The 71,490-nt window shown below is 42.2% G+C and overlaps 1 protein-coding gene and 1 long non-coding RNA gene across 5 annotated transcripts; both read left to right on the top strand.

The window, feature by feature from the left end:
• Nucleotides 1–16,584: 16,584 nt before the first annotated feature.
• Nucleotides 16,585–50,183, top strand: TFAP2B (transcription factor AP-2 beta). Of its 3 annotated transcripts, XM_054004804.1 has the most exons (10): nucleotides 16,585–16,665; nucleotides 21,861–22,319; nucleotides 27,416–27,476; nucleotides 35,155–35,229; nucleotides 35,494–35,713; nucleotides 38,262–38,380; nucleotides 41,119–41,260; nucleotides 43,243–43,502; nucleotides 44,910–44,972; nucleotides 50,098–50,182. In XM_054004804.1, the coding sequence occupies exons 1-9, from the start codon at nucleotides 16,585–16,587 to the stop codon at nucleotides 44,948–44,950; spliced, it is 1,458 nt and encodes a 485-aa protein (XP_053860779.1). In that variant the 3' UTR covers nucleotides 44,951–44,972; nucleotides 50,098–50,182. The 3 variants fall into 3 exon arrangements, with proteins under 3 accessions (XP_053860779.1, XP_053860778.1, XP_053860780.1); XM_054004803.1 differs by lacking the exon at nucleotides 44,910–44,972 and having other exon boundaries at nucleotides 50,098–50,183; XM_054004805.1 differs by lacking the exons at nucleotides 35,155–35,229; nucleotides 44,910–44,972 and having other exon boundaries at nucleotides 50,098–50,183.
• Nucleotides 50,184–57,889: 7,706 nt separating this feature from the next.
• On the top strand, nucleotides 57,890–62,946 carry LOC128822929 (uncharacterized). 2 transcript variants are annotated; one of them, XR_008441622.1, is made up of 3 exons: nucleotides 57,890–57,961; nucleotides 62,122–62,193; nucleotides 62,429–62,946. It is a non-coding gene; the product is annotated as an uncharacterized LOC128822929 (long non-coding RNA). The 2 variants fall into 2 exon arrangements; XR_008441623.1 differs by having other exon boundaries at nucleotides 62,426–62,946.
• Nucleotides 62,947–71,490: the final 8,544 nt, after the last annotated feature.

The raw sequence follows: 71,490 nt of genomic DNA, 5'->3' as shown, positions 1-71,490 counted from the left end.
CTCACAGTGGATGCACCCTAGAAAATTTACTAACCCTTGATATTTAATATTTAGAGGCCCTCAGATGTGCTTTTCCCATAACTGTGGGAAAGGCTGTGACAATGCTGGCAATCAAATCCTCATCCCCACAGTCTCAAACTAACTATTTAATCTTCTCCCAGAAAATTTACAACAGTTTATTTCCAAGTGCTACTTCAGCCAAGGGTCTGGGCTAACTGCCACTGCTCCCACTCGAGATTTTGATTCCAATATTGTGACACAAGGTTTTACTCTTTCCAGGAAGAAAAAAACAGTAATAAAAAAAGTCTTTAGATGTAAACCATATCCTCTTTAAGGTATGACTTAAAGCAACTCTAGCTCAGAGGTTTAGCCAAGCTTTCCAAGAACAAATGGATCTAAAAATTTTTACTAAAAATTTTGTAAAAAGCAAAATGATGTGGTTTTTACAACAATTTTTAGACATATTCACAGCTGTTTGGGAACCTGATGACAATCCTTCATTTTGTGTTGTTTCAGTGCATCTTTCAGAAATGACTTTCTGAGCAATTCTAGACCACTCACCAAGGGCAAAGCTGTAGTGAGAAAAACTTCAGAAGAGTTTCAGATAGAAAAGGAAATGCATTGGGAGGAAGTTCCCACATATTTAAACTTTTTTTATCCAGCTGTCACCTCTGTTCCCTAACAAATGAACTCTGAATAATAGTACCCCTGTAATCTTCTAGGAAATGCAATTCCCCAAGTGCTACAGTGAATACCTCTACCCAATTCTGTATGTGCTCTTCTCCAAAATCAGAAGAAATGCAACTGTGACAAATTCATCAGCATTTTAGACACAGTCACATGAGAGGCTGCTTTTCCTATCTCTCTTCACTTTGGTGTGTTAATTTTTCCACTCAATCCATTAAAACAAAAAGAAGACAGTTCCACTGAGATTTGCAGGGGTGCAGTGCCAAAGTGCAAGTCAATGTGCAAAAGTAGCCTCTGAGTTGTAGATAGTGCACCATACAAGATGAAAAGGAAAAAAAGTAATGGAAAAAAATTAATCTCTGTCAGGTTTTATATACAAACTGCATACAGACAGCTCGGGTAAATTTGCATTCAGAATAAGTGACCAGGCAAAAAGTGGATCAAATCTGTAAAAAACTGAGTGTCCTGAACTCCAGGGATTAGCAGAATTGTTCAAGTATGTGTGGTAATATTATCCTTTATTTCAACAGCAGAGCTCCCACTTGTTATAAAGGCTGAGTATTTATACTTTTCTGGAAAGTACAGTTTAGTTTCTAGCCAGGGACCAAAAGCCTAATCTAACAAAATCTAACCTCTTAACTCCTGTTCAGGTTCACCTTCCCATAAAAGAACATGAATAAGAAATTAATGGGAAATTCAAGCCTTAATGGAAAGGGCATTTTGCTCTGGGCAGAGTTTATGTTGTGGAGTTTTTTAATGGAAAGATATTTGAATTAGTGATATATAAATGCATCTCCTGAAGCAACTGAAAATATCAAGATTTGGAGGCTGGCCCTGTCTACCCTGTCTGACTCCCACTGCTCCTCTAGAAGGATCAGGGTCTTATCTGACCTGTATCTGAACATCTCTTGTGTATACTTTGAATTCTCAAGGAAATCTGAAATGCTGGTGAGCATCATCTCTCAGCAAGAATGAACGTAGATTGCATTTGTCTGTCTACCTGCACAGTAGTAATATTTTAGTTCAGAGGCCTCCACCTTAATCTCCATCTTAATCTGGAGAAAAGGAAGCTGAGGGAAGACCTTATTGGTCTCTGCAACTACCTGAAATAAGGTAATAGTGAGGTGGCTGTCAGTCTTCTCCCAAGTAACAAGTGACAGGAAGAGAGGAAATAGCTTCCACTTGCACCAGGGGAGATTTGGATTAGATATTTAGAAAGTGTTGTAAAGCATTGGAACAGGCTGCCCAGGGACATGGGGAAAATAACATGTGGAAATGTCACTTGAGGACATGGGTTAAAGGTGAACATTGGACTTGATGACCATAAAGATCTTTTCCATCCATAACCATTCTGTAATTCTGAGATCCAAAGTCTTAGACTGGCCATGTGATGGCAGGAAGATGATCCCATTACTGTTATCACCCAGAGCTATCTATATTTCACATGTGTTTGGGTTTTTTTTTTTTAATATTAATTAATGCATTTAACACAAATATTAATGAACCACTCTAGGCCATCATTATGGTCAGATAAATTAAGGTGTTATCAAACACTGAATCTTTGCCAATTAACATGCAGTGTGAAGCCAGTAATAAAACTACACAGAAAATTAGAAATGGCCAGTAGAGAGCATGTTAGTGGAATTGGATGCTCTGTGAATAAACTGCTGGAAGTATGCCAAAATATTATCTCCTTATTTGTCAAATTTTAGATCTGAGAAACAAGTGGGAAAACTTTCCCTTAAAAATTGCCTATGATGTGAAAATAAAAAGGAAAGATGAGCAAACAGATAAAAATCTTGTACAATGAGCTATGGACAGGTGTATGAGGAAAACAGCTTAAAAATTATTATTTTTGAATCACATTAAAAGTTTATGCTTCTCCCCCTTTATTCCTATCAATTAAAGCAGAAACCAGAAATGTGACAAAACCACATTTGAAAACTGCATTGGGGAGAGATATTTGTGGTGACACCAACTGTTTTGAGTAAAAAAAATCTTTCATTCCTGATTAACAAGCCAAGCGCACTGTGGTAGCAGAAGAAGTTTTGTGGACCCACTCTTTTACTTTTGTAGTAAAATAAATTGAGAGGTAACACTGGCCTTTGCCTACTTTTCATTGTTACCATACAATTAGTTTTTAACTCCATTGAGTCTGCTTTTCACTGAACCCCTAAACAAAAGCACAGCTTTGCCCAGATCTCTAATTTCAGACATAGAAGTCAGGCATAAATTTAGACAGGTTGGTTAGAGCAACTCCATTGACTCTAGAGGAAGCTTAGCTTGATTAAACACCTAACTTCTAAGTAGAAAGGGAAAAACCCCACACTAAACTTACCTTCAGTTAAAACTAAATGAGAGGAACTTCTGATCACCACTAGTTCAGCTCAGGACTGAAACTGGTGCTATTGAAGAAAGAGTTTCAGCAGCCTTATCTGTTGTCCATCCTGTCCTCCAGCTTTTCAGGTTCAATTCATTCAGACTGGCCAGTGTCTCCAGTCACAGTCATTTTCCTGGTGTTACAGCCTCTGCTCCAGATTCTGCACTGTAACTAACCTGCTGAGATGACTCAAGGTTGTTGTCTTGAGGAATAAAAAAGAATCAGAACACCTCAAAAATGGCCACTGCATAGACAAGCAAGAATGAGCATAGGAAGAATATTCCTCATGAAAATCAACAGGGTCATAGAAAGACTACACCAGTGGGAAACCAAGCAATCACAGATGAAGTTTTGAATAATTTGGTTTATTAGTTGGTTGGTTTTTTTGCAGTTTTGTTTTTTTGTGTGTTTTTTGGTTTGTTTTTTTTTTTTTTTTCATTAGCATTTCTAAAGAGATTATCTCTGGTCCTGAGGCCAACTGTCACAGCATGGCCACACCTCTACAATTAAACTTCAGTTGGAAACCAGACAGGGAACTGATCTTTCGACTGCTGTAAAGGTGTTTCCACCACATAACCAAGGATGTGGTAAGTTCCCTGACACGCGATGTGTTCTGCAAGACACACAGGCAGCAGGATGATCTATGTGCTCTTCCAGCTATTTCAATCAGCAAAACCAATATTTGGGGCAGTGAATATATTTCAGTCTTTATTTATTAGTACAGTTCAGCTCTGTGCATTTTTTTTTGTTAATTGCCTGCCAAAACTTAAGCTGCATCTCATTCATTACTCATTCAATTATGACAGAAGATGGATTTTGACTTTTCAGTTTCAGCTGCTGTTAGTAACTTCTGGGTAGAATTTCTCAGGAGTCTGTAACCTCAGCTTTCATAAGCAGCTTCTTGCCACTTAGCTGCTTCTTTTGAGTAGTTGATTATGTTTCACTATCTATAAAATGTTCCTATCAGCTACTTCTGACACCCAGATCATCTTGAACTTTGTGCAAAGTGAAGTAAAGACAACCTGCCCTCAGGAAGGTCATTAAAAATATTCCATAAAATATCTGCACATAATTCAGATCAGACAAATGTGCCACAGCAACTATCAACAAGGACCATGTAGGGAGGGAACCAAAGATGAAGTCAAAGCCAGAAGAAGTCAATCACAAATTAGCTTTTGGAGTAAGGTACATTTTTCATTTCATAATGTTGAAACAAGTGTTACAGAATTATGATGTGCATCTCCTGCAGCTCCTGTGTTATATCTGTCAGCCCCATATTTCAGGGAGTCTTGTCAGGATCAGAGGAAACCTTAGTGACGTGAGCATTCTCAGCCTCCAACTGAAAGGCTGCATTGACTCTAGCTGCTGAATGACCCCAGGATCAAAGTAAAAGTCACACCTTGTAGACAAAATAAACAGCTATATTATTCAAATTATAATAATGTGTGTCAATGAAGATGATCTGTGTAAAATATAATAATAATAATAATAATAATAATAATAATAATAATAATAGTTATTGCTATTATTATTAGTCTGTTTATATCCCAAAATGGTAAAGCTTTCTTCTAATGTTAGCGGCACTCTAATAATTCTTGGGATGAAAAACAAAAGTCTGATCCACTGAATAATATTTCAAGATTATTAGATAAAGTGTGTCTATTATTTACCAAGGAGAACAATGTCCTCTAAATACCAGTTCAAAGAGAACCTCCTAGTTTCCTCCTTTCACCTAGTTACAGAATAGCCCTAAAGAATGATAATTCATTTTATTTTCCAATATCACACTACATCCTTGATTTCTGGAACTCAAGTACCTTGGGGCTATCTTAATGACCCTGTTCAGCCTTTACTTGAGTCAATAACAAAATCCCCACGGACTTCAGTAAGGCCAGGATTAATTCCAGAGAGCTCTGTTTATTAGCAATATTTTTCCCCTTATTCTATGGCACTTCTTGTATTCCTCACAAAAGCAATACAGTATGGCTTCTCCCCTTCAAATGAGGTTGTTGCATCCAGACTTCACAAGAGGAAAGATCTCTGATATGTGCTACCTCTTTTTCCTCATGCCTGGGAGACTGTTAGTTAACCCAAGCCAAAACTTTTCCCGGAGTTCTTCTAACATTAGAAGAATATGAGAGATCAGTAGAGATGGCAGAGCAATGCTCAAGCTGTTTGCTGTTTTATTATTCCTTCATGACTCCCCAAAATTCTCATTCTCAACAATAACAATGACAGCACAGCTGGATTCTCTTTAGCCCCTGAAATCCAGGTGGCTGTTCCCAAACATCTCCTGTCCCACCAAAAACCTGTCCTACAACCACAGTGTGTGTCCACTGCACAGCTGAGCAGCACTCAGCCTGCTTCAGGGAGGAATACACACGAGCCCACATACAGTTACTGGTCTGATTTCAGTGTGTATTGTCTGTATATATTTAGAAGTGTGTGTTATCCACACAAGGATATTGTTCCCTGCATTCCAGTTTCTGCTCTGCAGAGAATCTGTCAGATCATTATAAGCAATTGTTCTGTTTTCATACCCATGTTGAGGGGACAATGTGGCACAAGGAGTGGAAATGTTTTGGGCTTTTTTAGGAGATTTTTGGTTTTCTTCCATCTAACACATGGCGTTTTTTTCTATGCTCCATCTAAAATCATGGAAAGCCACTATTTCCAGGTTTGTGAAATTTCAAGAATGAGAAAAAAGGGAGAGGGGAGATTTTTAATAGCAGGGATCAGTCTAATAATCCAACCAGAGCAGCAGGCCCTGCAGCCTCTCACAGCAACTATTAACTAGTGCCTCGAAAGAAGGAAACAAATGCTATGGATAAAAACAAAGGGATAATTTCATCTGTGGTTGCACAATATCTTACAATATGACAACTTGGGGAGCTTTCAAAGAAATGATCAGCTGTCTGGAAAATAAATGTTTCTTTTTTTATAACTTGATGAAACATAGAAGCTAATTTGTTGCTAAAATTTTCAAAATATGAACAGGAAAATACACATAATTAGATACTTAAGAGTCTGGCATCAGTTCTGTTCCCACTAATGAATTATCTGACTAAGGACTCAATTAATAAAAAAAGTTAAAGGATGATAATGTAATTAACACTAATCAATATTGGTTTACAGAAAATAAATGCTGTCAAATAAACTTGTTTTTCTGCCTTTGAATGAGATGACAAATTTGATCAAGTTCTAGAGCACATCTAACTTGCAACCACAAAGATGTTGATTACAATTATAACAATCCATCAAATTTTAAATGCCATAAATGGATATAAATCTATCTATTTGATCCAGAAATTGATGAAAAAGAGAGAATAATGATTAAACATGTAAATTCCTAAAAGAGTTTCAGGTTTCAGTTCCTGCCCTGACAATAGTTTATATTCTCATTGATGAGAATAAATAATACCATTCATGATAATGTTTGTAATTTGACTGACAGATTGCAGAAAAAACTGGTTAAGGGGAAAAATGTATAATTACCTGGATTATTCAACAAGCTGGATGTCAGTAATCAACTTATTAAAATATGAAAAAGGAATTTCTACATCTTAGAAGAAAAGATGTATTTTTTTTCCCTATGAAATGGTGGAGTCTGCTCTGGAAAGCAGCAGCTCTGAAAGGGAGTTTTTGGTTGTAGGGGATGATGCACCAAGCATGAGCTTGAACTTGAGGGCAGAAGGCCAAGTGTCTTGTGTCTGACTAAACAAAAGGATATAATGTACTTATCCATAAAGGTCATGCTGCATCTGCCACAGGTATGAAGCAACAGCACACATGGACTATGAAGCTCATTTCTGACAAATCCCTTTCATAAAGCTGTTGGTGAGCTGAATAAAGTGATGTGGCATCCCTGGTGTCACCAAAACATTGTCTGAATCTTTACAGAAAATACCTGGGCTCCTGGATGTGAGCCAGCAATGTGTCCTTCACACCCAGGTGGAAAAGGGGCGTCCTGGGCTGCACTGGAGGTGTTGGGAGCAGCTGGGAGGGGATCATTCCCCTCTACTCATCACTGGTGAGCTCACAGCTGTGTCCAGTTCAAGGCTTCTCGGTGCCAGAGGGACATGCACAGACTGCAGAGAGTCCAGCAAAGGACACCTGAGGTGATTCAGATTCTGGAGCATCTCTCATGGGGAAAGGCTGAGAAAGCTCTGACAGGTTAGCCTTGAGAAGAGAAGGCTCAAGGGGGATTTTATCCATGTACCTAAATCCCTGAAGGGACAATGCAAAGAGAGCAGAGCCAGGCTCCTCTCAGTGGTGTCCAGTGAAAGGACCAGGGGTCAAGTGCACTCACTGATCCACAGGAAGTTACTCTAAACAGCGGGAAACACATTTTTATTGTGAAGGTGGCCCAGCACTGGCACAGGTTGCTCAGGAAGGTTGTGGACTTCCCTCCCTGGAGCTATTAGAAGTCGTCTAGACGTGGTCCTGGGCACCAGGGCTGGGTGGCCCTGCTTGAGCCGGGGGGTGAACCAGCTGACCTCCAGAGGTCCCTTCCAACGTCAACCATTTTGTGAAGTATAAAAGAATCTATCATATAATGAAAGACAAAACAAGCTTAATTTATTCATCTTAACAGCAAGGTGATACAGGGAACTAACTGCAAGAGTTAACAGATACACCCTATCAAAAGATTTTACTGTTCAAGGATTCAGTTTCAATAAAACCCTGAATGGAAAAAGGATTTATATCTTTATCAGATGTAGTGATTAAGAAAGATATAATTTATTAAATTAGGCAAAGATTTTATATCCATGGCCTTAAAGAGTAAAGCCAAGACAGTGTTATTATTAGTGCTTCTGCAGGAACACTGTGGCTGATCCAACAGTTGCTCCATGCAGATTTTCTGGCCCGTGTTCTGCATGAGTTACATTAACTGAGCAATTGCATCTTTTGTTTCCACAAAGCTGTGATCATCCCACGGTTCCTGGTCTATCTCGTGGCTATTTTCATGACTTGCACAAAATAGATTTGCTGCTCTACTTTAGACTAATTCCATCTTCAGACAATAAACAAATGGAATCCCATAGGGAATGAGAGAAGCTGACTAAACAGTAGCACCCTTCATTTGCACAAGAGATCCTACATGGCATAAGGAATGTTGACATCATAGGGAATTTTGCTGGATGTTGTTCTTGGTGCTGCAACATTGATCCCTTTTATTTTTTGTCAGCCAGGCATCTTCCTGATATTGCTGCCTCTGGGATGTGATCAGGTTGGTTTTGATTAATTGTGTTCAAGGCCAGGTTGGACAGGGCCTGGAGCAACCTGCAGTGGTGGAAGGTGTTCCTGCCCATGGTAGGGGGTTGGAATGAATGGGTTTTAAGGTCCCTCCCAACCCAAACTATTCTGGGATTCTATCATTCTACAAATGATGATTAACAACAAAGGTAAGTCAAAATGTAGTTTCAGTAAATAAATTACTGTGGACAAGGTCATGCACACAGGAGCAATCCAAGTAGGGCTGGGGAAGGGAAGCATTCTCCTCAATTCCAGTCCCCCTCTCCACTACACTGATTAAGGTCCCTTTGTTTATACCCCACATGCTTTTAAGAGTATTTCTGGTTTATATTTTCCCTGAAGTTTTACAGATTCATCATTAACTTATAATCAACACTAGTTACAAGAGGGGTTTTATTAAAAAAAACCAAAGACTGAAACAAGGTTGGTCATTCAGGGAACTCTGACACTGCTCTTGTGATTCCAGAATGCGAGAAAACTCAGGGTAAAGCCCCTGTAAAGAAATTGCCCATGATGAATCTTAATAACAAAGACCAATGTTGTCAAAATGGGACAGCAATTCTGAGAGCCATTTTTTTAAGGAGCATTGTCATTACAGCTTTAGAAAAGTATTCTGAAATTCCATAAACAAATCTATTTATCAAAGTGGCAATTTTAATTTTTTTTTGCATTGTGCTCTTCTGGTAGCCAAATCAAATTCTTAGATGTTAATTTCAAAACCAGGAGTAGGAGAAAAGCTAAAATTTGAATTTTCAAATTTCTCATTTTGGTAGTTGAGAACAAAATATTTAATTTCAGAACTGTTAAAAATTATTCATTTATAGTTGCTCATTCTTATGCCTGTTAGGCAGGAAACATTGACTTTTATTGTGCTTTTGCATTTATAATATGAAAGCAATGATATACAATTACCTTAGGAATACAACTCTAAATTGCATTTTTATTTTAATATTAATATCATGTTCTATAACTAGAATGAATATTTCATGGAAAGCAGTGAGGATGCAGTTAACCTAAATTAAACAAGTTTGTGCCTAATTTTTTAGGTTATATCTGAATTATTTGCCATGACTTAACTAGCACAGAGTAGTTTATACCCATATTAATAAAGTTTAAGTGACTGAATGGACTCTAAATCAAAGTGATCATATTGATTCAGCCTCCTGGGAATAGTGTCTGCTCTTTCCTTCCCTCAAACTGTGCCTGGAAACAGCTTAAACTTCTGATATGAGCCAAAACCATGTCAGGAGCCTATGAACTTCTGGGGAATAGGAAAACTGAGTGATCAGAAATGTTCCTTGTTAGATGGGAAGGGAAGGGAAGGGAAGGGAAGGGAAGGGAAGGGAAGGGAAGGGAAGGGAAGGGAAGGGAAGGGAAGGGAAGGGAAGGGAAGGGAAGGGAAGGGAAGGGAAGGGAAGGGAAGGGAAGGGAAGGGAAGGGAAGGGAAGGGAAGGGAAGGGAAGGGAAGGGAAGGGAAGGGAAGGGAAGGGAAGGGAAGGGAAGGGAAGGGAAGGGAAGGGAAGGGAAGGGAAGGGAAGGGAAGGGAAGGGAAGGGAAGGGAAGGGAAGGGAAGGGAAGGGAAGGGAAGGGAAGGGAAGGGAAGGGAAGGGAAGGGAAGGGAAGGGAAGGGAAGGGAAGGGAAGGGAAGGGAAGGGAAGGGAAGGGACCTAAACCCTCTCTATTACTTGGGCTAAAGTCCCTGAAAGCCACAGTGCAGTGTATGAACAAACTGAAGGGAGAAGCTAGGGAATGGTGTAATTCCAGATACATTATGAGCAATTTTAGGAGCCTGAAATGCATTTCCCCTATAGATGCAGTTTGCTGACTTTGCTATGTCCTCTTTCATGTACTCAGAATTTTTTTCTCTCCCTAAAGCATTGCCTGTGGTCATATTTTCTGAGTGCCTACTGAAAGAAAGCAAGTTAAGAGAGTAGAAAAATTAAAAAGCAAGTGGGCTAGGAGTGATACTGGAGGAAAAAAAGTTATATTCTCAAAACAGATAATGGACCAGGTCTTAACATTTCTTATCTCCCCTTAAAACTGATTAACTCTCTCCTGCCATGAAATTTAAATATATAATTTGCTTTATTGCTTACATCCTAAAATGGGAAAAGTGTGTTTCCCCACTTTAATATAATTTTTTTTTTTTTTGCTAAATCACATACAAATACTTTTAGCCACATAAACATAGCTGAACTAAATTAAACAAATAAAAATGGAATCTCCTAACTTCCTGACATTTTAAATATTTACTAAAACTAAGACCTCCCTTTAATGGGTGCAGTTTGCCCATTTTTAATTTCGTGACTCTATATAGTTATAGGGGGGTTGTTTGGGAATGGGAAAAATAGAGAAATAAAAAGAATATGTTTTATTCAGATACACAAGCTAATTTCAGTGATGGTCCATATCCCAGCTGAGAAAAATGAAAGATAACTTGATATGACTGATTTCAAATTTTCATGGAAACAAGTTCAGCAACTTTTCAGTGTGTTTTGTTTGGCTTCTAGGAAGAAGAAGGTTTAGAAAGGATTAATTCACTTTCAAAAGGTGGATGTGGAGACAAAGGATAACTATGCAGCAGTGAGAGCAGCTCTTGAGAGTTCCCAGCCTCCCCTTTGTGTTCCAAGAGATAAATCATCCATAATGTCTTCAGTTTAATGCCCTATCAGCTAACTCCTGCTTTTCCTGTCAGTCATGGAATGCTGGGAAGTTGGCACGCAGTATTCCTGTTCAAAGAGGTTTTGCTCCTAAGACAAGGAAACACAAGGCAACAGCATGGGCAATCCAAGTTCAGCTGGTGGGACAGTACAACCTCAAAGGAGGGCTTTGAGCTCCCTGTCTTAGGGAGCCAAGCACTTCTGAATTCACTCAGCCTGAGCTGAGTACCCACATCAGATCAAAAAAAAAAAATTAAAGAATAGTGGAATGAGAAAAAAAAGCCTGAAATGTTCTTCATTCTTAACCTGGGAGATCTGATTGCTGTTTCAGCTCCAGAGGGTTTGGGGTTTGTAGAACAGTTCTTCTGAAGAGGGGATGCCAAAGCTGCATCCCACCCCATGTTGCCTCAAGGTCAGGGTCCTTGTTGGCATCATGTGCCTGGATTTCTTGTGGGGAAAAAAAAAACCAGGCAGTACAGAGGGATAAAACACACAGATTGCAAACAAAATTAATCTTGGATGCAAGAGTTGTCCTCAGTATAGTTATGCCACAAACTCTTGGAGGGGCTCCATTTTCCATAGAGTCCACAGCCTGTGTGAGATTTTGTCTGGGAGAAACTGGACCTGACCCATCAATGTGAGGGTTCACCAGCTGGGGTTCCTGACATCCAAAATTGGTCACTAAATGGGTACCAGAGAAAAGTGAGTAACATTTGAGCTAATTTTTATCACAATTAGACAAAATCAGTGTCTTCAGTTTTGGTCTCCTCACTAAAAAAAGGTGCTGGAATGGGTCTAGAGTAGGGAAATGAAGCTGGTGAAGGATGTAGAGAACCTGTCTTGTTCTGAGGGACCTGGGGGTGTTAGATGTGGCAAACAGTTTGGACCTGTCCATAAGGGTTCAACACATGTGGCTGAGCTTTCCTGCCTTGTAAAAAGCTGCTCAAGGTATCTTCTTGCTGCTAGGCTTGGTGATGCTCTTCCTTAAAGAAAGCACTGGTAGATTCAGGAAAATGTAAAATAATGGGAACAGCATTTTTAGCAGGGCCTGTTATGACAGAGCAACGGTTTTAAACTGAAAAAAGACAGATTTGGACTGATATAATGAAGAAATTTTTCAATGAGGATGGTAAAACACTAGCACAGGTTACCCAGAGAGATGATGGATGCCTCATTTCTGGAAATGTTCAAGGCCAGGTTGGACAGAGTTGTGAGCAACCTGACGTAGTTGAAGATGCCCCTGCTCAAGGCAGGGGGTTGGACTAGATGCCCTTTAAAGTCTCTCTCCAATCCAAATTATTCCGTCATCCTACAATGGTATGATTCTGTGAAAAACCCTGGTTATGTCTGGAGATGTTGTAGGAAACACAGATTTAACAGCAAACATTATGGAAAGCTGGATTTTTAAGAGAAGAGTCTTGGTATTATTCACAAAGAAAAGGTCTAAAGTGGTCACCAAAGCAATGATTTTGTAAATCCATTAGTAGGCTGGCAGTACATTTCAAGATATCTGCAATGCAAATTAAAAGCTTTATCATTAAAAATAAGCTTTTTAATAAAAAGTACTGGCTTCTGAAATACACGTCAGAACATACAGAAGAAAAATATGAGGAGAAAAAAATAGCTGGTTTGGAGGAAAAGTACCAAACATGTTCAAAATTCTTGGATTTTGCCAGAACTAGGGAATCTGCCTTTCTATGAGCTCAGCGAGCAGCAGAGGGCGCTGGCATAAACGGATTTCTTTTAAACTCCAGCCCACAATATGGATTTTCTGGGAGTTGGATACTGAAGGAGATAGACTTTTATTTATAGATATCCATGCTAGATTTAAAGCCCATTTCTGAAACAGGGCCTTTATTAGGGGCAGGCAAAATAAAAAAAAAAAAAAAAAAAAAAAAAAAAAAAAAAAAAAAAAAAAAAAAAAAAAAAAACAGTAATTCTGGAAAAAGCATAGGAGATAAAGGTAGCATAAATTATTGAATTAAAATTAATTTTTTTCGAGTTCTCAACAAAGTAGACATCCTGTTATTATGGGTTATCTCCCTCTCAGGGCTATTAACAGATATTTCATTGGGATAATTAGGATATTCAACCTAGTCTGTATTCCCACTATTTTATAGTGAGTAATGCTCATGGTATTGAACACGGAGTATAGAAGATTTACTCTGATTTTAAGGTAGACGTTGAAACACCAAATGGCCTGTTAATCAAAAATCAATGTAAATAAGAACTCCAACTTTATCCTTAAGGGGGAAAGATTCGTACCAGCATCATTTTTAGCAGAGGAAATATTTGGGTGTTTGTAATTCCCAAATATGGACTTAGACCTCTTGGAGTAAGTGCAGAGTAGAACACGAAGATGCTCTGAGGATTGGAGCAGACAGGCTGAGAGAAGAGAAGGCTCCAGGGAGACCTTAAAGCCTTCCAGTGCCTGAAGGAGCTCCAGAAGAGCTGGAGAGGGACTTTGGATAAGGGCCTGGAGGGACAGGACAAGGGAGAACGGCTTTAAACTGAAAGAGAGGAGAATTAAAATGGATATTGGGAAGAAATTCTTCCCTGTGGGGGTGGCGAGGCCCTGGCACAGGATGCCCAGAGAAGCTGTGGCTGCCCCATCCCTGGAAGTGTCCAAGGCCAGGTGGGACGGGGCTTGGAGCAACCTGGGATAGCAGAAGGTGTCCCTGCCCATGGCAGGGGGCTGGAACGGGACGATCTTTCAGCTCCGTTCCGAGCCAAGCCGCTCCGCGGCGCCGCGGCGGGAAGCGAGTCCCCATCAGAGGGCGCCGCTGCCCCGCTCAACGCGCTCCGAGCTCCGAGCCCCGCGGGCATCGGCGGAGCGGGGGCTTCCTCCGCCCTGGGCACGGCCACATAGAACCATATCCTTAACAACAACAACAACAACAGCAAATTATAACATATTCCTTTGCCGTCCCAGCTGCCAGGCTGAGGCTGCAGCGCCCAGCTCACCGCGGGGAAAAAAAAAAAAAAAAAAAAAAAAAGGTGTTTTCCTGTTTTCCTTAGAAAAGATTGGAAAAGCGCGACACAAACTGCCGGGAAACGACTGGTTTCATCCTGCTTTTTTTTTTTTTTTTTTTTTTTTTTTTTTTACTTTTGAAAGTATGGGTTGTAGTGGTCAGTTTTGGGTATGTGTGTTGCCTTTTGGACGCAGGGTTCATTGCAGGTTTGAGGGATAAATCGGTGCAAGTGTTGCTGCGTGGAATTGCTGAATTATACTGGAGGCAGCTGCGGGGGTGGGGGTGCAAAACAAGCGCAAAAATAAAATGCGAAGAACCTTACTTTTCCAAATGAGCACTTGTTCGTTTGTCATGTTTTGCAAATGTAAGACAAATGTAATAAAAGTGGGGGTTAAAAAGTCAGAATTCACTGTCTATACCAATATGTTAGCAAGGAGACAGTGGACATCAAGTCTATTTTAGAGTCTTTTTTTCACTCCCCTCCTCTCCCCTCCCCCAGCTCGCAGTACGTATTTAATTCAGGGTGCCACGGAATTGTGAAGCGTTGGCCGTCATGAAGCTCATTTACTCTGCCCTGTGCCAGCCTTCATGACTCAAAGACTTCCACAAAAGTGATGGCAAACTGTCCCTTTATGAGCTTGGTATTTTTCTAAGAGGGTCATTCAGATTTATAGGTGCGTAAGGGTGGCTGTGTGGGTATCTCCACACATCCCCATGCAAATAGCTCACATCCTTTCTCCCTTTTCAGCATTTTTTACCCTATTGCAGCAGTTGAGATGATCTGTCCAACCCACTCAAAGATGTGCCCTTTTTCTGCTCCTCCTCAGTGCAGCACTGGCTGTGCTGAGAACAAAACCTTGTATCTGCTTTAATAACTTCTAGCAAGACCGTTGTCCAGCTCCTGCTGTAATATCTGGCCGCTATTTGCCTCTTGCCTTTTGTGGGTTGAGGTTTTAGGAGAAGATGCACACTGCAAAATGGGGAGGGGTGGCAGGGTGGTGTAGAGGTTGAGGAGAAATGGATGAATTTATACTTTCTGCCTTAATTTGAGGCCAAAGCGAACAGAAAAAGTAAAGCCCACCCTTCCCACCAGCCAACCACACACCAGCAAATGTGTCTCCTGATGAAGTTCTCCTCGTTTCCGAGATTATATATATATATATATATATATATATATATATAAAAGCATCTTTACCTGTAGGACCTTTGAAAGTACAAAGGACACTGTGCACTTTCCCATAGGATCCCGTGCAGAAAAACAAAGATTTGTAGGAACCTTATAGGTAGAGCTTGAAATTTCCAGAGACAGGACCATGAATTTAGAAACACCTTCTTTCTCTCTGTCTCTCTGTCTCTGTGCCTCATTTTTTTTCCCCTCCTGGTGCACCAGCCCACTGCAAAGCTCGATTGTTTCCTTTCAAAGGCAGAGATGGGCTCTGCTGCCTGTGTCGGCTCTTTGCCGCACAACGTGTTAAAAAAATCGGACAATGCGAAGGAAGATTTGCCTGGGGGAAAAAAAAATAAAAAAATAAAGGTTAAAACTGGTCTAACTCCTCCTCTCCCCTTCCAAACCGAGGGCTACCCGGGAAATGCACAAATCCTACTCTATTTTTAATCGTTTTCTGAAAGTAGTAAACGTTATTCAAATGTGTGCACAGAAGGGCTTGCAGAACTCCTATTTTTTTCCCTTTAATCTTCCCTATATAAAGTATTTCTAAGTTATAAAATATACAGTCCAAGCCTGAAGTCTAAGGCTTTCCAGTGGAAATCATTGATCTAAATTTGCTCCTTTTAGATTTGCTTGAATGTGCTTTGATGAGACGCAGTTTTGGTGTTTAACTGCATATGAGAGGATAATTTCTGGACATGTAAATAAAAGCATCTTGCATGTGGGGAAAAGCATCATATCTTGTTGTAAATGATGAATCACTTAGCGCAGAGGCAACTTATCCTTCATTTTATCAAGGGGGGATTGAAAAAATATTAATTTAATTTCATCTATCTATCTATCTATCTATCTATCCATCCAACCATCTACTAAAATAGTAGATATATGCACTGCATAATGTGTGCATTTAATCCCTCTATACCAACATATATATGTGTAAATGTATAACTAGATTCACATATATGCATTTAAATACACTCCTATATAAACTAACCAGGTTTGTGTGCACATGTGCATATGTAACATGCAGTCTTCATGTGCCTACATGTGGAAGAATATATATAATTTACATATCTAAATGTGGCAACTAATATGTCTATACATGGGGAAAAGTTGCCTGTTCAGAGATGTACGTGTGTATGGGTGCCTGTATGTGTAAATCTGTGATCGTGCAGTTCTGTGTATGTATATATTTTATATGCCTTCATATAAGTCTCTATATGTGTGTATATGTCAATATCTAGCCACATATATGTCTGTAGCTGTATGTAACTATGTAACAGATAATGTCTTTTACTATCCGATTGAGGTAGGCTTCTGCAGCCTATTGTTTCAGACAACAGATATAAGTTGCGATGGAAGAGGAACGTCGGATTTGGTGTCTGTCCCCCATTTCCAATTATAGATGGATCATTACAGACAGAGAAGTACTGAGAATCCAGACATCTGCTCTTCACATGAATGCACTCACCTCCTAGAGAACAGCCTGCCATCATGCTCTGGAAACTGGTTGAAAATGTCAAGTATGAAGATATCTATGAGGTGAGTATATAATATGCATATGAGTAAGAGAGTATATGTATATTTAAATATACATCTAGCATATAGATACAGGCATGGCTATATAATGCATATATAGCACTACATATACATCCAGGCAGAAATAGAGATATATACCAGCACACACGAATATAGAGATGGGAAACAGAGAGTAAATGCTTAAATGCTTATTTATTTGCATATTTGTACTCAGCATGCCAAGTCCTAAACTTTTTATTTTTTTTTCATGGAAAAGCTGTTTGATGCGATTTAAAACATCAAAGTGATGATCTGGGGATTGGAATGAGGCAACTTAAAGGCAAGAGTTTGATTGTTTAGACCTCCAATTATATATAATTCGATTAAATATGGACAAATGTTGAGGAAAATTTTAAAAAGAGAGAAAAAACAGAAAAGAAGCACAATCCGGTATTCAGGGACTGGATGCATTTCTTTCTTTTATTTTTTATTTTGCAATTCCAAGCTCAGATCAACCCGAGTATGGATTTTTTTTATTATTGTTTTTTCTTGTTTTCACAATCGGATACGTTTTTTACGACTTTTTAATACCTCTACACCAACAGATAAGATGTGCATGTGTACATATACTGGCATTAATTAAGCGGCACATACATTCTTGTGCGTGTGTGAGTTCACGCACCCGAACCGATACAGTCAGAGGCAGCTCCGCATAGTCCGCGGACACGAAAAGTTGTGAGCTTTTTCCAGACCTTATTTTCGAGGTCAAAAAGCAACCTAAGGGGGGAGGAAAAAAAATCACAGCTCAAACACTGCGAAACCTTTCTTAATTTTGCACGGTTTCCTGAGCCGGATCTTTCCCAAACGGGCTCCGCGAATGTATTCCCTGTAAGTTAAACCGGCGTGTGGGATTTTCTCAGAAACGAGGGGAGGAAAAAAAGAAAAGAAAAGAAAAAAACTGAAAAGATGAGTGAGGATGGCGCTCCACAAAATAATATTTTATTTTTTTTCTATTGTTTTTATTTTTCAATTGAGTGGGAGGCGTTTGCACGGCGATCATGGGGGGAGATTTTCAGAAGGGCGCAATCCGCGGGAGCTGCTCCGAGAGGAGGCGTCCGGGCAGGGACCGGGGACCTGGAAGGGGCCGGGGACAAGGAAGGGACCGGGGACAGGACAAGGGCCGGGGATGGACTGTGCGCTGAGCAGGGACCGGGGACAGAGCAGGGGCTGGTCAGGGACGTGGCAGGGTCTAGGAAGGGGCTGGGGATCGAACAGGGACCAGCGATGGGGATGGGGCAGGGAGCGGGGACTGAACAGATGCCGGGAAAGGACTGAGCACTGAACCGGGACCGGAGACAGGGCAGGGACGGAAACCGGACAGGAGCCAGGGGCGGACCGGGCAGCCACCGGGGACCGGGCAAGGACCGGGCAGGGGCTGGGTACCAAGGACAGAAGGGATACCGAGAGAGGGGCTAGCTACTGGGCAGGCAGCGGGGATTAGGCAGCGGACGTGTACTGGGAAGCGGACGGGCAGGAGCCGGGCAGGGCTGGGGATCGGGAAGCGGCCGGAGCCCCCCGGGGAAACACCGTCAGGGCCGCCCCGTCCCCAGCCCCGCCGCGCCTCCCGCAGCCCTCCCCTCCGGGAGCGCCTTGGCACTTACAGAGGGGAAACTCCCGGGAAAAGCGCAGAAAGAGACCGAGGGAAGGTACAGCTCCGGCTGCTCCCGGCCGGAGAAAGGACGGGATGGAGGGAAGCGGGGAGGGGACCCGCCGGCCGCACGGGAGAAATGTCTCCACTCCCAAAAGCTGCCGTCGGGCTAATTATCATCGGCAAAAGCCAGCATTGCAGAAGGAGCAGAGAACTGTGTGTGTGTGTGTGTGTGTGTGTGTGTGTGTGTCCCCGCGTGTCCCCGCGTGTCCCCAGCCCGCTAAACCCTCGCTGCTTTTCCCTGCCCATCTCCCGGTACAGCCCGGCCATTGTCTCTGCCCGCAGCAGCAGGCGACAAAACATCTCCCGTCCCTGCTGCCGAGGGATGAGGGCTTTTTTTCCACCCTGCTTTTGATGGGGGGTTTTAAGGAGCTGTGGATTTACGGACGCCCACGTTTGTAGATTGCCGTGGGAGAGAAGAGTTGGGGGAGCGGTTGATTGGGATTTGGCTGCGGGCTGGGTCTAGCCTAACTTGGGGATGCCCTCCAGGGCATTTTGTAATGTGTAACCTCACCAAAAAAACAAAAAAAAAAAAAAAAAAAAAAAAAAAAAAGTTGTCTTTTTTTTAAGAGCTGCAACCCTCTAGATTTATGTTAAAAAATATTTTTCTCTCTTTTTTTCCGTTTTATAATTAACAACACCATGGTAGAGGCGTCTCAGCCACTTAAACTGAATCTGTTCTTAAAACAAAAGTGTGTGTGCATGTGTGCGTATGCGTGCAGGGGGGGCAGCTCTGGGAAGTGTGAGTCTATTTAGGAAGGAACGTAAGTTGAACTTTAACAGAAATGGCAGACAGTCCAGTTGAACGGGTTCCTGCAACATCAAAAAGGTTTTATACCGCCCCTGGCTTTGCCTCAAAACTATAAATTTACTATCCTTTAAAATTCACTCCATGCATTTTACATCTGGGGGGAAATCGGGAGATATATATACGTTTTGGGTTTTTTTTCATATCGGGCGGTAGAAAGATGATTCAGACAAAAAAAAAAAAAAAAAAAAAAAAAAAGTGGAGCCCAACAATGCAGATTCAAGTATTTATTTGGCTATTGTGAATAAATACGGTCTTTAACACGCACCAGAAAGGCTTAATCTTCATTGTAAATAGACATATGTTACAGTGACTGCACGTCTCTTCTTCCATTCCTTTAAAAATTACCAAAAAAAAAAAAAAAAAAGCCTCTTTTTGCTTAAAAACCCCAACAACAAACTGTAAGAACAAAAGCACCAAAGGCAATCAATTCCTCGTATTAGGAATGTATAATTAAATATATATTAAAACGGAAAGGAAATCTTCTTCTTCTTCTTCTTCTTCTTCTTCTTCTTCTTCTTCTTCTTCTTCTTCTTCTTCTTCTTTGCCTCAAACATTGCTTCATCGTGCTTCCTTGCTCCAGCTCAGCAGTGTCTACTTTCCGCATCTTCCTCCGCTCGAGTTAATTGAAGTTCTGCCTCTTCCTCGCTAAACTTTTTCCCCCCTCTCCCTCTCCCCAAACTCTGCCTCTGCCAGCCCCCCTCGTCTGATTACATCTAGTAATTCTCCACTGAATGAACGTCATTTACAATAGTAGGGGAGCTCTCGAGCTGGCTGCCAGCTTCACGCTCCATTTGGTCCTGCATTCTCCCTTTAAAGTAGTCGTGTAATATTAATAGTCATGAATATCAATTATTATGAGGCGGTGTAGAGAAGGAAAGGGAGGAAGGGGTAGCGGAGCAGTCTGAGCCTAGCCTTGGGTTGAAGAGGATTGTATTTGGGAGCTCAAAGGCAAAAAAAAAAAAAAACCAACCAAAAAAAAAACAAAAGCAACAAAAACCAAAAAAAAAAAAAAAAAAGGAGGAAAAAAACCCCGAGAGGGAGGGGTAAATCATATATGTAGATAGAGGTTTCCAGGCTCGGTTTTGGGGGCACTGGTCTTTTTTTTTTTCTTTTTTTTTTTTTTCTTTTTTTTTTTTCTTTTTTTTTTTTTTCTTAAGGTTTTTTTTTTTTGATGGATAGACTTCGAAATATCTCAAGCTGTTCTCCTGTGTCCAACACGTCCCTTTGCAGATCTCCTTGATATTTTTCCCTCCAATTGCTAGTATTATCACCATTATTTTATTTTTAGCTATTACAAGACTTTTTTTATTTCCAGATGTTAGTCCACACCTATTCCGCCATGGTGAGTTTGGATCCATGTTGTACTAGAATTGCATGTTCTCTCTCTCTCTCTCGATCTGTTGTGTCTCTCTCTCCCTCTCTCTGTCTTTTTAAACGCCTTTGGCTTGGTAATTTAGCACAATAATTGGAGGAGGCTTGCAGCTGCTTCTCCCTTTTTGCATTGTGTGTTCCCGATTTCAGCTAGGGGAGTCTGGGGGGGAGAGCAGGGTGAAAAAGAACTTTTTTTCGTTGTTGTTTTTCTTTTTTTTTTTTTTTTAATGCCATGTGTGCCATTGCTTGTGGGGGTTTGAACTACACTTTGTGGACTAGATATTTTTCTTGTTTACTTTAACCTCACAGCTTCAGTGCGTTGGAGTTGGACAAAACTCCTCTCCCACCTTTTCTCTGAAGCCTCTACACACTCCCCCCACCCCCTGTCCCCCCCACACACCCCAAAGACTTTTCATTACAATTAACCCCCACCCCATTCTCCGGAATATAATATTGGAAAAGGAAACAAAAGACACTGGAAGTTGCTGCAGAAATCATAGCGCCTGGATTTGTTCAATACCGATGTTTCATTTTTATTTTATTTGATTTTTTTTAAATTTACTTTTAAGAAGTAGACTCCTTTTAAGCAAAGATTCCCTGTAATTTTTATTTTGGCTTTCTTTTTTTTTTTTTTTTTCTTTTCCTTTTTTTTTTTTTTTTTTTTTTTTTTTCTCCCAAGTCCTTTTTCACACAACTTCTCACCTCGGAGTCTTCCGAGAAGTGCAACTTTCTTTTTGGGCTTTTCCACGTGAAAATGGGTTGGTGATTTTGAGTTACAGGACTTGAGCAGAGGGAATAAACAGATGTTCGGAAACTTTAGGCAGGAAAAGGGGTGGGTTGTCTGAATAGACGGGTGGTTTGGTGCTCTTAATTTTTTAATGCTTTCTTTTTTCCCCTTTGGTTTGATTTGAGGGGGCTGTGGATTGGGAATTATACTACTGGTCTGAAATTGCAGATCGTACATGTATTTGGAGCACTAGTCCTACATTTTTAATTATGACATTTAGCAATTCTCCCTCACACCCCCTCCCCTTCCCCCTCCTTGATAGTTCCTGGGAATAGACGCGACGTGGGTGCAAAACATTGGAATATTTCTAATAAGTGGAGGGAGAAGGGGGCACATCTGAATCCCACTTTCCAGCTGTTTACATCCTATTTTATTTTATTTAGCTTTGGGGTGGGTTTGTGCTCTGTTTGATTTTTCGTGGGTTTTTTTGGTTTGTTTTTTTTTGTTTGTTTGTTTGTTTTTTGCTTTGTTTTTTTTTTTTTTTTTTTTTTCTAAAAAAGGTCCTCTCTTTTGTTGTTGTTTGTATGTCATTCCGCTTGTAGGACCGGCATGATGGAGTGCCCAGCCACAGTTCCAGGCTGTCCCAGCTGGGATCCGTCTCGCAGGGACCCTACTCCAGCGCTCCTCCGCTCTCTCACACCCCATCCTCGGATTTCCAGCCGCCTTATTTCCCACCCCCCTACCAGCCTCTTCCTTACCACCAAAGCCAGGACCCTTACTCCCATGTCAATGACCCCTACTCCCTAAACCCCTTGCATCAGCCCCAGCAGCACCCCTGGGGACAGAGGCAGAGGCAAGAGGTGGGATCAGAAACCGGGTCACTGCTGCCACAGCCTCGGGCCGCCCTGCCCCAGCTCTCGGGACTGGACCCCAGGCGGGACTACCACTCAGTACGGAGGCCAGATGTCCTCCTGCACTCAGCTCACCATGGCCTTGACTCCGGCATGGGGGACAGCCTTTCTCTGCATGGCATCGGACACCCAGGGATGGAGGAGGTCCAGGTAAGGAACCGCGTTTCTTTCTCCTGGGCAGTGCAGCTGCAGCCCCCGTCCCTGGGCTAGGAATGGTCACTGAGGGATTTCCAGCAATATTGCTGTGGGTTGTCATTCTTTTTCCACACCGTGTTTGTAACTGTGGTACTCCCCCTCCTCCTCCCTCTATTTTTCTATTTTTTTTTTTTTTTAATAAGAGAATTTATTTCCTCGCTGTCACGCACGGGCTCTGCTTTATAAACCCTCCCCTACATGGCAAAGCAGCAAAGTGCAGGGGGAAGGCAGACATGCTGCTCTAAATATTCCACGTGTTTCAAAAGCTGGCAGAGTTCAAGCTTGACTTTTCAAATTCCAGTTATTTCCCATGCAATCTCATCTTCCACTCCCCTCCACCCTCCCCCTCCTCCCCCCAACCAATTTCCTGCCGTTCAGAGATTTTGATGAAACTGTCGAATTACTACATTTTTCATCCGGAAGGGAGGGAAATTATAAACAAAACCCAAATCAAAAGCAATAACTGGTGATCAGGAACAAGTCCCTCGTCCGTCCCCTCGCCCCTTTATTTGTTAAGTTGCTTGGTAAGGTAGCGTTGATTTTAAATAGTTTCATTCCCTCTTTTGGATAACAAAGGAGTTTCGCCGGGCTCAAAGAACGGTATTTCCCAGCTTTCTTCCATCCCACGCGAAACTCATCATCACGTGTTATTCCCTAAAAACAGAAGGACCCTTAACAGCTTCGCTGCTGGGGCGGTCTGCACCTTGCTGGAGCAGGACATGGCCAGCCTGTGGGGACCCCCGAGGCGGGGGCTGGAGTTTCCAGGGTCCAAGTATTGTCTCAGGCTCTCCTAATCGGAATTTTGGAGGTTCCCCTCCATGCGTTTTTATATTTTTCCCCAAAATTTTTTTATCATATATCATATATATCATATCTGTATATGCATTTAGTCTTGGGGTAGATAAAGGTATGGACCACTGAATGAAATAACGACTTCAAAGTTACAGAAAGGGAAAAAGAAAGGGGGAAAGAGGAGCTGAGAAGATAAAAAATAGCCGTGCAAAAGGATGTTGCTGAACGTGAGAGGAATCAGCGGCAGGAAAGCGGAGGGGATGCATTGCTCTGGCTTGAGGCTTGTCTTAGGGCTGCACGGGAAAATCCCCGAGCTTTGCTGGGGCGAAATGTTTTAGAAAACGAAAGGTTTTGCTCTTTGGATATGCTCCTGCCTCCGAACTCTGTGACCGTCGGGTCGCTGCTTTCTGCGGGTTTCCGAGGTGGCTTTGAGACCTGGGGGCAGCCCCTGGCCGCCGCGGGTGCGATGCGCAGGTCTCGTTTCGCATTTCTGGCTCAGACAAAGTGGTTTGCAAGTCAAGGCGAGTTTTACCTCTGTGAATGCAGAAAGCAGATCGCTCTCCTCCTTCCTCTCTGCAGCCGAGAGGCGTTAGGTACTGTTTGTGCCTTTCCCCAAAGAATAGCTGGTAACTGTTGTGCTTTTGTGAGAAAGAGAATAAAATAGAGGAGAGGGAAGGAAAGGAAAGAGATAAAAAGAAGAAAAAGATAAAATGCAGAAATGACGAAAGGAGAGAGGAAAAGAAGAGAAGGTAGAGAAGAGAGGGAAAGGAGGGGGAAGGATAGGGAAGGAAAGAAAGACATAAAGAAGAGAAGGGAGAGAAGAAACAATAGAAAAGAAGGAGCTCAAATAAAGCAGTTCTCCATCCGTTTCCCCATAAAACATCCCTTCTGCGGGAAGGGAACTGCACCGGTGGAAAGTGCCTCCCCTCGATGCTCTGGGAGCATCGGAGCCACCCGCGGCCACCCGCGACTTGCTCGCCGGGACTGGCGGGGCCTGGGTGGGTGCGATGGGATGGGGATAGGATGGGACAGGCGAGGCTGCGGACCTGCAGGGCTGGGGTTCTTGGTTTGGGGTACTGAGACAGCAGGAAATTAAACAGGCCCTTTATTTCTGAAAGTTTGTTCCCAGGTTGGTGGAGGAGGGGAAGAGGGAGAGGAGGGTATCCCAAGGAGAAACACGTGAAGGAAGAGGTGTCCAACTGCAAGTTAAAGCAGGCAGGAGGGAAAGCAGCCCAGAGCTCGCTGCTGCCACTCAGCATTTTCTATTCTTGTCCCTCCACTAGTGACAGATGAAGTTGGGCACTTTTCCATCTTGATATTTAACATGGATTTGTTCTAGATTCGAGGAACCTTTTCTAGCAACAGGAATTTTTATTCAGGCGATGTATGCTCATTATCCACCATCACTACATGTAATTTTCAGGAAGGGTTTCAAATACTGTGTTTTTCTTATTTCAGTAGTCAAAAAAGTTGAACGGATATGTAGATGTGCAGTTGGATAAAGATGTTTCTCTTTGCTGTAGCTTATGCATGTCTGATCAAATATGTGCCATGAGAATGGGCTGGGCTGAGGAGAAGGAGACAGAGAGTGCGTGACAGAAAGAAACAGTGGTTATTTTATAAACACCAAATCCAGTCCATGTGTGAGCCATTGTCCAGGGCTAGAATTAAGTGATTGTAACACGATAGCGCTCTGTTATTGTAAACAGGACACAGTGTATTGCTATTGCTGCCCCTCTCGAGAGGAATTTTCAATCCTCGATTTATAACCTTCAGACAGGGAACAGAGAAGCCAAGACCTACTCATTGAACAAAAATTTGCATCATCTAATAGGGGCTCTGAAAAAAATCCACCATTGCAGTCCCAGATAATTTTCCCACCGGCTGGGTGAAAATAGGATTACAGTAATAAAGGATTCTATGAAGGAAAAATGGAGGGGGAAATTCAGATTCTGTAGACTCTTTGAGCGAAAAAGTAGAGCTCAGTTTTTAAAGGTTTCACTCAGACGTATCCACAGAAGTTGAATAAGGTGGTTACAGCTAGTACTTAGGAAGCTTCATGCTATCAGATTATTGGAGGAGGGAAGGGAGGGGAATCTTCCTCTCCAGATTTTCTAAGTATATCTGGAAACTCATCACCTTTCCCCTCCCTGCACACACACCTCCGCTCCACCTCCTCCTCCTCACTCACGCTGCTACTACGTACTAGCTAGAGACACGGAAAGTTAAGTTGCACCAAAACACCCAAGTCTCATATAAAGTAACCCCTGGTATCACTTTTAACTAAAGAAGTCTAGTAATTAAAAGTCTGAGTTGTTTTTCCACGTTTCCGCATGCAGTCCTAATTAAATCTTTACGATCCTCTCTGTGACTATTAACTGCCAGCATGCTGAGCGAATATCCTGTACAAAAACCCAGCAGGAGGGCGTAATTAGATAGAAAATCAGACAGGAGTCTTCTCATTAACTACAACAACTAACCCACGTTGCTGATGGAGCGAGCTGAGTGCACGCACACCCATAAAGGGTGCGGGCAACTATCGACTCCAGAGATAAGGGGAGATAAGGAGGAAAGATGAGGAAAAAAGGAAAAAAAGGAAAAAGGGAAGGTGATGTTTCATGTTTACCTCCGTTTTTGTGCCATCGAGGTGCACCACGCTGTACTCCAGCAGGCTGCAGGATTTGCTCATCATCCCTCTTTGGGAGCTGCTCAGGGAAAGGAGGGAAGACTTTGTAATTTTATTTTGTGCCCTTTAGGTATGTAGCCTATTGATTATGAGAGAGAGACACAGCCATGCCCAAACACAGCACATAAGGCACCACTCCGTGTGTGCGCTCGTTTGAGGGTGGATTCAAGGAAAATGAAAGGAAAGCTCTCATAGAAAATATTGTTCCATCGTATTTTGGGGAAATGCAATTTTCTCCTAAACCACATTCCATCTGGAATGTCTCCGCTGAGCACAGAGACGGAGATAAGGGCCGGATCCGAATAAGCTCAGCTTCTCGGCATAGCAAAGATAAAGTTAAAATCATGGTGAAGTAAATCATTGCTTTGCTGTAAAGGTGCTTTGCTTATCAAGGAAAAACGTGACAACTCCCCAGATATGCAATAACACTGAAAAATCCAAACTCTTTAGTAAAAGTAATGGGAAAAATAAAATAATAAAGCCAAGAAACCCAAAGGTGTCCCTTCACCTCAGAATTTACCCTAAAACGGAACCTGTCAGAATTCTGCTATAAATTGTTCTTATGACGCCTCTTTTTTCTCGGACATGTCTTTACTGTGGCGAACGCAGATTCAGCAGTAATTTTGGTTTGTTTGTGGGGGGGTGCTTGTATATCCCAGTTTCATTTTGAGAAACGAAACCCAACATTTGTTGTGTCCTCTGTGCCCGTCTTTGTTCTCTTCCCTGCTGAAGAAGTTAATGCCATAATAACAGGTGTGCTCCTCGGCAGGCTGGAAAAGAAAGGGGAAAAAAGGGGGGAAACAAAGCTTTGAAATTCGGAGACTTTTTTTTTCCTAGGCAATCAATGTGATGGTTCATACTTTTAATAATGTGTATTCCTGCTCCTCCCTCCCCATCCCCACTAATTCCGGACATGGAAGCAACCTCGGGAGCTGTAAATCTCTTTCTGCTCGTCCCCTGTACAATGTGGGCATTGCACTGCGCTCCTAAAGGCTCAGGCTTTAATTAAAAGTCTATAATGTAAACTATGATATATAAAAAGTAAATGGCCCTTGAACTAGTAAGATGTAGCAGGGTTAAACAAACAAACAAACAAACAAAAAAAAAAAAAAAAAAAAAGAAAAAGGAGGAGGGGGAGGGGGAGGAAAGGGGAGGGAGCATTTAAGTTGTCCTTAATCGTGTTCATTTATGTGATGCAATAGATCTTGCAGATGTTGCCAAATTGCCACATTTTCAAAGGAAGAAATATAAAGCTTTATGGAATGCAAAGAAGTCTATGTGATATCTATGTTTTATAAGATAACAAAACCAGTATTGCACCACATATGCTTCACATCTCCTTTTGTTTTATTAGAAGACTATATAATTTGTAAGAATTTAATTTTCTTGTCGATTGGGGGAAATAATAATAATAATAATAATAATAATAACAACAACAATTTAAAAATACCTCCTCCCCTAGTGAATTAATATAAATGGAAATAACTGGGACTCCAGTTTGGAATGACATGATTTATGTACGTGATTCTTTAATATCCAGTCAATTTGAATAGTGATGTTTTTATATCCACAGTCAGTTGAAGATGCCAATAACAGCGGTATGAACTTATTGGACCAGTCTGTCATTAAAAAAGGTATGGATTATTCCAACAAGCTAGACAAACTTTTACTGTGTAGCGATATCTTCATGATATATTTTGACTTTGGGGCAATGAATTTCTCCGGGAAGCAGGCACCCATGGCAGCAAGATGAATAGCTGATTGGATCAGCAGATAGAGTGAAGGGATAAGACATGAGAAAGGAAAAGTTTATATCCCCGCCTCCCCCGCCCTTCAAAGGGTTTAATTACACGAATGCTCTCTAATGGGGCACCCCGTGCTCCAATGCAGTTTCTACCGCCCCCCTTCCCTCCCCTTCTCCCCCCGATAGTCTTCGGTGGGGACCCCTTGGCTTTTAATGGGGAAGGGGTTGATTCCCTTTGGGGCTTAAATGCATTTCCCAGGCGAATCAGACGCGGAGAGGAGAGAAAGAGATGCCCATGGAAAGGCAGACTCAGCCCCCTTCCCGCTCCCTCCAAGATTCCCCCCTTCCCCGTGCCCATTTTTTACATCTTTCTACATATGCGCCCATGATTTAGTGCAACTGCAGAATCACCCCATACTGTTAAAGCGAATGTGATATTAACAAATGTTTGCAGTCTCTTGTACAGCTGTAAGCAAAATAATTAACTAATTAAACTAATTAAATGTAATTACAATAACTCATTTTGGGCGTATTGCAGCTGCTTAATTTTTTTGCATTTCTCTGACAGTCACTCGAAGATGCTTGGTGATTAGTGTTGTGTTATGCTGGTAGACATTAAACAGATCACACACTGCAAATGGAGGGAAAGCTATCCTTAATTATCTAAGGAGTTTCTATTTCTAGATTCAATTTTAAGTACGAGAGATGAGGTTTAAAAACGCTGTCCCTTATGTTTACTATCAACGGCAGTTATCTCCAGGACCTTGTTATTTGTCAAATGCACACAAATAGTTTAACAGTGACAATTTTCCAGGATGTAAAGCAAAATAACAGGGAGGGTTTTATCTAAAATGTGTTGAAGGCAGCATGAGGTCTTTCCGTGTATTTATTGTTTGTTTTGTTGTTGGTTGTTTGGGGTTTTTTTTTTCTTTTATTTTCTTTTTTTTTTTTTTTTTTTTTTTTTTTATTTAAATATCCATGTACGGTCTTTCTTTCACACACAAGATCAAGGTCTGGTTATTTGAGCGAGGACTAATGAAAACTTGAAGACCATTTGACAGCACCATTTATGACTATTGGTTGAAAGGTGGAAGGGTTTGGGGTTTTCTTTTAAGAAATAGAAAGTTACTTAACTTTAAAAAGGGGGGGGGGGGGGGAAAAGCTTGTGTGTTTCCGCTGTTTTGGTTCAGTTTGAATGTTTGGTGGGGTTTATACTCAAGGTCTGTAACCTGATGGTTTCTGGTTGTATTTTTAACTTTTTTTTCCTCACTTTCCTCCCTCTTCTCCACCCCCACTTGACACCTCATACACTCCCTCTTGGGTGCATTTGATTAATTGGCACTTGATTTGTGGTCGAGAGACTCCTTTCTAAGGTTGTTCCATGATGGTCTTTCGCAGAATACACAATCCAAAACACTTTTTTTTTTTTTCCCTTTAACACACAGCACGCCTGTGTCTCTCCCTCCTTCAGCTGACGAGGACAGCGGAGACATTCCGTGTGCGTGCTGGGTGGTGCAATTAGACAGCGAGTAGCACTAGAATGTGAATGCCTGCAATTATTACGTATTAGGTAGAGGTTTTTATATGCATTAGGCATATATTTAGGTGTGTTTCGTGTGTGTGGGCATTGCAACGGCCCCAGATGGAGCAGCTGCTGCCTAAAGAGACCCAGTCCCATCTAGGTGGGATTACTGGTGCCTATTTGCAGCCAGAAGAGATACTCTGAGTTAACGCATGATGAACAGGAGACACATGCTCTTTGGAAATAAGGTTACTAAGAAAGAGCCTGAGATGCATTTGCAACTGTTTCAAAGTCACTGTAGCAATATTTTCTTCCTTAGAAGCAAGGCTGAGATCCAATAAACTTTCCAGCATAAAGGAATATTGTATTATTTTTTCATTCCTTTTTTTTTTTTTTTTTTTTTTTTTTTTTTTTTTTTTTTTTTTTTTTTTTTTTCACGGAGAGTTTCCTGGGTACAGAGGAAGAGAAATGGGTAATAAATAGCAGGTCACATTTGTGGCAGTCAATATTTAATCAGGATGAAGGAAGGAGCAACATAGCGTTCAGTATCAATTTTGCATTGTTCCCTGCAGTTTGTAGCTGTGAGGGTGTACTTTAAAACAAGAACAAGTTATTTAAACTCTGTGAGTCTTTCTTGCAGGCAGATGGCACAGGTAGACAGACATACAGGTATTGACAGATTTTTGTGCAGTGGAACACTCCTGTGGCTCATATTCAGTAGACGAGGGTTGCAGGGGGTCTGCTTCACCCAGTCCTAGTTCAGTGCCTAAAATTCTTTCATTGCAAAGTAGTGGGAAAAGTATGATGGGAATTTGAAGCCTAAACTTAATTATATCACCCAGGCTGTGTCTGTTCCTTTATGGCCTCTGAGGCCTGCAGAGAGAATTATCTCTCTATGCAAAAGCTTTGCCAAAATATTAAGGAAATTATATAGGGATTCATACACGGCTATTGATTTATCTCACGTATCGATCCCACACAACAGCTTACATATACCCAGGCTCTTGTTATGTTTGCTATCCGAGCTTACTTGACATTTCTGAAGTAATTTAGTTAAGAGGAAATGAGTTGTTCCCAGTAGAGAGAGCAAACGAGTGGAGTGAAGGTAGCCAGCGTGATAAATGGCTCTTTCATTTGGAGATCTCCAGAGCTCGTTTAAGGCTAATTTTCTGTATTAGCCCCCTTTGAGCTATTAATGCAATAGGCAGGGACCGTGGCCCCTTGTCTCTTAGCTGCCCCATTAGAGCAAGCATTAAGCTACCAAGCCTGAACTCCACCGTGGTGGTGGTGGCGCTGAAATAATGAAAGGTGCTTTTTAAACTCCCCTAATCTAAACTGGCAGAGGGTGGTTAATACGATTTGAAGGGGGCTGGTCAATGAACAATCAATAAACTAATAATGAGAAGGATGCGGTACATTAACAGTCTAAAAATCCAACGAGACATTAAAAAATCATCTTTAACTCCCACTTCCATTTAGATTTGGGTGGTGGAAGTGGGAGGGAGGGAGCCAGATAAATCATCAAGATGATAATAATCACCAGGAACATTAATATCAGATTTAACTCAGCTTTCAGAGCTTACCGGCTGCACGTTTTGAGGCCTTTCTCTCGATTTTTGCTGAAATGAAGAGAAGGTTTGCCATGTGTCAGGAGTAAAAGATCGGGTCCCCTTGTCAAATGCTCATCTGAAATTTCCTTGGCACTTTCTATGGTGAAAGAAGTTGTCTTCCTGCAAAACCTTGCATGGCCTGAGTCCCAAGTTAATTTTTTGTGACTCTGGGGCACAGTCAGTGACCTTAAAATTATTCTGATATATTTATTTACTTTCAGCTGTTTCTGACGATCGTGTGCACACTCACGTCTGATTTATCATGAAAGGCCATTTTAACTTGAAGACCTTAATTCATGGTCTTGCAAACACGCTCCGTTGTTCCTCCTATTTTAAGGAAACACATGAGAGAAGGTGTCTTAACCTTTTATTTTTAGCTGTTAATAATCCAAAGCTTCCTCCCCACCCCTCGGAACAGCTGATCAATGATTAACTGAGAACCGCTCTGGCCTCAGCTTCTCAGGTGATAGATCTGGGGCTCAAGAGATGGTGCTTCAATGCCACTCATTTTCGTGCTTATTCCCGGGTTAGCCACTGAACCTGAGGATCCCCTTTAATTAAATGCAAAACAGTTTCGGGGGAATACATTCCACCTTGAAATTCAGTCCCAGCTTTCAGGGACGGGGACTGCGGCGCGGGAGAGGGGTGGGAGGAGAGGAAGGGACGAGAGGGGACAGAAGGAAATACGAGATGAACGCGCACTTTTTGTGTTTGTTCCTTAAAATTAAGATAAGACCCGGGACTCTTTAGTTTCAGCGTCTAAGACGCTGCTCCCGGACGTTTTAGGCTTGGCTACTGAGTCAGACCGAATCACCACTTACAGCAAAGTCCTGCTGTTAGCATGGACAAAGAACTTCTTACTCATCTAAACACCAGCCAGAGTAAAAAAAATTGAAAGTAGTTTGATAGTTTATTAGTAATTAAGTTGTCAACGACGTTTTTTAGTAAGTAATACAAGAAATATTTCTTCTGATTGATAATTTAACTGACTGTTCGATTACGATATTATTTAGCTGGGTTATTACAATGATAGCCATAGTTTAAACCCTTATTGAACAGCTGTTTGCAGGACATAAGTCTGTTATTTCTTTAGTTTTACTGTCGTCAAACAGCTTTTTTCACCCCACCTCTACTTGTGTGTTCACATTTGTGCTGGTTTTCACACGTTTGTGGCGAGCAGCCCAACAGAAATCCACCACCACAAAACAAAAAAAAAAAAAAAAAAAAAAAAAAAAAAAAAAACAAAAAAAAAAAAGGAAAGAAAAAGCCTAAGACTTAATGTATGCACAGAAAATTGTAAACATGTAAAGAACTGAAAGCTTCACGCTGAGTTTCGCCATGCTCCATTTCCCCACCATTTCCTGCTGTCGTTCTAAAGCGATCTCACTCATCTAGAGATCCCGTTTGCAGGAACAGTATGCTTATAATTACTAACAAATCAAGCGGCTACTGTCGCTCTCTCGGTTTATTGATAAGCTGAAGAGAAATGGAAGGGGGAGAAATGACAAAGAGGCTGGAAGTAACCACAGGGGGAGAGAAAGAAAAAAGAAAGAGGGGAGAAATAGAGATAAAGGGATAGAAAAGGAGAGGGGAGAAAAAGAGACAAAGGAAGTAAATAAGGAAAAATAGAAGAAAGGAAAAAGCAGATATTTTGAAAGGGGGAATTATGTATTTGTGAGTGCTCACACACACGCAGCAAGTAGAGTTTGGGAGTGAAAGAAAATCGAACAGTTTCTGCTGGGGATGACAAGAACTAAATGGGATAAAGTGAAAGCAGGAGTGGTGGGGACTGCGTGGATACGTGTGTGTTATTCTGTGTCATTTCAGCAGTTGTGGCAGTCCCTGACCAACTGGAGAAGTTGACATTGGCTAAAAATACACTCTGCATTCGGGTTTATTTACATACGCGCAGGGATTTGACACATGCAGCTGCACGCACGGACGTGGAGATCTCCTCACCCACAAAAGCTCCACGTTCTGTTATCTCTGCTGATGTCTGGGCTGTGTCTGAAAAGCTCCAGCCATGATAAACATATAGATATGATATAGATAGAGATAATTCATTCCATGGCAAACACTTTTTTGAGGCAGCATTAGGTAATTTACAGAAGATATAGAGCCTAGATAGAATAGATCTCTCTGAAGCTATGAAATTGCAATAGATATGCTTACACCGCCTGGCAAGCCTCTCAAATGGGTTCAGAGCTATCAGGCTCCAGCTGATGGGTTTGTTCATACCATCCTTTTCAGGGAAACATTGCTAGGAAAAGAAGCTGAGGAGCTCTCAGCATAGCAGGGAAGGGAGCCAGCCTGCTTCCCAAAAGCAATTTGCAATGGGGAAAAAAACCCACCGAGCACGTGAAAATCCATAATTCAAAGGTTAACTAATGTAATGAGTGTTCCGAAAGGCCAAAGCGAGCGGGGTGAGGTACATTTAAGCATTGCACGGGTCCTTCTCTCTTTAGTGAGTTTGGACTAAGATCAGATGTTCGTGGAATTGCTGCCTCTTGTTTAATTTCTCAGTTCACTGGACAGTGACCTGATAAACTGGTCACTAAATATAGCCACGGTAAAGGTGTGCTCGAACCACAGAGCCCATGTGTTTGTCCCAAGAAAAAAAATGACAGTCATGAAAATCTGTCTGGTGGCACTACTTTATTCCAACTTTTTTTTTTTTTTTTTAATTTCTATTTTTTTCTACCTGATGCTTCACTCAGACCGATCATTGTGCATTAAATAAGAGATATGTTTATATACAATGAGGGGAAAATACAAATACAATTTTTTGGACTGTTGGTACTGCCTCTGATATACAAACGAGTCTTTTCCTATAGAATCAATGGCAAAAAAATCCTAATAATAGCAACGAAAGCAGGAGCGGGCCTCTAACTATTTTATAACTATTTCTGAGCCATTCTCAAACTATTTGAAACCGCCTTTATGAGCTGTATAAAGTGCCTAACTAAAAATAATAGAGAAATAGGAATCCATTTCACTTTCCAATTCCCTGAAGTCAAGCCACTCAAAATAATTTGTTTATACTGGAGACTATATACAAGGCATACGAAGCAATATGTATATCTAAAATCGACATGCCTTTTGGTTTTTAGCTGTTATAGAGCTTTTATTGTGGGGGTCTGGTCTGGCAGTAGGAAATGATCTGCAATAAAAACAGTGAAACACGGTTGTGTCTATTCCATGCACTGAGGTTATAAAATTGGCAATTGCCCAGTAGTTAGCACTTGGTAATATATTAGGATACCCGATCTTATTGTTTAGCAGCTCCAGACGACTTAAATATCCGCTCAACCCTAATGGTTTGATTCTCCAGATATGTTGCAAATAAACAGGGCTTTTATGACTTAACTGACATGTATTATAACTACCTCAATAGCTGGCATATGTGCATAATAGAACCTTATTATTTGCCGAATTGGCTTTGCAATTGATTGAGTGGAAACGGGAGATTGTGGAGCAGTATCTGCTTGAAGAGGGTGTGTAATCAATTAGTCTTCTCCTCTGAAACATGCCCGCTGGACTGCCAGGACTCTCCCACTAGCACAAGCCCCAATTTCTGCGTATATTTTCTATAAGGAAACGCGTGTTGCCGCGGATCCGAGAGGAAGCTGCAGTAGCAGCTGTCAGCTCTTATTAACTCCTGCATAAAACATACCTTAAGTATGGTTTGTTATCAATTACTTGCAGAAATGAAACAACTGGGAAAATGCAGTGAGGCTCCCTATAAATTAAAGTGATTGGGTGATTGATTAGAGCACCTGCTGTAAATCATAACAGTTACACACAATTATGAGGGAGTTATTTAAGTTCATTTGTAAACAAAATTCTTGTCACAGGGGAATTGCTCTCAGTTTTATTTCAACCAATTTTTTTTTTTTGTTTATTTCTGAGTGTGTCTGGTTGCTATTATAGGAATTTGTTCGTTATAATCCCTTGGTTACTCTTAAAATAACCCCACTGATTTCTCAGAGAAAAGAAATACTTATTTTTATCTTGGAAGAACGACATGGTTTTATTTTGTTTAGTTTCACTTTATCATTCTCCTTTTACTTTTCCCTATAACTACCTTTAAATACGTGTTGCAGTAACTAAATCAGTTTTATTTAGGGGTAGGAGAGTTCCTTCTAATTCACGGACAGCACAATATGATCAGAGTGGAGAGCACCATGGTTAGGCTAGATAATTTTTTCCTGGTGTTCATTTTTCTGAAGGAAAAGACTCATTTTATTTCATAAACCAGACTTAATAAAAACACAAAGCAATAACAGAGCTGTCTTCTCATTGCTGTATCCTCCAGCCTTGATACTTATTTAAGACAGCAACTCCCTTTGTGTAGTGAATTTATTCCTGGCTCAGCTTAGCACTATTAGAAATATTAGCAAAAAAAAAGTAAATTTTCCTCTTTTTTTCCCCTCCAGAAAGGCGCTGTCCGTTGTACAAAAGGCATCGGGGGGCTCTGGGTGAGACACAGGCTCAAACCCGAAAGTTGCCAGGTGCTTGCCAATATGTATTTTATTTCCCAATGATCAAACCCTGCATAGAGGCTGTACTGTACCACCCTTCTCTCCATCCATCATTCATGGAGCACTTTCCTAGAGGTTGGGGGAGCAGCACCCTTTAGGTTGCTGGAGTTAGCCAGAAATTCAAAACTCCCTTTCATTTTGCTGTTCTGTGCATGTCAGACAGACTGTGGTTACCCTGTGCTCCTTCGTGGCGTGATGGTTTCTCTCTCCCCTCCTCCCCTTCTCTTTCTCCAGTTCCGGTTCCTCCAAAATCTGTTACTTCTTTGATGATGAATAAAGATGGCTTCCTGGGTGGAATTTCAGTCAATACCGGAGAGGTGTTTTGCTCTGTACCTGGCCGCTTGTCTTTGCTTAGCTCAACTTCAAAGTATAAAGTAACTGTGGGAGAAGTTCAGAGACGCCTTTCCCCTCCAGAGTGTCTGAACGCATCCCTCCTAGGAGGAGTACTTAGAAGGTAAGAGGCTGGGGCAAACGTGTGAATGTGTCTGGGCCTCCATGCGTGCACCAGAAACCCTTGGTCAACAGTGCAGATGATTTCAAACATGCATTGATCCTACTGTCGGAGCCTGTGTGTGTAATGCTGGTGAAAAGGCAAAAATATGCTGTGTTCAAACATTGGGATGAATATATGGAGAGTAGGGAAATATTTAGCCTTGTTTAGCCACAAATGAAGGAACAGAGACATAAAGATTTTCTCCTTGTCCATGTACACACTTTCTATCTTTTCTCCTCCTCACACTTCTCTCTTAGAAAGTGGACAAAATAAAATGCCCTGATGGGCGTATTTCAGGCTGAACTGCAAGTATTTCAGGACCTGATGTATTTCTAGGAATTTCCTAGATAAACCCACGAGGTTTGCTCTACATGGCCGTAACGGTCAGGCAATTATGTCGATTATGACACGTAGTGTCACACAATAAATTGGCAGGGATCTGATAGGCAAACTGTAAGGTAGGCAAGTACCTGACCCAAGAAAAGCCACCAACAGGTAGCTCTGAAAGTCAGAAACTCAGCGCTTCACACAGAGAAAGTTACTGCAGCTCACAGCTGGTCTCGAGGCCTTTGCTGCTTAATATTTGTGCAAATCACCCACTAACGTCCTGGTGGATTTTGATGAAGACCTCAAAATAGTTGGCAGTGACAGCTTCTGGTACTGAAGAAAGTGGGGAGCAAGGAATAACCCTGAGGTTCGGTTGACACTCCATCATAACAAGTGGGAGACTGTGCTTTTATGTAGAAGCAGCAAGAATTTAATCTCTGAGGCCACTAGCTGGAAAGGCTACCGGGGAGAAAGGACTTTTTCTTCTTGGCAGTGCCTGAGGGACTGTGAATTGTCAGCACGTCTTGTCTGTAAGAAAGGTGAGCTCCGGCTCTGTCTCCAGTCACAACAGGGGAGAAGCCATGAGGTTACAATATGAGGTACCAGTTCACACACTCAGGCTGAGAGGGTACAAGATTTTATTTTCTGCGTGTGAGGTAGACACCAGACTGGAATAAAAATCATAACTTTTAAACAGGGACAGATGCATGCAAACTGACAATGAATAAACTTCAGATCATGTTTAAATGTTGCTAATCTTAGAGGAGGAAATATCTTGAAAACTCCTATAGCAGCAATTGGGATACACTGGCTCTAAGGCTCTTTAAAATAAAGTCGATGTTTGGGGTTCCCCACTTGTCTCCACAAAAAAAAAATTCTGTGATGACGTCAAGGGCTCTGGCTCCGTGTCTGGAGACGAGGGGGAAAGTTCTGCTACATGCGGTCAGTCACCCAAATATCCACGTGAGAATTAGGGTCTCCTAAAATAGCTGCTGTTGCATGTGAATGTCTAATCATTGTTCAGCTGCCAGGGAGAGCAGCAGAGAGATTTTTACTTACAGATGCGAACCTGCCTGCTCCTTCTGTACAGCTACAAATGGAGCAGGGAGAACATCTGAGAGATGCTCTGTAGAAAATACAATTACCAAGGTAAAGAAGCATTATTATTGACCTTCAGCAGATTTCTGGACGCGGCCCAAGCCATAATTATTGGCTGCTGCTGACTTCAGTTCCTATCTTGAATCTAAATTTTAAACAAGATTTTGGTTCAGAGCAGATGAGACGTAGAAAGCTGCTCTCTTGCAATTCTGCCACCCAGCCTTATTTACTTCGATATAAAATAGTGGGAAGCCAGTCTGGCTTCTCTGTAGTTCCTGATTTCCTTTCTCTAAGTGCGACTTTTAATTATTAAGCAAATTTTAAGTAAGAATTAGGAGAGAGTTGGGATAGACTTTGTTCTTAGGTGTCAAAACTCTCCCTAACTTCGCAGGTGGTAAGATTTCATCCCTGGGGGTTTACATATGTATGGGCGTTCGAACAATAGCTCCGAGTTTCCCACTCACCCTTTTATTGCCCTTATCAGTAACCTCCGACAGATATTCCAATCTTCCCCCAGGCAATCCATTCCCTCTTTATAACGCACGCTGCCTCAGGTGAGCTCTTCCTCTCAGCATCGCCTCCTCGCACAAGAGCACACTCACAGGCGGGAAACAGTTTAATAAATATTTCCCTCCTCTACAATTTATCGACAGGCGCAGGCATACTCCCTTCGAACTTTTCAGATTTATTTGGTTTTTTTTAATTCCCTAGTCTTATTCTGGCCCTTTCCTGGAATAACAGAGGGTTTAATCCCCCTCTACCTTCCTGCCCAACCCTTTTCTACATCTCAATACAAGTTGGTATCACACCCACTTGCTCTCTAGATCAGAAACTTTCCATTAATTATTGCTGTTTGGCGTTGTTTGATTTCCCTGGATAAAATCGGGAGAAAAGTGGGTTCATCCCCACTTCTACCCCTGGGTGAAATTAAGAAAATCTCAGCAAACCCGAGCAGAAATCAACACCCCCAGAGTCTTTAACGTCGAGTGAAAACCCTCCCAGGCTTCGCTGATTGCACAGACTAAACGTTTCTTCCAGGAACACTGCGGGGTTAATCACAATGTTAATTTCTTTGCAATTCTAGAGCCAAATCGAAAAACGGGGGGAGATCTTTGCGAGAAAGGCTAGAAAAAATCGGTTTGAATTTACCAGCCGGCAGGCGCAAGGCCGCAAATGTCACTTTACTCACCTCCCTGGTGGAAGGTAAGCCGAGGGTCGCAGCTCCCTTCACACTCCTGCTCTGAGTTCCTGTCTGACATTCACAAAAAAAAAAAAAAAAATCCCAAAAAAACAAACAAAAACGAAACAAACAAAAAACAAAACAAACCAAAACAAAACCCCCAAAACAACCAAAACCCCACCAACTTTCGGGATCAGGAGGGAAAACCTTGTAGAGGTGAAAATCAGGGTGGGTTAGGAGGAACACCTGCACGGTTAAGAATCCCATTCCCCAAAATTAAGTCACTGGCTGGAGGATCACTGATCCCTCTTGGTGGCAAGAGTGAGGGAGTGTGTCTGCGTGTGTACGTGTGGATATATGCGTGTACATTTGCGTGCATGTGTAACTCTGCAGGGCAGTCCCGTTCCTCATGCTATTAATTTCCATTCTGTGATCTCCGACTCCAGGTCTACTCTACCCTCCTGGTAATTCGCTCTTCCTGAGCTGATTTATGGCCACTACAAGATGCTCAGTGAGGAAAAATAATGAAAAGTTACTTTTTTTTTTTTTTTTTTTTTTTTTTTTTCATAAGGAAGCAGAGCAATTTGAGAGTAGCAGAGCTTGGTTTCCCTTAAGGTGGCTGGAGCTGAATAGAGACCAGCTACTCCTGAGGAAGGAGAGAGGGAATGACAGACTGAAGTTTCAAGTAATTTCAAGTCAACTAATGTCATTTTGGTAGCCAGCGTGTTTCTTTTATTTGTTGCTACTATATCGACAAGGAAAAGTTAGAGCCACTAATAAGTTTAGGGCTATGTGCGTGTTCATGCTAAGAGAAATTGGACTTCCTCCAAAAAAAAAAAACAACTAACCAGAATAGTATGGATGCAATTATGATTTATATGTATCTGCATTACACATACACACCGAGAGGCATATAAATAATCCACTTATCTCTTCTGCGTATAAAGCGAGCAGAAATATTTGTGCTAGATATTAACTTTTAAACTCTTTTGATTGAGTTATGTGAGCGAGAAGACCTTGCCGATTGCAGAGCTGAAGGAAGGCTCGCAAAAAGACGGGGGCTGAGGGGAGGGAGCTCCTCCTTCACCCGCATGTGGGTGATGCCGAGAGTGCAAGGCTCAATGTGGGTTACGGGTATAGCTATAGAAGGTGTGAAGCATTTCGGGGGGCACAAGTGCCCCTGTTAGTACAGCTTCACCCCCATGGTGTGTGTGGAACACCGTGCGCTCTGCTCCTATCAGCACCAGCCCCTCCCCGAAGTTGGTGTGAGGTTCAAAATCTGTGTAGTGATGCTAAAATCTGTGTCAAGTGTGCAGTAAGGCGTACATTTCCCTCGTCTCCCCTGATTCCCTTACAAATCAACAGTTTGCCTCCAGAGAGTTCCCTCCTTTTGGAAGAAACTGCACCTGATGGGGTTTTAGGTTTTATCTCCTTTTTTTCTTTTTTTTTCTTTTTTTCTTTTTTTTTTTTTTTTTTTTTCCCTCCTTCCTTCCAGCAGCCAGGTTTAGCATAACTGCTCCTGTATCGCCAGGAACAGGAGCGCTCCGGTCGGTCCCGGCCCGCGTTGCCCGAAGGTTGCCTGGGGGGACTGTGCCCGGCTCGGGAACCACTCCCCTCCAGGCTCTGCCGGGTGCCCTCGCCTTCATTAACCGGTTTGATGATTAGCGAGAGTCATTGGAGGGCAGGAGATGACGTTGGAAAGCAGCTCCTGATAGTTAAAAATAACGCGGTCCTGGAGTTATTAGACATACCTGCTTGCTGGAAATCTTCCCCCTCGTCCCTCGGGCGATGCTTTAAAGGGTTTAACGCTTTATTCTAGAGGGGCTGAGCTATAATCTGGTGGAATCCCTCTAGAGTCTGAGGGTTTTTTTCCCCCCTCCTCTTTTCCTCCATTCTGCAGCTACTGTCTTCTTGTGGCATGAAGTACATCAGTAGGAGTTGGATGACACAAACCTCTGTAGGCAAGAAACCTGAAACAAGACAGGCAGGAAAAGTGAATTAGAATTAGAGCTAGAATAATAATTATTTTGTTCACAGAAAAAGTTGCCATTAGCTGTTATCTTTCCACCCGGCAGACAAGAGTTCTTCTTGCATAATGGCCAGTTAAAAATGCAGATTTTAAAATTGTCATCGGGCTAAATGCAGTTATCTCCATAATTTTACAGATGTGGCGATAACTGGGATAATGACGCAAGTGCCCTGTGTGTGGATAAATTGTGTCTGTAAAGTCCCACAAAGAATTAACATTAACATTAATAATATATCCACATCTGTAAAATTTTGGACAATGATCTGAGGTATTGAAACAGGAATGGTTTCTCTGCTGTTCAGAGAAGTTTGTGTCCTTAGTTTTTCAGGATTTGACCAGTTTCCTCTTGCATTTTTCTTTGGTCCAGTTAATTTTAAAGTTTTGTGTGTGTGTGTGTGTGGTGTGTGTGTGTGTGAGCTTTCCTCTCCGTTCTGCACAAGCAGCTGATGGGTAGAGACCCACACGAGCTCAGTGTAGCAAAGACAAATCCCATCACCTCAAAATCTGTCCCATCGACTTCTGTCCCCAAAATAGGGCTGGTGGGGGGGAAACACAAAACAGGAGCCTGTCCCTGAGGTGGAAGGGGTGATAACAGGTTTCCAAACACGGCTTAAAGGAGCTGGTGTCCCCAGGGGAGCCGTGGGCTCCGCCCGGTGTCCCGGCGGGTCGGAGCCAGCCCAGCCCGGGGCCGGCGGTGCCCGGAGGTGTTAATTCCCGTCTCGTTCCCTCCAGGTGAGGCCGTTCATTTAGCTCGGGATTTTGGGTACATCTGTGAAACGGAGTTCCCAGCCAAAGCTGTTTCTGAGTACCTGAATAGACAGCACACGGACCCCAGCGACCTACACTCCAGGAAAAACATGCTGCTTGCTACAAAGTGAGTGCCGAGTTAACTCATGCCCTTCTGCCCTTCTCGGAGAAAATCCTCCCTGTCCTCAACCTTTTCCTCTGAGCCCATTTGGAAAGCAGACGGAATTTCCAGGCTCTAAATTCCAACAGCCCCGCGGGGAGGAAGGATGCTCAATTCTCCCAAAGGACCTCTGCACCCCTTTGCAGTGAGGATCCTGCCGACAGATCCTGCCCCTGTAGACCTCGTAGGGGATGCTCCCCTAGCTGTTGTACATCACTTCCAAGCCATCCTCTGTTAAATAATTTTTATGTAAAGTGGACCAAAAATTAATATTTTGCTTCCATAGTGTGTTTATCTGTTCCTGCTGCTGCTCACACACACCTGTCTTCTACTACCAAACTGTCTTTCCCATAGAATTTAATTAAAAAAAAAAAAAAAAAAGGAAAAAAAGAAGAAACTATTTGCCCCCCCCCCCCCCCCCCCCAACCCATCTCTCTCCCTTGGGACTTCCTCGGTGGGAGTGTTGTATGTGATGATTTACACCAGGCTGTGCGTTCCAGGCTACTCACTGGATGTTCCATGGTTTGCTCGGGTACTCGGCAGTGGGTGCTGAGTGTTCACACATCTTTGTCTGCCAGGAATAAAAAGGGGGTAAAAAAAAATAAAAGAAAATCCCAGCCCAAACAGCTCTCATTTATTTCATGCTTTGGGACGTGGCTTGCCTCTGATGACAGTGTAATTTAAAGAAATATATGGAGGGTTGAAAAATCATTTGCTCAAATTTGTCCAGATGTTTCTTATACGTGATTGGAATTTGATTGCCCTTTTCCGCAGGGTCAGAAGATATTAATGTCCCAGAACTTTAATTGCTCGCAGACCCTGCTTTGCTCTTTGAAGATGTAAAACGTTGGATTCATTACTGTTTGTTCTCCAAATTCAAAGTTTCCTCTCTTGCACTTTCTTAATGGATAATACACATAGAAGTAGACCTTTATCTTTCCTCACCCTCTGAAACCTTTAACCCACTGGGAATTTCAGAGAATTTCAGAGGATGAGAGCTGAATGTCTTTTTTAAGGTTTTTTTTTTTTTTTTTTTGTTTTTTTTTTTTTTTTTTTTTTAATTCTGGTCTTTTTTATCTCCACTCCCTGGGTAGGCACCTGTCTTAAAAAACAGATTCCTTTGGTTATCCTTAAAGAAGCTATTCCTGTGGGAACCCACCAGCCTCCAGGGTTTCTTCATTGCCCAGGCACCTGTTGACTTGAAGGTCTTATGGACCAGAGTAATTAAAAATAAAATATATGTGTGTGAATTCATTAGAAAAATCAATTTAGATTTTTCAAAGGTGCAGACAAACAACTGAGAGCCAGATGTCAACTCTGATGTGGTAATTGGGGTGTCATGCCTCCAGAATAAAATGGGAAGTGCTTGCTTGGTTTCTCATGACATGAACAAGCCAACACGGAGTCCCCAAATCCTGATTTTTCTCAGTAAAGTGGGCCTGTCTGAGCAGTCTCAGAGGCTCTGTTTTAGCCCTCCCCTGCACCAGGCCCCTGTGGCACCCTGTGGCTCTCAGTGCATGGCTGTGCTTTCCTTCAGGAAGAGTATTTCTGGGAGCTGCCTTGAGCCAGGGTCAGGCCTCCTGGGGGATGGGTGGGTGCTTGGCAGATCCAGGGCACATCTCCCTTTCACCCTGGTTGTTTCTGAAGCCACCAGGCAGAGCTGTGTTTTCACAGTGCTTCAGAAGCATTCCTGTGGCTGCTGGAGAGATTTTAATCTCCAGAACTGGTGTTATCCCCTGAAGAGCATCATTCTGAGCAGGGAGCTGCTGGCTCGCCCTGGCTTGCTTCTGGGGGCAAAAAGGATGGTGGCAAAAAGGTCCCATCCCGTGTCTTGGGATCAATTTTGGCCTGAACCTGCCCCTTAGTTGTCACAGAGAATTGTTGGATGAGCCTAACAGCAGCTCCTCTCTCCCTTTCTCCCTCTCTTTGCCTTTCTCTCTTCCCTGCAGGCAACTTTGCAAAGAATTTACAGATCTCTTGGCCCAGGACAGAACGCCCATTGGGAACAGCCGGCCCACCCCTATTTTGGAACCAGGCATTCAGAGCTGCTTGACTCACTTCAGCCTCATCACCCACGGCTTTGGGGCCCCCGCTATCTGTGCTGCCCTCACGGCCCTCCAAAACTACCTGACTGAAGCTCTCAAAGGCATGGACAAGATGTTCTTGAACAACAACACTGCTAACAGGCACACATCTGGCGAAGGACCAGGTAGTAAAACTGGAGACAAGGAAGAGAAACACAGAAAATGAGAGAGAGAGAGAGAAAGAGAGAGAGAGAGAGGAAAAAATTAGAATGAAAGAAAGGAAAAGAAAAAAAAGTTAAATAAATAAAAGGAGAAGAGAGAGAGATAATCTTTTAAAACAAAACCGTCTTAATTTTAGCTTTAAAAATACTGGATTGGGCTTTGGAAGAATTCTATTAGGTAGGACAAAATAATAATAATAATAATAAAAAAAATAATAAAAGAAAGATAATAATTTAAGATCAGAGGAGCACAATGGCGCAAGACCAGTGGTTCAGAGTCTCTTGCCAGGAACATGTGAAGACAACCACCAGGATTTTTTTCCCCACTTCTGTTCTTTCACATTTTTTAAATAATGATTGGGGGGGAGGTGAATATAATAATAATTAATAATAATAATAATAAAAGAAAGAAATGAATAACTTATTGGAAGAAATCGGAGAAACATTTTTGGTGTCAGTGCTTTGATTTCTTGAGCTGCATGGTCTGTCTTGCTATTTTTTTTTTTAAATTTATTCTTTTTGTTTTGAACAACGTCCTGTCTCCACCTAGACTAAAACAATCTTCCAGAGTGTTCCTTTCTGAGCAACCCCATGGCCTCATTCCCCTCAGCTCTTCCCACCTCATCTCACCACCCTGGTTCTGTCTAGACTAGGAAAGGAGGGGAGCTCCCAGACCCCTCACCAAGCCATCAACACCAGCTGCATTCACAGCAGCGTGAACTTAACTTTAGGTGCCACCAGAAAGGACGTTCGAGGTCGCCGTGGCTCAGTTGAATCTGCCAGCTCTGTTTTTTAAGAACTATTTTGTGTTTTTTCCTGGTCTAGACAGACTCTCTGTTTAGATTGGCAGCGTTTACAGGTGTGTCTGGGTGCGTGTGTGCCTCTGTGTGTGCATCTGTGTATGTGCACACCCGACTCCCTAGGGGGGTGCGGGTATCCCGTGTATGTTTGTGGATATATATGTATATATGTGGATATATACATATATATATATATATAGAGATAGATATAAAATATGTGTGCATAGCCACGCATATAAATGCATGCAAACATACTTTGTAATTTAGTAATTTTGTCTTTGATGGTAAAATGCCTTGTCAATAATGGGTTGCAAAATTTTGGAAGTAAGATCTGGTACAATGTCAGCGCTATCTGATTTTTTAATTTTCTGAGATCTCCTCTTTTTCTCTAAGGAGTTTTATATTCCAAACTATGCTAATGTTTCAGTCCTTAATTTCCTTGACTAGTGTGAGTGAGAGAGCTCTTCCCCCATTTTTAAAGAACTGTTAACAACAACAAAAAATGAGTGATATGAGTATGTAATTCTTTCTCAGGAGTATGCACTGTTTTATTTTCTTCTGTTTCCTAAAGCTTTGCCCGCTTGGCTTATGAGCTTCTTCAAAGAGGACTAGAGATCCCTACACAATATATCAGGTACAGAGAAAAAAAATCCACAATTCTGATATTCTGATACTTTTTATTTTTTTCTTTTTTTGCTTTTTCAAATCAAAGCCAGTTGTTACTGAATTCTGTAGGTGCACTTCTTTAAAGAAGCTCAAAGGGAATAATTTGAACAAGATAAAAATATAAGTTGAAATCAAGGTGTACTGTTGCAAAGAGAATAAGAGCTGTGTTGAATGTTATGGCACTTGCTTGGCACTAGGGTTTTGTACCCAGGGAGGAAAGAGTTGCCATGTGAGCTGGTTCCTCGTGATGGGAGTGGGGAGGGTTTGCCAGGGAATATCCTGATTTCTGAGCTCAGTCTGAGGAAATCTATTTCTCTTAGAAAGCTTTTATTTTTATTTTTTTTTTAAACTGTCTTGTGACTCTTGCTTTGGAACAAGTCGGTGTGGTGAGGGGGGCAAAATCTTCTTAACTCCAATGTTTTTCTTGGTGGTTTGGTGTCTGACAGGATGTCTTATGCATATGATTTGGGCTGGTGGGGGTGAAGGAGAAGTCTTATCTCTTTCCTCTCTCTTTTTTTTCCTTTTTCGACATACATTTCTCTGTCTTCTCCGGTAAAAATAACGCTGAAGTGTAAGGATATGAATTTCTGTTTGGATTCTGCCATGTCGGGTGATTGCATGTGTTTCTCAGTGGGGTAGGGCTCGTGCACTAGCACATCTTTTTACTTATGTCAGAACTGGGTGTGGGTAAATCTCCTGGAGTATCTGGCAAAATTCCAGTGGGGTCAGGCCTCCCCCTAGGATCCCTGTGCAAGCTGCAGGACTCAGTCCCACCATCACAAGCAGGCACACCTGAACTCAAAACCAGAGAGAGAGAGAGAGAGAGAGAGAGAGAGAGAGAGAAACCTTAGCCTTCCTTTCATTTTGAGATACCTTCCAAAGTGGATAGTGAGGGAGAAATAATTCTGCAATACTCTCAACATCCCTTAATGAAATGTTCTCAAAGCAAAAGAGCAAACGATCCTCTTGTCCCCTTTAATGCCCTTGGCTGTCTGAGACATGGTTACAGCTGAGGGCCTGCTCTGTTTTTCAAATCTTCATGCAGCCAGGTCTCAGCTCTTGCTCTCTGCTTGTGATTTGGGCACATGTGGCAATAGAAATCCAGGGATCATCCAGCCCCAAGGAGCATTGGCCTCTCCCGAGCTGCTCCTTGCTCGTATACCTTTGGTTCTTCTGGGGCGCTGGGGGATCTCCTGTGAGAAAATGGGGGACCTGAGGCAGGAAGCCTTCTCCATGGGTTGTTTGGATGAGTTGGAGGCAGTCTTAGACCCTGGCATGTCCCTGCCAGTGGGTTTGGTTTTGGCAGGGGTTGTCACATCCCTGTGGATGTCACCAGAGGAGGTGTGGTGGTCAAACCATGGAACCCCCACCAGCAGGCTGGGGACCCTCAGACTGAAAAAGAACATCCCCAGTCCTCCAAATCTTACCCCTTGCCAACCACCCCAAAGTTCATCAGGCTTCTGGGAGGGACAATCCAGGCTCCAGTGTAGGGCTTGGCCCAGCAGTGATGCAAGGGAAAGGGAAAGAGAGGATGTGGGGAGGAACAAATGGCCCCACCTGGAAGCACAGTTCCCTTCTCTGCCTGATGGGAATATCCTGTTTATTGGAGCAGAGCACCAAGTGTTGGATGTTGCCTTGCCTTCCCCCTGCACATAGGATTTGTGAGGAGCCTGTGGGTTCAGCTCTTCAGCATTGCCCAGCCCAGTGAGGCTTCTGGGTGTGGGGAGACCCCAAATCAGCTCTCAGTCTTCCACATCCCCAGCTGCATATGCAGGGCCATGGGAACCTGTCCCCTGCCACTCCAGAGCTTGCAGCTGAAGGCTTTGGGGCCATGTTGGGAATGGCCTTTCCTTGTCTTTGGGGAAATGTAGGGGATTCTCCTTTTAACTGCAGAGGACAGTATCCCACCACCACTGTGGGATAAAGGGGAGAAGGAACTCTTGGAACTTCTTCTTGGGGAAAGACTTACATGTCTTACATGTCATGAAGGCCTGATCCTGCTGCTGCTGAAATCTTCCCTAGACACAGGTTTGGTCACTTGAACCACAACCTAAACCTTGAGCAGGTTGAGGGAAGAGTTTCAGTCTGTCCCTTGTGCCTTCTACCCGGAGGAGACAAACTGCAAATGCCAGACTGTGCAGTGCTCAGGCAAAATAAAGCCAAATTCCCACTGATTGCAGTGGGATGTCCTCCCCATATTTGCTCCCCAAAGTGTGGAGACAAAATTCATGAGGTTTATGATTTAATGCAATCAGGCAGGAAACAGGAGAGGAGAACATCTCTCTGTCCTTCCCCCCATCCTAGTGCTGGCCCCAGAGGGAATTATCCCTTGCTTGGTGGCTCCTATCAGTGCTGAGTACAGAAGTTCCCCCCAAACTAAACTCAGCCTCCCTCTGGAGGGTATTTTCCTGCTCCCCTCCACTTTCCAAACCTGACTACTTCTGTTGGCGAGGCACCTCAGACGTTTATCTGATAATTGAGTTATTAAAAGATTTGGTTTCCTTGGGATCATAAATCAATAAACAGGAGGATTAACACGGCAGCTTTGCTTTGTAACTCAAGGGAAAAGTTTGAGGAGAGACCATGAAAAGTTTGTTTTCAAACCAAACAGGTGGGTTGCTGTAAATTTTATTTCATTCTTAGTCTCATTTTTTTTTTTTTAATAACAATTCTTTATTTGTCATTGGAAAAATCGTTACTTTTGTATGCTCCCTGACTTTTTGTTTTCCTGGTTGTTATTCACACAAGATGTGATGGAAACAAGAAGCCAATTTTATGGGAATCCTTTTACAACCCGATGGTTTCTTTAAAATCGGGTTGTGTCTTGTCCCACCTAATAGAAATTCTCTGTGAGAAGCTGTTTAAAGTCCCTTTGCATCCCAGACCAATCTCTCCCCAAATCCCCAAATTTGCATTTGGGGCTGGGAGGGGGCGGGGGAAGGATGGTTTTAAGACCTTTAGCTGTGCCCAAAGGGCTTATTCCCTTCTCCTGCTCCTCTCTTTCTGACCGGTTTATCACACAGACCTGTCCGGCTCTGTTTTAATACATTTCTTGGAGAATTTGGTGCTTGTTTCAGCTGCCGTAAGCATTTACCAGATCGACCCAGACAACCTTCCCCTCCCCTCCGGCTTCCCTGTGTGAGAGAGACCGTAGGCTTTTTACAAATAGTATATTTTCTTATACAAAGGGAAAAGAAAAATAGAAGAAAACATCCCCAAACACACTGGCAAACGCCTGAACATTTCGAGAGAGACGAAACACTGTGTGCCAGCAAGAAATAAAGGAAAAAAAAAAAAAAAAAAAAAAAAAGACCCAAACAAATGCAAAGCTATGAAAAAGCTAATGAGAAACTGGAAAGATGAAAGAAAAAATAATAAAAAAAATTAAAATTCTCCTTTTATGCCCCAAATGATCCCTTTCACCTCCTCTTCTTGAAAAATCTGACCATGCAGTGAGAAATATCAGTTTATCGACTCTTCCTGAGAAGAAATGCGGAGAGGCATTCAGTATTGAGTTTGTATATATTTATTTATGCTTAATTTAACGGGAATGTGTAAATATGGCGAGCAAGTAGTTTTTGGGTTATTTATCTGTGACTCTATACCTCTGTGAATGGGTGGGGGAATTTAAAAAATGAAAAGTATAAAAAAAACCAAACAAAAAAGAAAGAAAAAATAAAACCAACAAAAAAAAAAATCCCGCTTGACTAGATAGTATCCTATCTGAATCTTTTCTGTTCTTTATAGACAAGCTGTTATGGTAATGGGTAGAAATTGGTTTCTTGTCCAGTGATGACCTGATTTACATAAATAATAAGAATAAGAATAAAAAAAAAAGAGATTGTTGTGTTTTGTTGTATTTTCCTCTTCAGTTTTTTTGAATGTTGGTGCTGCTTCGATTCTGCAGACGGATTTACTTATAACGCCAAGAAGTCTTTATTTTCCCAATCTAGGCTTTGGGGAAATTCAGGACATGTCTCTACATTAAAAAAAAAAAAAAGGAAAAGACAAAAAAAAAAAAAAAAAAAGACAATAAATATTGCTTCTCAGAAATGTTGGTATTTTATTTCTGTCTGACTCAAAAGTGTCCATATTTTTTCCCACTCTTACCTCTTCATTCTAAGCAGACTTATAATAAACCTCATGTCATGTTAACGTGAGCTTTTGTTTCATTTTGCTTTAACCAGCTGAATTCGGAATAAATCTTTTTCTTTCTAAAGTATAAGCCATTAAAGGAAAATTTTATGTAAGCCTGCAACTCAGCAAACTTTTTTTTCCCTCCCACCGCTATGTAATTGTAAATGTACATTTCGCTTATGCATACCTGGATATCTGTAAATAGATGTATATTTATGTATAGAGAGATCGGGAGTGATGTTTGTATTCACAATGCAGATTTATTTTCTACCTTTGGGTGCACATTTGCGGCACCAGCAATTAGCAAAAGGAAATATTCAAACAAAAACTTCTTTCTCCCCCTTCCTTTCCCCTCCGTTCCCAAATCGGATTTATTTAGGTTTGTAACTGCCGCAGAGCTGAGGGGAGATCCAGATCCCCAGGGCGAACCCGGAGCCACTCCGGAGTGACTCTGGGTTTACCCTGCGGTTGGGAAACGGAGGACGGGGAGCAGATTAGGGCCTCAGGTTTTTTTTTTTTTAATTAATTGTTTTTTTACTGGTATTATAGAAAACACCTTTTTTTTTTTTTTTTTTTTTTTTTTTTTTTTTTTTTTTCCCTGGAAAGGACTGTCAATTTAACCCTCCGCACAGTCACCCTGAAAACAAACACACACGTGTGCTCGAACGGAGCCCTGAGGGTAGAAAACCGGTTTAAAGCCTCGCTTTTACTGCGGTGAACTATTTCAGTTAAATACCCGATCTGAAGGCTCGTCTGGGTTGGGGTTTATCTGCTGGTTTTTAGAGAGAGCAGTCGGTGGTTGGAGAGGGCAGACGGAGAGGTGTAGGAGCCCTGACAGGCGGTGGATCGGTTTTTGCAACTTAATATTTTTGTCGAAGGGGATGGGGGAATAGCAAAAATTAAATCCATCCCCACCTCCATCTCCCAAACTACCTCCCTTCTCCCTCTCCTTCCAGCTTGGACTACAGGAGCCGGCTCAGCTGATCGCCCATGGTGTCCAAAATAAATCATCATCTTCATCATAATAAAAAAACCCAAAACCAAACAACATTGCAAACGACGACCCCAAAGTGTGTTCTATGGGAAAGCTTTCGAGGCTCGGCTGCCTCGGCTTCAGCCAGGCTTGGACTCAGCCGTGACCTACTTTCTCTCCGTGGTGTGATGGCAAAAACGCCCGGAGCAAGTTCGTGGGGCCCGGGATGGAGGAGGCGGGAGGGTGGGTGGATGGGAGGACGGGGACAGCAACGCCCGGGGTCCGAGCACGGGGGAGACGAGGTGGGGGAGAAAGAGCAAAGGGAATCCCTCCGCTTTCCCTTTCCTAATTTTTATCTGGACTTTGCAGGGCGTGAAGCGGGGACCCCCAAACCTCTCCTCCCCAGTCCCTCTGAGCAAGGTGCGGGCAGGTGGGGTGGGGCGGGGGGGAAGGTGTGGATGCCGATGAGCTGGGAATGCCAGCGGCACTGGAGCTGATTCCCTAAAGTCAGGCTGCATGCCACGCTTTTTTAGTTTGGTTTGTTTGCTTTTGTTTTAATCGCACCGATAGTATTATTTTTAGTAGAGCACATGTTTTGCATGAAACCTTCCAAAACAGCCCTCGCCGTTCCCAGCGGAGTCTGGGGGGAGGTTGTTTGGAGGGAGTGGGGGGATCAGGAAGTTTCTCTGTTGTTCAGGAACTGTGCAACACTTATGTAAAAAGGGTTTTAAAAAAAACAACCAAACAAGCAAAACAACCAAAAAACCCCAAAACCAAAACCCCAAACCAAAACAAAAACAAATGCACCGGGAAAAGCTCTCCTGTAGCTCAGCAGAAGCACCCGCTTGTGGAAACCGAGGGCTCCCTTTGAAACGGGACCCGACGAAACGAGGAAGGGCTCACCCCAAGTTTCCCAGGCTCCCGGCGACTGTGTCAAGGTTGCAAATTCAAATCACATCTATGTGTCTGTTTATAATAAAGTGCAGTTCGCTGCTTCGGGAGGCAGTGGTGTGTCCTGCCTCCTCCCGGGCCGTGCAGCCAGCTTGGGCACTGGAACACTGGGCTCTGAAAACGTGGTGTCAAGAAAGCAGGAATATTCTTGCTGATCTCTTCTTCACTACATTTTCCCGGAGATCTTCAGCAAGACAAGATCAAATTGATGTTTCTTTTTCTCTCTTTCTCTCTTTCTTTCTCTGTCTTTCTGTCTTTCTGTCTTTCTTTCTCTCTTTCTCCCTTTCTCTCTCTCTTTCTCTCTCTTCCTAGCTATCCACCAATGTCTTGGCCTTCCTCCTGGCATCTTCCCCAGCTAAGGATAAACCCAGGAGTAGCCGCAGTAACCCCAGCAAGCCAAGCCGTACCCCAGCTCAGCACCACCTCCTCTCCCTTCTGCGCTGGGCTCTCATCTGCTTTCCCAGCCATGACCAGCAGGGATCTTCCCTTCCTCCACCTCTCCTGCCTTGCCCCGTTCCCTTCTTTTAAGCTTCAGGTAGTTCTAGTTTCCATTACAAAACTTCAGCGTGATTGATATAGTCATAAACATCAGTTTTTTTCTTTCATCCCTTTGGGGTGAGCTCCTTTCTTTCCTTACTTTGGCTTTTTTTCCCTGCCTCTTCCCTCCCTACCTGCATGGTATGGCCCACATTTATACAAGACCTCATAAATAACATCTGGTGTCCCTATGATGGAACTAGTCAAATGTCTTAAATAATCCCCAGGACCAATATATCCACCGAATTCCTTCGTTTTCTCTGTCTGTCTCGTAAACAGGCACCCACACATATTTCCCCCCTGTCGCTGGAAGTATATCTGTGTCTGTGCGCAGCTGTACCAGGACTTTGTGTTACATTTCGTGTCACAACTTCACGTAGCTCCAGAGCCGGTTCCACTACTGGCTTTTAGGAGTTAAGGGAAAAACAAAAATGCGCCTTGTCTTTGCCTTCGGAATTTAACCCTTGCAGGAGAGTCCAGCCGGTGCAAGGGGCCGGTCCTTCCCGGAGCTCTCCCCTCAGGGCTGGGCTCTGCTTTCCGCACATCCCGGTGTCCCAGCGGAGGAAGGGCTGCCTCGATTACCCTTCCAGTAAAATCCCTCCTCTGCCTACGAACGCTTCCTGGGGCAGAGAGGGATAAATCTCTGGGGGTTTACGAGTTAAGAGTTGTCTCTACACCCTCTACTTTATATGAAGAAGAAAAAAAAAACAGAATCTCACGCAACTACGAAATGACCACAGTTACTTGGATCCTCCTCCAAACAACATTAAAAAAAAAAAAAAAAAAAAAAAAAAAAAAAAAAAAAAAAGAGTGTGTGTGTGTGTGTGTTTGCGCATGCATTTCCCACCCGAATTTTAAGAATCTTTTTACCCCGTCCGGCCCCGAATGGGGCAAACGTATTAAAAATTCCTCAACCAAAATAACCCCCAAACCACCCAAATCTAACATTTGCAAGGTGTTTTTTAATACAAAGGCAAACACCGGACCTCCACGGTTCCCCAGCGTGGGGAAGTGCTCTGGGGGTTATTATTAGTCCTGTTAAGTACACAGCGAAATCTCATGCATCTCCTGACAGCGTGAGAGGAGGATGCTTTCCTCAGGTCCAGAGGAATACTTCCTTTAAAACAAAAACCTCTGGCTCCTTCCAGGTGATAAATCAGTACACGTTGAGATTTACTAGGAGCATTCTCTACAATTGCAATTATATCCATAGTTTTACTCGTTTATAAAACCAATGTGAAGGAAATGCTTGTGGACATTTAATTTCCTTGTAAAAATCCGTAAAAGTACCAGGGAAGATTTTTTGCCTCATGAAATCAGCACTGACAATAGTTTATCTTCGTGCACAAAGCATCACCTGGCAGTCTTTTTGCTCTTGTGAAACTCCCAGCAACTTAACCGAAAGCTGCAGATTTCTCAAAAAGCTGTGACCAACGAGATGGGTGAAATTAGACCCGGACACCCCTAAACTGCGCTTTATTCCAATGCAGAGTGGAACCTGTTTTGGCTGAGAAAAAGGGAGCCTGATTTCAGCTCTGTATAGAAAATCATAGTAAAATAACTGGTAATGATGGGAAGAGGGGTGGGGGGTGGTAGTGGAAGAACTGCAAACGGGGCTAGAAAACATTTTTTTGGGTAAATGATTTTTACGGAAATAGTCTGGAGTAAAAAATGCTTTTTAAATTTGCGAGTAGGAAGGAACGCAGCAAAATACTTGAAAACGAAAAGTTCTGGATTTTGATATTAAGATGAGAGGGTGAATGTGAGAGGTGGTTCCGCTCGAGAAATGAAGTCAACGCTGGCTCTAACTTGCCCCAGAGCCACCTGCTCATCCCGGCACTCACACAACGTCCATGAATAGAGACTGAGACACTGAAGGAGGCTGTGGTTAAACCCCTCCAATCCTGATTTCCCGGGATTTTGCCATCGTAGCCGGAGCCTGGAGGCTTTTCCTTGCGCCCGGCAGCTGCGGGGGAGGACGGGGGCGATGGCCGAGGCAGAGCAGGGACCTCCCTCTCCTTACGCTTCACAGGTTTCTCTAAACTTTAACTTAGGAGTGACATGAGACGAGCGAAAGTAGCTGAGCCCCGACCTGAAAACTCGCATTTTGGAAAGAGATGGGGTTTCTACTCTCTTCTTTTAGTTGAGTATGTATATGTAGTTTTTCCTCACCCTCCTTGCTCTGGCTTAGAAGTTTGGGCTTGTTTGGAAAGTTTGGAAAGAATAACCATGGAAAAAAAAAGCCCAAACCAAAAAAGAAAAAACAAAACAAAACAAAAAAACCCAACACAAAAAACAAACAAACAAACAAACAAACAAACAAACAAAAAAAAAAAAAACCAAGGCAAGTTGGTTACAGAGAGTTTCCCGTCTGGATAAAAGGTGATAATTGTAGTGGTTTTCTCGCTGATGTGGAGCAATACCAGCACGCCAAATAAACACCCTGGGCTGGGATACGAGTCAAGGAGGGTTTTCCCCTTCTCCAGCGGTAAAAATCGTGCCTGTGTGTTTGTGTCCTTACATGTGCTTGTGTTACTGACCTGCGGGAAATATTTCACAGCTACTTATTTCTCCCGATGCAGAAAATGAAAGGTACGGGGTTATTAAAATGAAGGGTTCAGGGTTGTTTCCTCCTTTCTGCACTTGCTTTTTCCGTCTCTCTGCTTCTGTGCCCCATCCCGTGCAGGCAGAGCCTTTCACAGGTTCTTTTATTTGCCCCAAACACCTAACACACGGCTCCGGGAGGCTCTTTCTGTAGTCTGGGCTCCAAGCCCTGCCAAGAGGGATGGCCCCACTCTGAAACACGCTCGGACAGGACTGATGGAAAGCGAGAATTAACAGTGATGGGGAAGAGGGGAAATTTGTGTTAACCCCAGCGATATCGGTAATCCTGACTAGGAAATAATAATAATAATAATAATAATAATAATGGTCATGATGACATCACTACAAATATAATAATAAAAAAGCCAGGATAAGAGGGAGGAAGACCTAAGAGGGAGGTCATCCTTCTCCCAGGCTCACCACCACCTCCTTCAACCCTGCAACCCTCTTCCTTTTCTAGAGGGGGTCTGCACAACCCCAAAGTGGCCCCTTCTCCCCTCCATGCAGGGTGATAAGGAGATTGCTCTGCCCGCTCTGCTTCCCCGATTTCCCCCCTTCCCCTCGCCCCCTTCCCAACATCCTGTCAAGCAATAGGCTGTAAAATAGTTATCCAGCCCAGCACACAGGCAAGTGCCGTTTGAGAGTAATTTCTGCCCCGAGCACTTGGCCAGGGGCAAAGCAAGCGTGCTCTCTAACTGATCAACCTGGATATTTCATTATTCATTAATTTACTGTTTAACCAAATCCCACTCATTATCAGAGGCAACGCTTGGCAGAGCCCAGCGAACAGTAGCAGTTGGTGTCAGGCGTGGAGAATTGGCCCATTTGATCCTGGGCTGTTTTATTATTCAACACCACTGACTGAGAAAAAGGCCCATGAATAATAAAGAGCCAAAGCGTGTTTGAACTGAGAAGCATGACACAGCCTTACAAAACAGCAGTTAGGAAATTAAAGGCGAGGTGGCCCAGGCTTTGCATTTTTTATTCTCACTGTGGGCACAGGCATTGGGAATCCACATTTTTGTTGCTCCTGTGTTTATTGTTGTCACTGTTACTATTTTCCCACAAGCTGTTTGAAAGGTGTGAACCCAAAATGTGGATTGGGATCTTTTTTGTTGCAAAGTTGCTCTCCCTGCTCTATCCTGATAATAGTTTTTATTTTAATTATGGCATATGTTGTCCTGCATGATTTTTCTCCCTTCCTTTACTCCATAGGAAATGAGCCCACTACAAACATCAGACATGGATCATTTTGGGTGTAAATCCACAAAAACCCTCTCAAGAGAAAGTTAACTGAGCACTGGGATGCCAGTGGTGCCACAGAAACTCTGCTGAGGTCCCGATAGACCCTCAGGGCTGGGTCTAGTCTTTGAGGATCAAGCCTCCAGAAAAATTCTACTCTGAAGGCATTTTTCATATTTTGATGAAAAATCAAAATAGGCAGTGAAGGATCATTAGCTGAAAAGCAGAATGCACCTCCTAGAGAGTGACAATTAATTTTTTTTTTTTAATGTTCCCAGCAAATGATTGAGTTGTAATCCTTACTGTCACCATAAAGCTTTTCGCTCTTTGGAACTCAGATCTTTGCCCCTTGGCCTTAACCTTGCCTTAAGTATGGCAGAACCTCACAGGTTTTATCTCAGTTACATCAGGATTACATTTTCCAAAATGCTTCCATTTCTGTAGGATGTGTGAGAGTGGTGACTATGGAGTGCTGGCACTTAGCATGGCTTTAAAATAATGGTGGTTAAAAGATGGGGTCCTGAAAAAGAATGAAGAGCAAGCAGCCAACAGCAGCTTGGAAAAATGTTGATTAAAATACTTCTGACTTATAAAAGTCATACAAGAACATTGCAGCAAGACAACTTATCTGAAGCCACAATAATCACAGGAGTCAACCTGGAGTATTCACAGCAGCCAAACCTGAATCTCACCCTCTTCAAACACAAGAGCTTTGCAAGGCATTTGGTCAAAATATTTTTACTACCTTGTCATTATGATCTTTGTTGATTATGACAATGCTGTGGTGAAATACCTTCTAATTTTTCTATGTTGCATTACAATTTCTTTTATATCTTTAAAGTTATAAGGTTGTGGCAAAAATCTGGCTTTTAATCCTTCCATGAGGACATGACAGGATGCATTTAACCCTCCATATTTTTACAACCTCCTTCTATTGGCTTTGCCAAGGATTATGTCAGGAGCAGTCATAGTATTTCAGTTCCTGCATGGAATGCTGGGCAGAGGACACAGTGATGGGTATGGGATGGGGGTGCCATCCCTGTGACACTGACCCAGGTGTGTCCCCCCTCTGTGGTTTGCATCTGGATGATGAAAAGAGATTGCTCCCTCTTTTTGTGTCCCTCGCTACCTTCTCTCTCCTATGCTCTCCTGCCCCTCTGAGACACAGAGAATTGGGATTTCTGATGGGTGGTAGATGTGCAGAGAATGATAATCATAATGCCAAGTGCAGGTTATCTGCACATGTTAGTTCTGGTCAGGATCAACAAAGACCTCCTAAATGATTTAGAGTTACTTGATGCGGATCAATTGTTTATTTAATAAAAAAGTGGCCAATTCTACCCCACACCACATGTCTTGTTTTATTTGTGGCCTGGCTTCCTGCAAAGGCATTTTTGAACAGGCCATGTGTATCCTATTGTGGTGGCAGGCACTTATCCATAGACTCTGTCTCGTCCTGCAGGATTTTTTAGGTTTGGATGGTTTTGGTTATGTTATTTTTCTTTTCTTGTTCTTCTTTTTCCTTTCTCCCACCACCTGCCACTACTTCTAGGAGTGAATTTTGTTGGGATCTTGTCCTGATTAATAAAAACTCCAGTCCAAGTCTGTCAGAAATATACAATTGGAAATTTGGCTTCTTAGTCAGAGTTTTTCCTTATTTTCCTAAATCAAAACCTACTTTAGAAATTACCTCAGATTCTCAGAGCGTCCTCTTAAGTCTGGTTCAGATTGACTGTGGGTTTTAAATACTGAAAAAAATAGTGTGATGTCTGTGCATGTGGGTGAACATGGGTTGGTACAGATAAGCTTTCTCTCTTTATGCCTCTGAAGTGTCTGAGCACAACATTTTCTTCTATGTGCTTTTCTTGCTGATCTTTTATTAATATTCATGGCTGTGGTTGGTGTTCCTGGAATTGAATGCACCTGGTGAAACCAGTCCCATTGCCTCACAGATTTCTTGTTAACATTTGTGTGGGCTTCACACACCCCTGAGGTGGGTCTTGTCTTCTTGAAGACATGATATGCTTAAGAGTGAGGTCATAGAGGCAAGGAATCATGGAATGGTTTGGGTTGGAAGTGGTCTTGAAGTTTATGTTGTTCCAACTCCCCTGCCATGGGCAGGGAATGTTCCACCAGACCATGTTACTGGGAGTCCCACCCATGCTCCTTGGACACCTCTGGGTCACTGTGGTCACCTCTGTGTGTCCTCCACCTCTGTGTGGTCACCACAGTGACCACACCTCTGTGGTCACTGAAAAACCCTTTTGCTGAATTTGGGAGAAGAAGGATTTCACCTGCTCATCACCAACTGCTCAGGAAGGCCACACAGCCGTGCAGAAGGGATTATTTGTATGGACCACCTCAGGTGCCTGTAGGCTGCTTGGTGGGTTCTTGTCCGTGTGCCAGGGAACATCAAGAGTTTGCTTTTGTAACATTCCCATGGATGCAACAGGGGATTGAGGAGGTGACTATATTCCTCCATAAGAAACTCCATCACTCTCCCCAGATGAAAGGTACAGCCTGAATTTACAGTGCTGGCACTGCCTTTTGTTTCAAGTACACAGCATTTTGTATAATGGTGCCTTGGTTTAAAGTCCCGCCAGAAACTAAAATAAAAACCACCATTTCATATATTCTTCAGGAGTATAAAAGAAGGATTCAAGGTGATTTTCTGAGAGAGCAACAGTCCACAGAACAGCAAGTCTTTCTGTTCCTCAGTAGGAAATGGGTGCTCTTTGTGCTACTGAAAGGAAAACTAAAACAAAAACCAACCCCCCCCAAAAAAAAACCCAAAAAAACCCAAAAAAACAAAAACAAAAAAACCCCACCAAACAAAAAAAAAAAAAAACCAAAAAAAACCAAACAAACAAACAAAAAAAAAAAACCAAAAAAACCCAAACCAAACCAAAACAAAAAACCCACTCCACTGTCAGAATGAAAGAAGAAACCTGGTGTTTCCATGTGTGCATGATGTGACGAGCAGACGTGCATCCCAGGGAGGGCTGGGTTGAGCATAAGTGGATGTGAATGCCAGTGGAGGATTGTAGGTGCAGAGCTGCAGGTTTAATCACATCTGATGATAATTGACCGTGGGGGGAGGTGGGCAGCACTGGTGGTGTAACTGGATGGCGAGTGTGAGGGTGTGATTGTAATTAAGTGTGGGTGTAACACTCTGGACATAACTGAATGTGAGTGCCAGGAGTTGGGCACGTAACCCAATGTGAAAGTGTCTGAGTGAGTACATGTTAGTGCAGGCAGGAGGGCATGATTGAAGCTGAAGGTCAGTGTGTGAGTGTGTGTGTGTGATGGGGCTGGTGTGTGAGCAGAGGACTCTCAGTGCTAGGAACAAGGGCTACAAAACTAGTGGATGCAATTAATGAACCCAGTCGTGAACTGTGCTGGGCTAGCCTACAAAACATTGACTTCTTGTCAAATAAAATACTGCATGTATTTTTTTCCCTGCTGTTCATTCTCCCAGTGCATAGGTTTTTTTTAATGTACAGTTTAATCTGTGAGTTTACTGCAGGAAAATTTGCACAAACAAGGAATTTCCAATGACTGTTAGAGGATATTTGTGTCAGAGGTACCTGAAGATACTTTTTTTCATGTGCAACATGTGTTTCTGAGAGCTGCATTAATCCAATCAAGGCAAAGAGCTAACACATCATAAACTATATGTAAAATCAAAACTAATTATCACAGCTTGATTTTCATGTATCAAACACGTACAATCAACAGCTCGTAGACCTGAGACTGAGATGCCTCCAAGAAATTATTTGGAATGTTAATTCAGATAATGACTAAACTGCAACCTTGAAGACCATGTGTGAATCAAAAAAAAAGGTGCATTAATTCAATCCTTCTTTTCCCCTCCAAACTAGTTGTGCAGCTCCAGTTGTTTGTGTGCCAGAATGATTTAAAGTGATGTTACCAGCAACACACTCTTTGGCTTTTACCAATGTATGAAAGTTTCCTATTATTTTCACCTTCCTTTTAACAGCTTCTCATTGAGACAGGCACACACTTCTCTTCTCATGCCTTAGGGCTTCTTGACACTTCAGAATTTACCAGAATAGCTATTCCAGAATTCTGGAATAAAATGGGCTACATGGGGGCTTTAATTAAGCAACTACTGGGGAACCATTATCCAGAAATAGTAAATTTCCAGGAGTAGAAAACCTTTAGAGAAACAATGTGGCTGAGTGAGAGACATGGCATGGGAATGAGGAAAAAATGCTGTATTTTCTCAGCTCCACTTGAGCAGCTGCTTTAACCCTCATTTTTAATTCCCCATCATAAATGGGGATAGAGAGCCATATTCTAAGGCTAAGTCCTTCAGCTAAACATTGAAGTTAATCTCACTAGATTTTACTTGACTATAAGGAGACACCTGTAAATATTGCGAAGGTTGCCTCTACATGGATAGAAAGATCTTCCAGTGGATGCCTTATGTCGCCCTGACCTGAGTACAATGATTGCCTGGAAGAGCATAATTTCTACATCTTTGTTTCTCAGTGGACTTTACAGACATCCAGAGGAAGATATTATGAACTGCCTTTTCTGCTTAGTGATGCTCTCAATGAACCAAGAGGCTGTATCTGATAAGTTGCTAAATTAGGCAGAGATAAGTGGCAAAAAGATGATTTTTGCTACTTAATTTATGCTGAGAAGAATTTTGAGGTCTTTAGACAAAAAAATTGCACTTCCCTAGTAGTCTTGTCACTACTGCAGAATTTTCTCCTTCCTTGTGCGGTGCTTTTTTGTACAAGGGGATTTAACTTGTTTGACCTAGGAGGATTCAGCTTTTGAGGACTAATAGGTAAGACATGAGCTCAAGTTTCACAGCATCTTCAGAGTCACACTTTGTTCTGACTCTATTGCAGGTGCTTGGTGTTGCTCTGCTGCCACAGGAGGAGCACACAATGTCTACCAGCAGCAGAGAGTCTTTGGATGTGGTCTCCACATTTAACACTTGCCACTGTTTGTAATACAAAGACAGGTCTAGGGGGGCACAGGAGCTTTCCAAAGGGAAATCAGACTCCTCTCTGTTTCCTCGCTCCTTGTTTCACTGTCACTTAATTGCAGCATGAGGGAGTGAGATTCTTTCTTCCTAAAGTAGCCTGGTGCTTTAAGGAGCTTTACTGGGAGACAGAGGCCTGAAATCTTTCAAGTGGAGCAGGACTCTAACCCTGAATGTCATTTTTTTTCTGGGAAAAAACAACTCTTTGTTCAGGTACACTTTGAATAGAAGTGGTTATGGACTGGAAGTGACACCATCTCTCATCTTTTAGGAGACATAATGGTTTTAACCCATTGCCCTTGTCCTGTCATTATCTGTCCATGTGAAAAGTCTCTCTCCCTCTCTTATAAGCCCTGTTCAAGTACTGGAAGGCTGCAATGAAGTAATTCTGAAGCTTTCCTTTCTCCAGGCTGAACAACCCCAGCTCTCCCAGTCTGTCTCCATAGCCCTTTGATAGTTCTCTGATTTGTGATTAATGTTCTTCTGTGTTGTAGAGGCAAGCCTTTGGACTATGTTCCCAGACTTCTCTGAGGTATGAGAGGCTGAGGACATGGATTCAGGTCTGAGCTGTGGGTGTTGGGTCACTGAGCGTGGTGTCTGCTTCAACACCCACCCGTCACTGCCACAGCCTTTGGTGACATCAGTGGCCCAAGACTGGGGCCTTCAAGTGTAAATTTTAAGGAATGAATCAGTGCACTCTCCCATAAAGGTTCCTTTTGGAAATGTCTTGATTAAAAATAACACACTTAGGAGAGGTGTTTCAGCTCCAGCCTGACCTCATTAACAGAATCACTCTTGATGTTCTCCTTGGCAAGCCTGTCTTTAGGTCCGCTTCAAACTTGTTTATGAGGTTGTTTGAGGTTTGTGCAGCACACAAGATCTCCAGTTGGAAAAGTGTCACTGCATGAGGCTGTAATCCTTGCTGTGGTCAATGTGTTGAGAGTTTTATATTTCCTGACCGCAGGATCTTTCCATAAAGTGGAGGCAGGGAGGGAGATTATTGTGATTAGCCAGCTGGTTTATTAAAACTTCTGGAAGCCATGGTGAAGCTTTAATGAGATTATTGCGTCCATAAACTGCAAAGTTTCTTCTGCTCTTTCTTATTATGGGGAAAAGAGAGGAACTGGCCAGGTCTTTCTCAAGCCATGTGAAAGGTTATTAGAGAATGTAACTCTGGGTGTGAATGGTGGAAGCAAGAGAGGGAGAGACTTTCCTGATACATTCACCAGCTGAAAATTTGTGAGGTGTTTTTTCCTTTCCCCATGGTCTCTGGGGATGTAAAGTGCAGCAGGATCTTCTGGCAGCCCCACCAGAAACGGGAACAGGAATCCCTCCTTCCCTCAAATCTCCTTTGTTAACCTGCAGGGTGAAACATGAACAACATTTCCATGGCCATGATCCATGATTTGAAACCATGTATTGCATTTATAGACCTTGTTTTGGCAGGGTCCTGAAGAACCTACACAACAGTCTGAGTGTGACTTCAGCCTGGTCTGGTTGTGTCCCTAGCCAGAGGCACACCAGGCTCCCTTTTCACCTTGTGAGATCCATGGAGCAGCAGTTTTCACATGATAACAACAACGTTTAGCATTTGTGTAGAGCAACACCTTTTTGGCTTGCTTTTAAACGTCAACTCACTCATTGCTCTGCTAGGTAGCAGAATGTCATGATGCAGTGCACAAGGAAGAGTTGAAGTGTGACCTGGATTTGAGGAAAACCAGTAAGGTCAGCTGTAAGGATTACTTGGCCTTTCTGTCTTGATTCTTCTTTCTTTCTACTAACTTAAAATTAAATGTGAAAAAATTACATGCTGTTCTAGTAATTTCTGAATCTTCTCACTTTGTTAATTATGTTATTCTAGATCTTAATTTTTCCCAGTTTTCATTGTTCTACCCTCTTTTTTTTTAACTGCTCCATTTTTTATTTGCTTTCATATTCTATTTTTTTTTTTTTAAAGCAGGGTGGCATTTAGCCAATTGTCATTTTGCTTGAAGATGTGGAAGGAACATCAGAAAAGCTTCACAAGAAAGAAGAAAAATATGCCAGGTTTTGTCCATTCTGGTGAGCCTTCCTGGACTTCAGAAAAAGAAGGAAAAAAAAAAAGAGTTCCAACAGTGGGAAACTCAAATATTTGTAACATAAGGAGTTATAAGTCCATCCTCCACAGCAGACAGCTTGGAGCTATCAGACCCCACTTCCTTGGCATCCGGCCCAAATGGCACAATCGAGTCATATCAGTATCCATATGGGGCAGATTATTCTTCATTTGGGTGACTTTGATGCAAAAATAGACAATATCACACCTTCTGGTGTCAGGCTGCAGCACACAATGCTTCCATATCCACCTCTTTACAATCACACCAGTAAATGTATTTTTTTGGAATGAAACAGGAGGGGAAATGGTGAGACCCTTCAGTAGATACCCTCTGTATATCCCAAGGTGCTACAGCTCCTAGGAGCCGTGCTAATAATTTTAAAACCCTGATTAAAAATTTCTAAAAGAAACTAGTGTGTGGTCTGTTTTATAATGAGTGTAATAAAAATTACTGGACCAAATTTATCCTTAATAAATGCAGGGCCAGAGGAGAATCCTATTTTTTAGTTGTTACTGTAGCAAATATTTACTTTTTTTTTTTTTTTTTAGGCATCGGCTCAGTGATTTCTGTTTATTTGTAACATAAATGAAGGGGAAAGGATGTAATTAAATGAATAAGCCATATAAATACAGGCATTATAAAGACACAGGGTTGGCTATTAAAGTACTCAGGGAAGTAGTTATGAAGTCTAATTCAGCTTTTAATTCAATCAGGAGCAAAATTATAAGTGATTCAGTAGAAAAAAGGCCTGGCCTTAATTTTTTCAATGCTGTCCACTGTAAAGTAATTGATTCACATTTTTGGCCTTCTGATGCAACATAAAATATTCCTTAAATTTTCATAGCAAAGCAGCCTGTCATGCCATTTGAGATAGGCTAAAACCAATGTAACACAGGACCTCCTTCAAGGATGTGATTTTATTAGCCTTGTGTAAATAACTTTCCTTGTAGTACCTATATGGGGGGAAAAAAAGCAAAATTTGGAATCATCAAAGTCAAATTCTCATGTTAACCACACAGGGCCAATTTATTAGCAGGCAGAAACACCATCAGTGTAGACAGGGCTGGAAACACCCACAGGTGGACTTCCTGCAGTTGAGGAAAGCTGATGGGCAGGAGCACTTTATCCTCCCTGCTTAGACATATTTGTACTGGACATGACCTTTAGCATCTTTACCCCTTTCAGGAATAAACCTACTTAGTTCTACACTGTGCAGTATCCAAGAAACTGCAGACTTTCCCTATCTCTTATCCAACTACATCCAGGGATCCAGCTTATTTCAAGGGGACTGAGACATAAAGTGATAGACTGCCAGCAGTGGTGACATGGCACTTCTACATCAGGAATCTCATACAGACACAGTTAATAATTTGGATTGTTTGTTTCAGCTGGGCTTGAGCTGACACGGAAGTGTAAATTTGCTTATCCTTTTTCATAAAATCTCTGTGCAAAGCAGGGATCTACGTACTTGCATGTATGTGATTTAGGAAAGTCACTTCAAGAAGTTAGCCATGGCATCATAGGACAGTTTGGTTTGGAAGAGACCTTAAATCTCATCTCAGTCCACTCCACTGCCATCGGCAGGGACACCTTCGACTATCCCAGGTTGCTCCAAGCCCCATCCAGCCTGGCCTTGGACACTTCCAGGCACCCAGGGGCAGCCACAGCTTCTCTAGGCACCCTGTGCCAGGGCCTCACCACCCTCACAGGGAAGAATTTCTCCCTATATTTTATCTAACCCTGCCCTCTGTCAGTGGGAATTCATCCCCCCTTGTCCTGTCACTCCAGCCCTTGTCCAAAGTCCCTCTCCAGCTCTCTTGGAGCTCCTTTAGGCACTGGAAGGTGCTCTAAGTTCTCCCCAGAGACCTTATAAGCTATCTACAAGAGGTTTTCAGTGGAGCTGTTTGCATGGCAGAGAATAGGAAACATCCCGTGCTTGTGGCAATTTTGCTTGTAACCTACTGTAGACACAGCCAAGCTTTGAGACTCATTCCTGAGCCTGGGAAGTGGTGAGGGGACCTTTTAGACTGTATGACATAATCCCTTACACTTTTGTTTGGCCAAAAGGCCATTAATCACAAAGAACCCTGAGACTGTTGTTATACTCAGGGACAGGGTCTGATGTTAAGGCGAGGAAAAACATACCCAAATTTTCACTTGCAAAAAATGCTGCAGAGGTTAGAATCATAGAATATCTTGAGTTGAAAGGGACTAACAAGGAATATCAAGTCCAGCTCCTAAGGTTTGTTTATTTAGAGAGTTACCACAAGATATTTCTGATTCAAAATGAGAAATAGATCATGAAGATGGAAAAGTTCTGCCTCCATCCCCTCTTCACCATGGCCACCAGTACTCACCTGTGCAACACTTGAGCAGTCTGTGTCCTACAAACAGAAGTAGCATGTGGCAGAGCAGCAAATGAGTGGTTGGAAACCTTCAAGAATAAGACATGAGGCAGGAATAACCTTGAACCATCAAGTCCAATCTGCTGGTGCAGGAGTGAGGAGTCTGAGGGGTTTTCAAAGGAAGTTTCCCAGCAGGAGTTGCAGATACCCAGAGTTCCATCTTCACCTCACTGCGTTCTGGGCCCACACGACACTGGGGGTTCTTGTTATCGCAGATTCTGAGGGTCAGGTGATGTTAAAGAAAAGGCTTCCCCCGCCCCCCCCCACCCCCGCAATTTTTAGGCTTCCAGGGGATTGCCCATAACATTTCATTGTTTTATTAAGTCACCATGGCAGCAGTGGTTGTCTCACAACAGAAAATTTCTCCATAAGGAAAAGGTGTTTGGATGAATGCGTCCAGGGTGTGTGTACCCTCCAGGCAAAGGAATCATTGGTCACTCTGTGGCACTGCCTGGTTTTGTCCAGGACTGTAGATCTGCATATAATACATGTTAAAGCCTAAAAGCTCCATCCCTTCCTCCATCTCTAACAGCACAGAATTACTCCACAAGTTTCTATTTTTGCTAATTGGCTGCAGCTCTGTAATTATGAGATAACCGCTCCAAATGAAATATTTGGGATTGGGTTTGAAATATTGTCTCTTCCTGCCTGCCTGGGGGATTTATGCAAATGCAAAAAAAAAAAAAACCAACAAAAACCCTCTACCCTAAGTCAAAAGATTCTGCGGTCTTATCCACCTCTTCCAGGACTTTATGAGCAGGAAGGAAGGTTAGGGCAGTTTTTCATTTCCTATGTGAATGTCAGAACTTGGAACAATAATGGGGCCTGGAATTGCTCTTAATAAAAAGTATGTTGGGATTATCAGTAGAATGGAAGGGAAATGCACCAGGTGAGATAGGAGATACAAAAATAATTTTCCTGTTACAAAGTAGTTTTCTTCCTTTAAATGGCATGAAGGGCCAATCTGTTTAGTATCCAAGTAAGCTATTTGGTAATTTATTTTCCTGTAAAAAAAAAAAAAAAAAAAAACCTCCATCTGATATTATTAGGATATGAACAAATTGTGTATGTATTTTCTTTTTGTTTTTTTTTTTTCTTTTGTCTTTTTTTTTGTTTTCTATTTGTCTTCGTATGGATTTTGCTGTTGTTTTGTTTTGTTTGTTTTTCTTTCTGTCTTTAAATGATGATAAAAGCTGATTATTTTAACTGTGCATCTGACAATCATTGTCCATATATCAGAAGCATAAGCTACAGATTTGAACATTTATAAGACTCAACAGACAAGAAGTTAATTTTAAGTGTAAACTTTAAAAGCTTCAGCTGACTTTAGTTTGGAAGAAGAGATGAGAGGGGTTCAAAATTTTAAATGACTTAAGTATCCCAGAACAAGCCAACTACAGCACCTGGGGGAAGGTGGTTCAAAAATAACTCACAAGTATATAAAATTAATAATAATTTTGTGAGGCTTTTATTTCCAGCAGCTTGCCCTGGTCTGAGCAACCTGTACAAGTGGAAGGTGTCGCTGCCCATGGCAGGGGATTTGGAACTGGAGGATCTTTAATGACCATTCCAACTAAAACCATTCCATGATTCCATGAATAGTTAATACAAAAAGTATTCCATGCCTGGAATTCAGTGCAGAAATTTGGAGAAATTTGTTAGATTTTCCTGTTCATATGTAATCAAATGCCATAAAATGCATGCATGTTGCATTACACATGAAATACAGTTAATTCATCTATATAGTGTGTATATGCATATATATGCACATATATGTGTGTTTAAACAGGGGAAGAGGAGAATGACAGTGAATCATTTTTGGAGAAAAAGAGATGCACTTGAAATCAAAACTTGCTTCTGGGAAGCATAAATATGAAAAACCAGTATTTGTTACTGCAACAACACCCATGATGAGATTTTTAAAAGAATCCTGAATATGTGGGGGGAAGATGAGTCTCATGGAATGTCATATGTCTAGATGGCAGCTTCCAAATCCAAGCTGGTTGTCTAAGCTGTTGATCCTCTCAGTAGTCAATGGAAGCAGACAGGATCCTCCAGAGAGCAGCTCATCTCACTTATAGTGGGATGGATTAGGCCATTTCTGGAGGTTTGTATCTCTCTCCACTGTCTGCAAGAGGAACTGATGAAACAGTGTAGATGAATGTCTGACTTTCTGATGGTTAAAGCTGGGTGAGATAAATTCATTCTTCCTGTGGTCAACACCTCCAATCTGAATAAATTTCTGCAGCGTTTGAGATTCATTACTTTAGATTGCTAATCTAAATATTAAGAAGCCAAAGGCTTTGACCTGTTCAGACTTTGGTACACCTGAAGTTTTTAAGCATTATTTATGTTGCTACAGTGTCCTCCATCATCTGTCCTTTTGCTGCCACTATTAGGCAAAATCTTGGAGCAGGAGGCCAATTCCCACTGCTTGGATAATACCTAAATCCTATTGCCTGTATTTTGGCACTACCAGATGAAGCCAAGCAAGCAAATACATAAAGTGTCACTCTGAGATAAAGGGAAGTGGTTTTCAGTTAGAGGTAAAGGAATTTCAGTGTTGTTTTCAGCATACAGGTGCCTATGGCTCTCCAAGTATTAAATATCCTGCTATGGGAAGTAGCCAACACTGTCAGTGGAGAAGAGAGAGGGTGCCAGCTCCCACTTATATTTAGTTCTGATCAGAAACCCCAAAACTTGAAGTTGAGAGGATAAATGTAGGTGGTTTTGTCCCACCCCGACCCTGCACTCGCAGCTGTAGCCAAGTTTATGAAGCTTCTCCCACCTGCCCACCTCTCATTTATCTCTAAACTGTACCTGGGGCTGTGTGTCCCTGCTGAGTCAGCTGTTGTGCCTGATCCATGGTGTCAGGTGTCCAAGCCAGGCTTGCACAGGCTGTTCCTAACTGCCAGAGTTAGTTCAGCTAAAACATCGTGGTCCTGAAGAGCACATGCTTTGCCTTGCCCAGAAGGCATCTTCCATATCAAAATCTATTCTAGAGCAGGAGATTTGGGGCAAAGGAGGAAAATGAAGGAAACAGGGACTTATCCTTCATTCCTAACATGAGGCATATGCTGTTCTGCAGGGAGGAATGCAAATTTTATGGGACCAGGGGAAAAGGAGGCAAAATTACTTTGCAGCTGGCTTGTGTGCTGGGATGGAAGACTCCTCCTGTCATCATGTATGCACTGTTAACTGAAAAGTCACAGAGTAAAACATGCACATAGTCCCTGGAGAGCTCTTTGTCAGTCCTGATTGTACCAGTTGACTCATCAGGGAGCTAAAATATCATCATCTGGGTTACTCCATCAAGTGAGTACCTGCTGCTTTCTGTGGTGCCTCTTTTGGGTGTTCACAATAAATGAACTGGATTAAGATTCTAAGATGTCATTCCAAGTACAGAGGAGCATAGGCTCCATCCACCCTTTACTTGAGCTAAGTGCTTCATCCTTTTTAATAACAGAATAATTAGGACACTTCAAAAAGATCCACCTAAACTTTATTTATTCATGCTTGGAAGTAGCTAAACCAAAATCAGAAATGCGCCATTGGTATGACATCAATGTAAGCAAGGTCAGAAAGAATCACAAAATCTGATTTTAAGTTCCACTAAGCCTTTATGATAATTTTCATGCAAATCATCCAGGATAGCTCACTTCTATTGGGTATTTGCTGAAGCTGTAATATTTTCAGTGTGTTACTCCCAGGTCCTGGATTTTCTGGCTGTGCACACACGCTTAGTGTTAATGAAAGCAAATGGCTACAGGGGATTCCATGTCTTAAATTTAATAATGGGTAAGAGTTAAAGTAAACAGTGACTTAGCTCTGGTGCAAAGGCTCTGGCATGGACATGCCAATGGTGAGCTGAGCTCAGCACAGACATCATGAGCATTATCTGGTCAGTTCCTGTAAAGGCAGAGAAGGGAAAACACATTTTCTCCTCATCCTCTTCTCTTCCTCCCCTCAACCTCACCCTTACTGCACCTGTGAAGTCTCAGACTGCTTTTCCCCCTTCTTTTTTCTTTCTTCCCTTTTCAACTCTCCAGCTGCTGCTGAAAGGGGAATTTCCAAAGCATCCAGGATCCCAAGAGCAGCATGCTAGGAATAAATAGCACAAAGACAAGTTATTCCATGGCAAATACCACTCAGTAGGAAGCAGAAAAGCTGAAGCAGTAAGTATGCCAGTAATTCTAATCAATATGCCCTCTTTGCATGTCAGGCTACAAATGCAGAACAAAGTTGGTTAAAATGCACGTCCTGGGACATTTTAACATCTGGAACTTTTTATGTATTCATGAAGATTGCGAGTCAGACTCAAAAAGCTGTTTAAACAAGTGTGTTGATACACATAAGGTTTACTGTATATATAGAAAAAAAGCAGCATTGTTAACATGTTTTTTTGTATCCCTGCCAACCTCCTGCCAACTGGGGATGGAGTGTAGGTTGTTGGCATGGATTCCTAAATCTCTCACTGGAATGGAAACTTCCCAGTGCTGGTTCAAAGGTTAGCTGGTTGTTTGATTTAAGCCAAACAGCCTTAGAATACAGGGATTTATTTTTTCATTGAAACAAGTGTTTATGTTGGTAATTCTCACATTTGGTTTTGGTTGTTACTGGAGATGTTTATTTGGGCTTGAAACAAGTGGTCTGGTTGACTTGGTACTAAAAAAGCCTGACTTAATTTGGGTAAGACTTGCATTATAGCAGTAGCTGATTGTTTTTGAAGGGATTAAGCTCTCTTCATGCTGGTTGTGCATAGATTAGACTCCTAGTCCTGTTTAATCAACAAGCAACCTGCTTTAGGTTGGAGTGAATCACTGTCTGGAGGTTCCTACTTCTCTGGTATTGAATCCATACAAAGAAACTGGAAGACTGGCTTGGTCCAAGTGCTTAACACTGACTTTAGAGTCATCTTCAATAGGTGTGTTAGTGAGATGAGCTTCACGTGTCCCTCAGAGATAGAAATACCTCAAATCTATTGAGAAATCTCCAGTTGTTTAGGAAATGAAATTTGTTTCCAAATCCCTTTTGGCTTTAATAAATAGGAGTGAAGTGTCTATTTTTAAAACAATGTGCTTGGTGGAGTGTGAAGCTGCTCTTCACTTTATGAACCCTTCCACCAGCAGTTTCAGACCAGTTCAAAAGGGATGGGATGAAAAACTGTAGCCTGAGCCCTGTGGTGCACTATGAAAGTGTCTTCCTGGGCACAAAGCAGGAGACAAAAAGATTTCCTTTTTCCCTCCACTTCTTCACCAACCATAAGGGACTCTGTACTTTAGGGTAACCACCAGGTAGTTTTCTATCCAAGAGAATGAGCTTGAGCTATATTTTATTAATCAATCAATCAATCAATCAATCAATCACTATAAAACACTCTGAGATTTGCAAGAATTCAAGCCAACCTAAAAATACTAATACTTAGGTATATGGCAACCATAAAGATAATGCACATGTAGAAAAATAATATTTTATGAATGTGTTTACAGTATCCTCACTTAATACCCATTTGGTTTGATGGCTCTTAAAAACCCTTGAGTCAAAATGTTATGTTGTGTTAGCTCCTTGTAGACCCATAAAACTTTCAATATAACTCATTCATTCTTTATTTTTTTTTCTTTAAAAAAATAGTTTTCTGTGAACAAATATCTTGTTGTAAATATCCTGTCAGAAGATGCTTGCAGCCAGGTTTTTGGTTAGAGTTAAGGTGTTAAATTATGCCTCAGTGCTTTTTTTCAGATGGAATTTAGGTGTTTATAGTTTCAAAGTCTAAATTTAGGGAGGTTGTAATGGATTCCCTTAGTATGCAGTAGGGAAGACAGGTAATTCTGAGATCAACAGACCTAAAATATGCATTTAACATAGCTGAGATGAAAGACTTGCTGAAAGAGTCCATTTTTCTTAGTTGGGAAACTTACAATTTTACTTGCAAGTAACCACTATACCTTTAGGTGTGTTAGCATGACTAAAGGCATCAAGACTTTAAACACATTCAGGTAAGATGAATCCTACCCATGGCTTCAATTTTTTAAAATGAGACAATACAATGGATTTCTCTATTTGTGACCATGTTTGAGTCACAATAGTTATTTAAGTCTTCTCATCACAGAAGCTGAACAATCTTCAGTGTAGTTAACTTCACAACTGGATGCCAATAAGTCAAGTAAGTTCCATGGAAATTAAAATGTAGTAAGAATTTTGACCCAACATCCAATTTGATACCCCAAAGAAAGACAATGGTACAAGAGAGGGATGGATTTCAGTCTGTTCTTTACTCGAGACACATTCCCATCCCTGAGGGTGTTCAAGGCCAGGTTGGATGGGACTTCGAGTTTTAAGGGAGCTTAAAGATGATCTTGTTTCAAGCCCCTGATGTGGGCAGGGTGCCTTCACTAGACTGAGTTTAACTTATCTTCAGTTGGGCAGTTAAAATCAATGTACACTGATGACTTGGGTTAGTGATTCACATGTTGGTCCTCATCCCTGTTAGATGCTCCAGGATATTTCCAATGACTGTGGAG

The sequence above is a fragment of the Vidua macroura genome, unplaced genomic scaffold, assembly GCF_024509145.1.
Source record: "Vidua macroura isolate BioBank_ID:100142 unplaced genomic scaffold, ASM2450914v1 whyUn_scaffold_123, whole genome shotgun sequence".
Taxonomy (NCBI): domain Eukaryota; kingdom Metazoa; phylum Chordata; class Aves; order Passeriformes; family Viduidae; genus Vidua; species Vidua macroura.
This window is presented reverse-complemented; position numbering and strand designations above follow the sequence as displayed.

Excerpts from the sequence above, each read along its gene's own strand:
- TFAP2B (XM_054004803.1), top strand. The coding sequence starts at position 16,585 with ATGCACTCACCTCCTAGAGAACAGCCTGCCATCATGCTCTGGAAACTG. Across the intron at positions 16,666-21,860 it reads AGTATGAAGATATCTATGAG|GACCGGCATGATGGAGTGCC; the intron begins GTGAGTATATAA and ends TTCCGCTTGTAG. Across the intron at positions 22,320-27,415 it reads CAGGGATGGAGGAGGTCCAG|TCAGTTGAAGATGCCAATAA; the intron begins GTAAGGAACCGC and ends TTATATCCACAG.